We start from the raw sequence: 72,089 nt of genomic DNA, 5'->3' as shown, positions 1-72,089 counted from the left end.
ACGTGTCATGCGCAAAACCCGGACCTCTAGCACAAAGGTCAAGGTCACAGGTGGAGGTCAAAGGTCAACAGGGCTTTTTTCCTGTCTGGTCCAGAACTCTGTCATCCATCAAGGGATTTTAATATTACTTGGCACAAATGTTACCAATGATGAGACAACGTGTCATGCGCAACACCCAGAACTCTAGCTTAAAGGTCAAAGTCACACTTGTAGATCAAAGGTCAATGGAACATTTTTCCTGTCCAGCGTATAACCTTGTCATGCAAAAGAGGATTTGAATATTACTTGGCACAAATGTTCACCACTATGAGACGGTTGTCATGCGCAAAAAACCTGGTCTCTAGGTTGAAGGTCAAGGTCAGACATAGAGGCCAAAGGTCAAATAAAAGGATGTCTTTGTCTGGAACATTTCTTCTTAATTCATAGAGGGATTTTGATGTAACTTGGCATAAATGTTCACTACCATGAGACAGATTGTCATAAGCAAGAGCCAGGTCTAGGTCTAATGTCAAGGTCACACTTGGCGGTCAACTGCCAAATTCAAGAATGACTTTTTGTCCGGAGCATTTCTTCTTCATGCATGGAGGGGTTTTGATGTAACTTGGCACAATTGTACACCATCATGAGACAGAGTGTCATGCACATGTCCCTTCTTTAGAGTTACTTCCCTTTGTTGTAACTATAAATAGCTTATATTGTAACGTTTTCAATACTAGTTATAGGGAAAAATCGAGACCAGTTTTCTGTAGTACAACATGCATGTTATATCCAATTTTGAGGTGTTCTTTCTACCTTAGGTGAGGATTTTTGTGTGAACTTTTTTTTTGGATTTTTTTTTAAGATTAACTTCCCTTAGTTGTTACCTTAAATAACTTATATTGTAACTTTTTTATAATTGATTGTAGGGAAAAACCAAGACCACTTTTCTGTGGTACAACATAGATGTTACTTTCAAATTTTAAGTGTATTTTAAGGTATCTCTGCCTGGTAAAGAGTTTTTTTGTGGATTCAGAAAAACAAAAGAATTACAATAATTACTACACAACCACAGAATTAAAATTCCATTTGCAGATACAGGTGCTAGTGTAAAGAAATTTGCTATGACGGGCGTATATTGTGACATTCTGGCACTCTTGTTTTTTTTGTTGTTGTTGTTTTTACTATAAATAACTTATATGATACCTTTTGGATAATCGGCCAAAAATGCTATATGAAAACCACTATAGTTTTTTATACATACACATTTCAATCCAAGAGTTTTGTTATAACATATTGTATAGATAGTACAATATTGTTTATACATATATTGACAAATATCATTTTATTATGTTATACTGCAGTAGAGAAAATTAGTTGCCTTCCAGTAGGGGATATTGTATTGCATGGCAATACTTCATTCACTTGTTAACCTATAACTTAGGGAATGGCCATAGCGAACATAGCGGGTCATTGGGGTCAGGTAATCAACGATTGGGATAGCAACCAGATCATGATGAATCTTATAGAAGAGTGATAACCTAGAATCTATACGCCTTAAATACAGTCGACGAAGGCTTAGAGAGTGTAGCATATCTGTTACACTGGAAGTACGGCCGTAGTCGGTCTTGATCCAACGGGCGCCTCTCCTTTGGATGCTTTCAATTTGGTCAATTTGAGTTTGGGTGTGGGGCGACCATACCTCGGAGGCATATTCGAGCTGGGTTCGGACTAGAGTCTGGTAAGCAATGGTCTTAATGGGTTTGGATTTGACCTTAATGTTTCTTCGTAGAAACCCTAGGGTTTGGTTAGCTTTCTTTGTTGACCTGCTTATGTGATTGTCCCATGATAGATCATTTGAGATATCCACGCCAAGGTACATTTATTTAGCTGAGCTGACCAATTCAAGTTGGACTCCATGTAGTTAATACTGGGTAGGGATAGGATGTGTCCTAGTAGCGTTGGTAACTTGACACTTGGAGGGGTTGAACTCCATATCCCATTCCAACTCCCACTTTTCTAGAAGTTTGAGGTCATTTTGGAGAGTGACAGATTGGTCTGCAGATGTCAGAGTTAGATATATTGCCGTGTCATCTGTAAACAGACGGACTTTGGAGCTGACGTTTAGTGGGAGGTAATTTATGTAAGCTAGGAAGAGCAGGGGCCAAGTACAGACCCCTGAGGGACACCTGGTGATACTGGTATGGCATCAGCGGTAGTGCCATTTAGGACTACTGATTGGATCCTATTATCTAAAAAGCTTTTGACCCATCTTAGTGTGTTACCTCTGACTCCATATTCGTGAATTTTTAGAAGAACTTTCCCATGGCTAACCTTGTCGAAAGCCTTACTAACATCTAGCAGTATAAAATCTACTTGTTTCTTATTGTAGACTGAAGTGACCAGATCATTTACTAACATAACTAACTGAGTAACACATGATCTTTTCCCCCTAAAACCATGCTGCAGGTCATACAGAATACCATTGTTTGTGAAGTGATTGACAATAGATGGGGAAACAATGTGTTCAAGCACCTTGCACAGGACACATGTTAATGAAATTGGCCTATAATTTACTGGATTTGACATATCACCTTTTTAAAAACTGGGGGCAACATATGCGGATTTCCACAAGGATGGAAGTGATCCTTCCTCCAGGGATTTCTTGAATATGACCTCAAGGATGGGGGATAGTTCTACAGAGTGTTTTATGTATTATAGGCTTGATTTTGTCAGGACCACTGGCCTTATGGGGGTTCAGGTTGCTGAGAAGTTTCTCAATACCATTTGTGCCTATCCTCCTAATATCTGGCATAGTAGGGTATAGTTAAGACCATTGATATGAATTTCTTTTATTTTACATAGAACTGTAATGTTTACTCATATGCATGTAGTTATTTATTATAGTTATATCTGTTCATTAGCCAAAGACATTATTATGTCGATATTGCTAATTAAGTCTGTTGTTGTTGTTGTCTTAAAATTATTCACTGCACTCATCGAACTACAGTTAAATTCTTATATCCATGAAGATAATAATTTTGACTCACAATGCTAATAAAAATGGTATATTACCTTTCCTACGGATTAAATTATACAAATAGTTACTGCATATTCCAGAAAGGCCCTACATTTCATTTTTCAAAACATAAATCGCACATTCTGTCTCAGTTGTAATAATTATGGTGTTTTGACAACAAAAGTAAGTATTTATTAAATGTCTTCATGCTTCAAATTCAGTTCGAAATATGTTATTACGGAAATTATGTATGTTCAGATCAAATCTTTTTCTACAATGTAGAATTTGTTAAATCTGATTGTTCAATACTTCATAATATACCTTAGAAATCAGCAAAAAAAAAAAAAAAAAACAGGGTCGTGTGCTTGATTTTTTGCTAGACTGATTTTTAAGATTTTAAGTTTTTTAAAAAGGGCGTCTGTGGGAAAATTAACATTTTGATAACATTTTTCGAATGGAAACTTTTCTACAATGTAGATTTACATGAAACTTTTCAAAGTCGTAAATAAACATATATTCTATAATATGGTGAAATGAAATATATAGGTCCGTGTGCATGTTTTTGAGATGTTTTTGACCAAGTGTTACACGCTGATTTTAAAACATTATTTGCAATAATATAACTTGTCAAACGTTTTAAAATCATATTCAGTCCTTAGAAAGGAAAGGTAGTTTCGTTGCCACATAGATTGATTTACTCACGGATTGCCAATAATTCATAAAACGATTTTTATTTCCGTATATAACAATGCACGAGACCAAAGTGAAAAACTTCTGTCATACAAGTATAACATTGTTTTCGGCGATGCAAAGAATTTACATAGCATTTACTTTATTATTTAGATGTGGACTACCACTGTTGTACTAGTATTATGCATTACGTCCGCCGTGGCAACACCGACTCCAGAAGTTCCAACACCCGAAGACCATCAGGTATTTATAATTAAGAACGTTTTTTCGCACACATGTACGTGTAGCATTATTGCGTAGTCTGTTGCTTAACAAGGATCTATGTTTTCGAGAATCAGGCGTTATTGAAACACACGCACACACACGCACGCACGCACGCACGCACACACACACACACACACACGCACGAACACGTATAACCGCCCGAGTGTATAAATAGTGTTAAAACACGGTTTTGCTATATATTATTTCTATTCTAAAAACTTAAAGTACCTGTTGTAAAATCTAGGTCAATATAATAAAACAGTTTCTTCGCGTATGCATGGTGCCAAATGGTAGGTTGTCACGCTCATTTGTTTACACACCTGGACTGGAAATGATAATACGTCTTGCGGAAGAGTTCAGTCTGGACGAAAATGATGGCGAATTATTCTGCAAAGAGAATAACCAGCTTAGTATATGTGAAAATTAATCAAGACAATTGTGCAATGTGACTTTTCGTTTTAAACATGCTATTAATTGGATCAAATTTGAATGCGCTATTTCAAGATGCATACATGCGCTAAATATCGTGTCGACGCGACGTCAGCAGAATAATGTTTTGACAATTTTTGCATTGCTAGTCATATAAAAATGGCTAATCAATTATAGCATCATTTTGTTTACATCCATCTAGCTAATCATTATCTGTTCTTTAGACTAATCATTCGGTTATACAGTTGAACCCGTCACAGTGGCCATCAATGTAATCAACATTCCTAAGCAGCAAGTCAGCTGATTTCCCCAATTGTTTTGTTCTGATTTGGACTTGTCTTGATCAGCCACATGCCTTAATCAGGCAGGTTGTGTACCTCCCTTGACCGGCTGCTTAATACCGGTTTGAATGTATATGCCAGTGTTGTATTAAGACGTTGCAAACTACATTAAGACGTCTTGTGAAAATTACATTATTCATCTATTTTATTACAGAAAGAAATGTTAAAAATCTTAATAAAAACATCGTTTAAAAGCAATGCAGCTGAGCTAAATGCGTTTTGTTTAAGACGCAAAGCATATAAAGAGATTCTGTCCCCTTAACAATAAAATAAAGCCGCAGGGAAGGCACTGTGACTTTGTTTACCAGTTCCTCCTTACAATGGTACTATTTTCTTATATACCTAAACACTTTCCTAAGGTGACTAGTGTCTTCTATACAATACATTGAATTAGCTACCTTTATAATACATTGTCTAAAAAAGGCATACCATTTCCTATTTTTAACTTTTTCAAAACTGAGCAAAATGCATCTTCTTTTACGAAGCGTATTGACAAACAATTGTCATGAAATTGAAAACAATGCCTCATTGTATCTCAGGCTGTTGCAAACTAATGTTAAAAACGCTTGGCATGAATCGTATTACGAAGCTGTAACAAGTATATATGCTATAATTATTTAGAAACACTGTTTAGTTTATAACCATTTGAATAAACACTATTTTGAAGAAACCTTCAACTCTCGACAGTTCCCTGGAGAAAACCAGTACTGGTGTCATATACGAATGTGTTGTCGTGACCCCCAATCGGGCTCGAACCAACGACTGTCGGTGTGAACGGTCGACACCTTAACTCCTATACCATTGCTGGGTCACTAGCAACCCCAATAATTAATGATATTAATTTTGTTTAGATTATCATGGCAAACGACTACATCATATACAAATGGCATCTGTGGTTCGGGGCGATTGATATCAATCACAAGGGTCAGATTTCAGCAGCAGACGTGCAACAAGAGGGGTAAGTTTGAAAGCACTCCATAATTTACAGTGAATTTCTTTTTTCATACTGGCTTAAGTAAAGAACTACAGGTCTAAATCTTGGAATCGGGGTACCAACTTTTTCATTTACTCATATCGTATTCTATCATCGATGGGGGATTATTCACATACTTACACCATGAAGACCACTCCTTGTGTTTGTAACTCGCCTGATAATAGCAACTACTACCTTCATATTGGGATTCAGTTTGCTTAGGCCTTACCCTGCTAAATTGTTATAATGAGCGTGTCCATCTTTCAATTTGGACAGTATCATTAGCTGTTAAAAGGGATGCTTACCAAAAAAGATACTGACTGACTGGTGAACAGGGCAGATCTTGATAAGATTGCACGGATGTGCAGGCTGATCATGATCTACACTGGTCGCAAAGGCAGAATGAATCGTGTCCAGTATAATAAGGGTTGATTATAATTTATGCTTCCGAGGAACTTGTTTGAAGGCTTTATAATTATGTTGAACAAAGCTATGAAAGCTTATGTGTATTATAAAGAAGGACGAAGGGGCGAACTATTACATGTATTCTTTGTATTTGTCATAATTATATGAATGCATAAATGTTATATAAAATTATCCTTCAAACAATAATATAAAGATATATCTCGCCAAGAAGTGAGACAATATGTTTATCTTCGCACGAGCGCATTTCGAGGTGAGATTATATTCCACTTCGGGGAATCCGTGAAACAACACAGCATTTTATCATTCGGCGTATAATAAACTCTTGTAAATGAATACATGAATATTGCAGATGTTTGACAAAGAAGAATGTTATAATAAAATCTTTATTTTATCAAGCATAGTTAATTTAGTTTTTGTGACATGGGTTGTTATATATATACATATAATATACATATACATATGCAGTTAAAAGTAACCTTTTATCCCCATTTTTCTGTAGGGAATCATTTTCCAAATTAAGCCACGTTGATGCAGAACGAAGGAAAGAAATACTAGCGAAGCTGCACAAGTTATGGAATGAATATGTCTTCAGAGGTAAAACAGGCCCTATCAACGAAGAGGAATTCATTGAGATGAATCGTCACCAGTATGAAGCCGACAAAGCAAAGTTTCAAGCGGGAATGCGAAAGTGTTATTCTTCTTTCTTTAGTGATATAATCGATGTATACCATGAAGGATTCGTCACTGAAGAAGAGTTTGTTAACCTCATGAAGGCTTGTGGACATGAAAATGTGGCGCTTGTTAAAATGTTGTTCAGTTTTTATAACCCTGTTGGAGGGAAAGTTCCATCGCAAGTTCTTGTCGACTCGTGGGTCCAGTTTTTGACCTCTGATGATAGTTCGCAAAACGATGTGGTGAAGACAGCTTTAGAGGCGGGCATATAATCGCTCTTGTGCTTGCAATACGTACTGGCTTATTATTATCAGAGGATTAATAGCACATTGTTTAATGTTTAATACGTTTAGTCTATATGAAATTCCTTAGATGAAGCTTTATAAAAATGTCGCATTTAATTTCCCATGAACTTTATCGCAACAAAGTCACAACATTCTAGAGGTCACATTTTTCGTCCATCAACAATTTTCAACCACTGTTACAAACGTCAGGTAATAAAATGAAAGCGTGCATTTTATTTGAAGTTGACATGAAAGTTTGCAATATGATGTAACATTAGAACATTTGCAATTCAAACCATTATTTAAGGACCAGAATTATGAATCATAAGAATAATAATAAACACAAATTCTGAAATACACTTCCTTTTAATTTCTCAAACACTGACAAATATTTCATTTACAAACTGGTGATTCAATATCACTTCAAGTTATGCAAATTATTCAATTTAACAAGTTTGGATAATTTGTGGCCGCATCTTTCTGTCTAAATGTAAGCCTTAATTTTGTCACATAAAATGACCCAAGAAAGACAATGTAATGAAAATTCTAACAACTGAGGACCAATTATGCCTGCACACTTGAATAAACTTAACGCAAAATTTCTGCAGCTCTATATATATATCTATCCGGACAATAGCTATATTTCTGCCGTGTACACTGCAATCTTTGTCATGTACAATATACGTACCATAATTTCACACCCATTTCAGCCATACAATATGTACTAGCAATACAACAAAAGTACACCGATTTAGCAACATTCCTACCTTGCAAAATACGGACTAGCAATATTTCTGCAGTGTACAATACACGTATAATAAATTAGCAATACTTCTGCCGTGCACAATACGGACTAGCAATATTTCTGCCGTGTACAATACACGTATAATAAATTAGCAATATTTCTGCCGTGTACAATACACGTATAATAAATTAGCAATATTTCTGCCGTGCACAATACGGACTAGCAATATATCTGCCGTGTACAATGTACACGTAAATAATTTAGCAATATTTCAGCTGTGCACCATACGGACTAGCAATATTTTTGCCGTGTACAATACACGTAAATAATTTAGCAATATTTCAGCGATGCACAATACGGACTAGCAATATGTTTGCCGTGTACAATACACGTAAATAATTTAGCAATATTTCAGTCGTGTACAATACACGTACAATAATTTACCAATATTTCAGCTGTGCACCATACGGACTAGCAATATTTTAGCTATGCACAATACGGACTAGCAATATATCTGCCGTGTACAATACACGTAAATAATTTAGCAATATTTCAGCTGTGCACCATACGGACTAGCAATATTTTTGCCGTGTACAATACACGTAAATAATTTAGCAATATTTCAGCTATGCACAATACGGACTAGAAATATGTTTGCCGTGTACAATACACGTAAATAATTTAGCAATATTTCAGTCGTGTACAATACACGTACAATAATTTACCAATATTTCTGCCATACAATACGACACAGACACTAGCATTTTTCTGCGAACACTATATCAATATTCGGTCCTGTCGAAAAGAAATTTACAATGCCAAAGAGACACATAGGAGCTACCAAGCATAGCAACAGCTTGTGGGCAAAACCCAGTGCTCACAGAAAAAACTAAATTTTGAAATGTACTCCAGCAACTTCACCTCATCGAAGAATATTCCACCTAAGTAAGACCAACGACCCGGCAAAGTAATTGCTAGAATATTTATTTAACAAAATGATCCCCGGCTGTCAGAATTTTCCGTCACAATAAATTTACTTTATAAATTTATCCCCCAAAATTCAAAGCCGGGATAATAGTATATCTAAACTTACTGAATGTAAATTTATATTAAATGTATATCAAAATTACTCAGTCCAAATCATGAATATCTCATTTAACATCTGTATTAAAATTCTAGGGGAAGTAGTATACTAATTACAATGAACAAAATTGTTCCCCTAGACCAAATGGGCCCTTCGTGATGTAAATCTGATAGACATTCCGATTTATCTCTGTCAAGGTATCACACCCAACAGTAAAACAATCCGAGTGCTAACTTATTAGCCTATTCATAACCAGTAGTTTATCTAGATGCACCATATGTTAGAAATTTCAAACTTATAATGACCTGATGAAAGGTTCATATTGTAATAGTCGATATCCAGAACTAATTTTTTCAAATCCATGTCAGTTTAAAAACTGATAATTTGTTATATAAACTATCAAAGTTTAACCTTTATATACATAACATATTTCTGAATCATTGGATTGACAGCCAAACTGATACTTTACTCAAGAAAGATAATAACATGTTAACTCATTATCATATTATGTATTGGATTTATAAAATATCATGTTTACGAAAATATAATTATAAAACCACAAACTTCTATAAGCAACAGCATTGTTACCAATTAAGTCGTACTACCAATTAGAAAACAAATGTGATCCAATATTACCAAAAAAGCTTAAAGAACACGCATTATATCAAAATTGGCATTTGTATATTAATCATTTTATCACAATATATTGTATAATAACTAACCCTTTATTTTCAGTCAGAGAAAAGTGGTATGAATGATTACGCATCAACTAACCACAACTTCTCATTATTTTCACGCTGTAACCTTTTAAATGTTTGATGGCACTTGTAGATTTAAATAATGATTTCATTTCGACATTTTTTATATTGTCCTCAATTTAATATGTACCTGCAGTTAAATTGTAACATTTACATACTGAATGAGTCTATTAAGCTCAAGCTGCATTATAACCATCCATTTCCCCATGTTGAACAAATTTACAGACTAATACAATGGCTGCTATGAGCAGATTTCCAGTAAAAAGTAGCAGATTTCAATTATTTTATCAATTGAAATGACATTAATGATTACAGAAGCATTTTAAACAGATGACAAATGGGGTCCTAAAAAGTCCCAAACACAAACCTGAATATACACAGTGTTTGCTGTTAACAGGAATTCTATAACCGTTTTGTTAAAAACTGCTTACATTCAGTCTTAGAACACTAAAGAATTAGTGCAATCAACAAAGAAAATTTGCATGACAGTTTCTCACGGGAAAACTAATGATTCAGGTTGACTTCAGTTTCTAGCAGAACATGTATATTTAGTATTTATATATAAACAGACTACAACTAATAAACGATCCATGGGTAAGCATTTGTCAACAAATTATTTATGTAAACAAGAATTCAATATACTTTAAAGTTTTTCATAAGTCTTCAAATTTTTATGTTAACAGCGTATTAACACGCTCTCAGTATAGATAGCGCAAATTTACCTTGCAATAAATGACCTACATAGTCGTGATAAGCGACATGTGAAGTTTCCACTTTATCTACTCTAAGCACTTGGGTTTTTACAAGAAAATTATAAGAAGTAGTTAATCGATAACCTGGCGAAATAAAGTTTCCAATATGTTCCTCAACATTCAAACCCTTGGCAGATACTGAGGGAAAACAAAATCGTAGACTTACTAAAGATATAGTAATATACTTTATATGAGCCGTGCCATGAGAAAACCAACATAGTGGGTATGCGACCAGCATGGATCCAGACCAGCCTGCGAATCCGCGCAGTCTGGTCAGGATCCATGCTGTTCGCTAACAGTTTCACCAATTCCAATAGGCTTTAAAAGCGAACAGCATGGAGCCTGACCAGACTGCGCAGATGCGCAGGCTGGTCTGGATCCATGCTGGTCGCAAACCCACTATGTTGGTTTTCCCATGGCACGGCTCATATATACAACAAAAATTGAAGCCACCACCTTTCAAAAGGGGACTAACTGGAGTCTTCTACGTTTGTCAGTAACTTAAATAAATACTATTTTTGATGGTTATCAAACAATTAGCAGATAGGTCCATACTCCTGTACATAAATACCGCTTAACACAATTAATGTACATGTAACAAAAAGAATGCAAACCTGTGTCAAACAGAATTAAAATTACCATTCATAATTTTCTCATGTCCGAAACATTGTGAAAAATTATTCATTTGATTTAGATAACAATTGCATTTTACTCACTTTATATTGGACGCGTTTTGTAAACTCTCAAACTATAAATACAACCAAACCAATAAATACATTTAATATTTCAATGAAACTTGAAAGTTTTGTACTATATAGCATCACCTGAGACATGTGAATTCAAAATTTCTTTTCCAATTTATATTGAACAACAGAACCAAATTTATATTTAATTTTATATTCCTAAATTATCTTTATGGCTTATGCATGCCTTTGCAAAATGCAGATCTGTAAAATGTAATTCAAACCGAAAGTAGTGATTTAAACGTATCACTGCATCTTCCGATTGAAATTAAAATAGGTTCTCATGTAAAACAAACAATATCAATTGATGCTTTGTCTATATTACTTCTATAAATCCTGGTACAAATGTACCTAACAAAAAGACCCCAGACAGTCCGCAATGTAGCCTCCCCTAATTGGCTGTCCTAGTTCAAATGTCATTGTAACAATGACCTCTCTGATATATCTATATTAATGAGTATTTTAACGATAAAGCATAAAAAATTGCTTTGCTCGACATTTTTCTTTCTTTTTTTTTATATTTATGTTTGTTTACCGTTTTCTTTCCTGCAACTGTAATCCGCTGTAATGCAATTAACACTAAAGGCAGTATTAATGTTATTGGTGGCAGTAATGTTACATAAACCTTTATATACGCTCAGCATACTGCCTATAGTAAACTTCAATGCTACCGTTACATATTGAAACCGGTGTCAGGGTAAAATATCTAACCGGTGTCAGGGTAAATATCTCTACGCACTTCATATCGAAGATTTAAGTCTTTTGGTTAAATTACGTGTAAATTCAACCCATTTAAAATTCTACGTGTATCTTAATGTTTGCTTCATTATTTACCATGTAAGTTCAGACCAGTATTAAACCATATATTAACACGTTTTCCCTTACAAATATTTCTGTTTCAAAATCAAATTCATGACCGCGGTATCATCAGAGTTATAAAGCGTAATATATCCAGCTGAGAAATAATAATTTTTATTATAATAATAATAATATTTCTTCAAACCAGTGATAGAAAACAGTATGTTTACTTCACAGAGACGACATGATTTTTCGTCCATTGCGTGTTATATTACCTGTAATTTCCTCCGAATCTGGAACATTCGACACGTCAATACGTTGCTCCTCTAGATTAACAAGATGTCCAGCCTTCCTGCAAAAGGCTTTAACATGGCCCGATAATTTAATTTCACAAGATGAAATCAGATTTAAATTAAAGAATTTTGTGTCTGTTTCATCTGACATGTTTGAAATTGATAATGTGACGTCAGAGATAGTTTTGCTGTTGTAACCGAAGCATTCCAAATGGCATACATATGTAATGACAAGTTGTCTAAAAATAGCATTTATCTAAAAACACCAACGAGAAAAAAGCAGATAATTCCTGGCCTAAATAACTTTGGATTTATTTTCATTCGAAAATAATCACTATTATTTTAAAAGTATGCATAATATGGTCAACTAGAAGGATGTGAAAGTCAACGAAAACTGTAACAATAAAGAATAAAATATGACAGAGTTGTCTGTTTAAAGAATACATTCTGCCTTTTCACACATTACACAGCCAAGTATGTTTTAAATCAGATAATATATATATTATCACAGCTTATTCTAGATATTGTTACCATATATGATATCATACGAGATATGCTAGGATTTTATTTTTAATATAAAATTGTAACCCTTTGGCATTTCACATATAAGGATATGCAATTAATTTATAGACAACTTTAAACAGTCTGTGACAAGGTCCTCTCTGTCAGGTAATATACAGTATAGCTTTTGGATCAGTGGTGAAAACTAGCTGTAAACCGTGTTCAAACGTATGCGAATAAAATTTCATAAGTCATTATCTTTAACAACTTCTCATAAAATCTACTTACGTACACAACATATTGGATCTAAAAAATAAGTGTTTCCCCTTTTGTTGGATATTGTACCTAAATATCAATTGAACACATTAATATTGTATAGAACAATAGAAGAAACAGTTGCTTTCTGTACGTTTGCTTAATAAGAATAGATATTAATGGAAAAACAGCAGTTTCGTTTTTTAAAATCCTGAAAATCATTATACAAATCCATACTTTATTTGTATGAAGACCACACTAAATGACCTTAAACAACGTGTGTAATATGTTGATATTTTAATGGTTATTCAAGACCGAGAAATAATTTTAAGCCAACTTCATACAGACGTACACATGCATGTTTGCCTGAGAACAAATATCAAAGACAAGATTGGCGTCAAATCATAATGTGTATTTCTCGTCATTTGGGCAAGGTCTATTCTTCTAACGTTGTAAGTCTGAAAAGGTTAGACGTGGATCTGTAAAAGCTACGACGAATTTCTACTCTGGTTTTGAAAAGCTACACATAGCATGAATGAAGCTCCTTATGAAGACAAACCTTAGTAGAGTTTTAGATTTACAGACATTTGTCGGGCACTTGATGATATTTCCCATCTTCCTCTGCCTTCTGCATCGATATTGAGCTCATGCACGGCCTATTAACACTGGCTCGCTCTCTTTTGGATGTGATGTTTAAAAAGAGAGCCAATAATGGTGTCGGCCCAGTACAATTTCTCCTTCTTTGCTGTATAATAAAACAAGCATTTTTTGACATGGATTGTGAATTTCACAACAAAATTGCAGCATTGACTGCTCTGTATTTCTGAAGAGTAATACTATCCCAGTCAATATATCACAGAAAAACATCACCATCAACAATGAACTTTTTTGCTACACATCAAAGTATCTAGTCCATGTTTAAATTTCCCACTGACATCTGTCATGGCCGCCAGTCTGGTGTAGTTTTTAATCCTTCCGCACAGAAATGTTGTCCTGAAAAACACACATAAAACAACTGTTAAATACATCAGAAATGACCAAAAATGTACACAGTATCAATAAATACATTTGGAATTTAACATGTCAAAGTAGGGATAGCGTTAAATTGGGAATCTCAAAATTTCAAAGAACTACTTCCTAGGATACAACGACCCGGAAGTACTTCAATACCGGGGTGACACCTAAATCTTATCAAATTTTTGATTTAGCCATTTTTTTCCGACAAAGTCTTGTAATTTAGGGTTTTGCGAGAAAAGTTAAACAAGACATTGTCATCGCAAAGAAAATTCTGTACCGCAGAAACATTTCAAACATAAGACCTACTTTGCGGAGAAATTGGCTCGGAAACCGGAATTTTGAAGAAAAAAGGCATATAAGAAAATTTGCCTTCCTTCTGAAAATTGTAGTCAGATTTTCATGAAATCAACTGTGATATAACTAGTTAATGCTTATAGTATGTTTTATGTAACTTTAAGCTTATTTATTGTGTAAAATGATGTATCAAAATTGTTTACTTGAAAAACATACAATTTTTAGTAAAAAATGCATAATTTACCCACTACAATTGCAGAAAAATGAACATTTTAATGACTGACAGACCAGAACTCACAGCAAAAACCAATATTTGTTTATATCAATGACAATTACTGGAAGTAAAACAGATCCATACATCACAGCCGATCTTAAAATGAATTATTTCTTCGACTAAGCCGAACAATGCCTGACACGTCAAATGCAAAGCCGATCCGCACTATTTTGGACGCAGGCAAGTGCGGAAGGTCAAGAACTCCAACTGGAGCCAGACACAGCTCAGGGTACCTTTGAAACTGTCAAACAGTTACTGAAAAGACTACAGTCCTGGCTAACACATAAGAACCAGAGGGAAATGCCCCGATGGAACGTGAAAATCGCTTAACGAAAACTAGCCGTCATTCTGCGGTGTTACACTGGGAATCACAGCTTCTGCCCACTCGACTTAATAGGTTGGTCTGGTTTATGGGTAGCTGCTGACTGGTTGTACGATTCTAAATTCCGACTAACGTATGGAATTCATCGCCTGCAAATGACAAAAGAAAGATTGTGAACCGATGTCGGCCTTTCTTGAGAATCAACTGAGTGTGTGTGTATAGTTCTAAGTGTGAGCAGGAACACCTATGGTGCCATCTATCATTTCTTTATTATTCTGATATCAACTGGTTCAGGAACTTTAAAGGAAGTCTTTTATTAAAACACTGCAACTGAATAATTTTCTACATATATGTTAGCTGAAATAGTGAAAAGAAAATTAGAATAAGTATTACCAGACAACCTCTTTCAGCACAGACAACAAGGGATCTGAAATGCATATTTAAAAGAATAAAAACAAATAAATGCTATGAAAAAACAACATACAGAAAAACATGGATAAAAGTCCCAACAGGAAAAGCCCCATCTAAAGAATGAAGAAGAATGAATCGAGCAAAACTTAAATACAAATACGGTCAAGCTGTGTTTCCAGTCGCTATCATGACAAATATATATTAAGTAAACATGACGAGTCCGACCGAGGAAATCAGCCCAGTTTGATAGTTTCTTAGTAACACAAACCTGCGTTGTACACCTGAAAAGCAAATCAGTATAGAAGCATCCCACTCAAGACAGAATGTATCTGATGATGGCCTGATGCAGGCTGAAGCCGAAAGCTCGGGGTATGTTCTAAATTGAAAAATAAATGAATAAATAAATTAATACACAAACAACAACAACAACATCAACTATTTTATCCCACTGAAGCAAACCTCCATGTAATTCCCTGTAATACAACCAATGTCCTGTCAGTGTAAAGAAAACTTGTTACACATTAATAATGCCAACAAATGCACTCGGCACACCGGTACGCAATGTCCTTCAATGCCAAAATGCCGGTAGCACATTGAAATGAGAAAAATAATTATTTCGTGTAATATTAGTTATACGTCTCATACGCAAGGTAACGAACATTCACGCAATTTCTTTATATCATATATGAGACGCCTGCTGACTGGCTTTAACATCAGTGTAATAACACCGTGACCGGTTCAAGATCCAGGCCCGACAAGCAGTCAGTCTCTCCGATTCTGTTATGAAACTGACTATAGCCTCATTTATAAAACCATCCCGTCCAAAATGTACAGCTTCCATACATGCGACACTGTTCATCCACGGTCTATTGCGGCATATATAACATGTTCACATATATATACTTATAAATTCTTCGGAAAAGAGACGCTATGTGAAAAAGAATTTTTTTTTAAAAAATTTAAGAAATTTAAATTTATATTTTTTTCTTTAAATTAAAAGTGAAAAACTATGTTTTTTTCTTTTTATATAGCCATTTTAAAGCTTCTTACTTGTTCAGTGTCTTTTCACTATAGTACAAGACTGACAAATCAAGAGGAGACAACTATTACTCAAATTTAAAAGAAAATTCAACTATTGAATTTTTAAAATTTTAATAAAATTAAAATTCCACAAACCTTGGAAATATCCTTTTAGCCACTGATTTGTATTGTTATCAGCTACTAGTGTGTGAAGTTTCATTACTATAAACCCTCTGGTTGCTGAGATATTTCACTTTCTGAATTTTGCATATAGGTGTCGGCTCAGTACAATTTCTCCAAATCACACAACACGGTTTCAGTATGCATTAGACGGCGCCAAGCTTTAATGAATCGTTTCATTTTACACTGCACGAACTCATGTTGCGTTAAACGTCTTCACATTGGACTGCATGGCATCAAGTTTTTATACACCGCTCTTAATTACACAAAGCGATTTCAATATGCATTAGATGGCGTCAAGTTGTAATAAATCATTTCATTTTACACTGCACATACTCATGTTGTGTTAAACGGCTTCACATTGAGCTGCATGGTATCATGTTTTGTTGGACGATTTCATAGTACGGTGCATCACAACAAGTTTTTCAATGCATCGTTCCATGTTTTGATGGATGGAGTGAAGTTTTGCATTAAATGGTTTCAAAATACAATGCGTTGAATGCAAATTTATTGGACGGGTTGGAGTTTTAGACTAGACGGCGTTGAACTGCACTGCACTGACTGACTTGTTTATGAATGGATTGTACATTTACTAATTTTGGCGGTAACCACCGCCCATACTATACCTTTTGAATATTGAGGATTGTTTCTTTTCGCCATCATCCGACTATCCCTGAAGTACTAGCCCGGAAGTGCTGCTTGATTATCTGTTTTAATTAATACTATTGTATCTATCATACTCACAACACAAACAGTCTCATGATTAGTATTTAGCTATTGCAACATTGTTTGGAGTAGTTTTGTGACTTCAAATCAATAGTAGCGTTCGGCATTGGGGTTTCTTTCCGTATCATTTTGTACAGTGCCGTAAAATACTTTAGCTATCTCCTATGTATGTGAGCATATATTTTTCTGTCAAACCGACACAATTCGGTCATACGTAGATTTCTACAGCTTTTGATTGCGAATGAAAACCCGATGTTCCCCTCTTGACACTGTCATCGCCATTGGCGGTCACCTTAGTAAAACCTCCGATCTCCCGTAAGCCAGCTGGATTGCCTCCTCACATGAAATTGTTAACATCTTTCGCGAGCTCTCAAATCAACACCAGTCACCGGCGACTGATTCGAATTCAACAGCTTTAACCCTCTGAATATTATGTCTAACAAATAAAGTATCAGTCTGTTGTCACCTTTGAGGAATTTTACTTTCGGGTAGGAAGATAGTCCGCTTTGTGAGCGGGAGGCCTGACCACGTCTAATAGAGAAGTACCAGTTTCTTGAATTGCTTGGTTCCGAGTAATAAAAAGGGAAACTGGCTTCTCATCTGATATCCTGGTGGCGTTGGATACCATCAGAAATGTTTCGGGAATGATAAAGATAGATGAAAAAATTGTTTGATTATGGAAATCATCTTAGTTATACATGATAACAAGAAAAAAAACTTGTACAAAATATTTTTCAAACCAGGTCCTGCAACACAGTATAAATTTCAAACTTGAAATATTCTAATACAAAAAAGATGTATCCTTGTATTTCTATGTGATTCGGTCTTGTCTGCACTATCATAATTTCCAGATTATAAATATTACAATTGATTTAATGAAATGTTCAATTGTGAATTGTTGAAGTGTCTCATATTCCTGCTTGTGAATTATTTAATAGAATTTGTTTGTCATGACAATGGACGATTTGATGTCATCTGATGGTGCAATAGTTTCCATTTAATATTAAATGAACAAATTACAAGTATGGATTTGGTCTGAACAAAAATGTGTTGGGAAAATACATTGCATGATCAGTTGTGTATAAGTTTTCATCATGCAAAGGAGGTTTTTATCTGTGTCACATTTTGTACATAACGCTTGTATGTTACTATCTTTTTTGCTCCATTTCTGTTGACTACTTCATGTTTTTAATCAGTATTATGAGTCTTGAATTTCTTGTTGCGATGTATCTCGTTAAGGTAGTTTGAAACAAGTAGTGTTTTATAATGTAGACTTTTATTGAACCATATGTTTTTAAAACATCAGAATCAAACCAATAAAAGAGATTGGGTTGTTAGCTTGTTTTTTTTGTAAGACCCATTTCAAAATATAAATCTTCCTGTTAAATTTCACAATGGGTTTCTGTGGAAAAATCACACTTATAATGACATTTTGGTGCAATAGAAAAGTTCCACAATGTTGATTTAATGAAACTTTCCATAGATAAAGATTTACCTATTTACAATCATACAGCCGAATATAATGTATGGTGTGCTTGACTTTTTTTCTGATCGCAATAGATCAATTGATGTTAATTTGGTTTATTTTACAGCAAAACCTCTCTATTTTCAAAACTGAATTTTACAGTAGCACTGACCGTTTAACACCATGGGTACAGAATATATAGCTATCAGATATTAATATTCTAGGTTTGTTTTCCGGATAAATGACATGACGTCGTCACTTCTAGTTAATTAAACGTGCAGAACAATCTTTAGGCCCGTAAATGTCTCTATCCCCATTACAACATCTTATTAGTAAAATAAGTCATTGAGGGAGCGTCAACGATGAAAAAGCACATGCTATCAAGACTTTCAAAAGACTTTGATCATATCATAATATAATATAACGTCAAGACAGCCATGCATCGGACATGTGCCAGTCCCGTAATAGAATGTGATATTCTATTACAGAAGCCTCTCTGGGTGTTTCTAATATGCTAACAACATATGAAGAGCTTACTGAAACTTTGAAACTGGTTCAAAAAAAATGTTTGTCACCACATATAATTCCGTCGGGTTTCTCGAAGTCTCAATCGCCATTCGCTTATATTCGGTGTTTAATTACTACCACATCAACAGCGCACAATGCATCAATGTCTGTTGGGATCCATTAGCTGTTTGTTTGTTTGTTTTGGGTTTAACGCCGTTTTTCAACAGTATTGCGGGCAGTTAACCTAACCAGTGTTCCTGGATTCTGTACCAGTACAAACCTGTTCTCCGCAAGTAACTGCCGACTTCCCCACATGAATCAGAGGTGGAGGACTAATGATTTCAGACACAATGTTGTTTATCAAATAGCATCATAATATTCTAGATCTTATAAAATACCGAAAGCGAATAATATGGAATGTTTTGTTTATGTCGAAACTTTCTTCAATTTAAATTTTTTTTTCAATGTAGAAATGATCTAAAAATGTTAAATTGTTTACAAACCACAAAAAACAACAAAAGAAAAACCCGGATTTTCTCATGTAGTTAGCGCGAACTTGCGTTTGTTTTAAAAAAGGCAGTTAATGCATGTAATTCTGTACGTATTTGTAGATAGTCTTAAGTTGGTATAAAGAAATACATAGTATTAGTCTGTACATTAAACAAATCACATGTTTTTATTATAGATCTGACGAGAGTCCAACATACGGTGATTCATTACTAATTTAATAGACAAAAACAAAATAAGTTGCATAAATTGTAAGTGTTCTCGTTATCATAATGACAAATTACATTCACACCTTAAAATAAATTTAATTTGTGACGCTAACTTCATAAGATAATGTGAATTAATTTTTAAAGCATAATCTAAAACGGAATACGAATTGAAAGACATATTTCTGAGTATATTTTGCAAAGTTTTGTTCCGTACTCTACTGTACAAATGCATTTATGATCGCCAGAATAAAGTTTTGTTTTGTACTCTACCGTACAAATCAAGCTGTATGACGTTTAGGACGGTTGACGTGCGGACCGGTAAAAGAGCATTTTGTCAATTATGACGTCAAATTATCGCCAAGTTCATTACTAAATACTAACAGAGGTAAGGAGAAATACAATAATTTTCAAGCAGCTTAACATGCGACAATACAGTGTAAGTCTACAAGCAAAGTAGAAGATTTTACTACACCATGTTATTAGCTTTTTTTTCTCAGATATTGATAAAAATAAATTTGTGTAAACATAATTAGGGCCTGAATGGACAATGACACCAAACGATCCCCTCTTAAAATGTTATTTTTGGTTCAAACAATGTTTTAAGATACATTCAAGCATAAGCGCTATCAGCGGTGAAAAAATGAAATCTTACGACAAACTTGTTCATATTTTTGTTATTTGTTTATAAGAATAATAATATATGATTGACTGAAGTTACATATCAGTTATGAGTCATAGAGATGAAACGTTACATTCAGTATACTACACAGACCCCATATAACATAATGATAAATGGGCTGCTAGAAACAATTCGTAGCAAACTATCAAAATTGGCGCCAAGGGAATCCAATATTACGCACAACAGAAAGGAACTCGATATAAAAAAATAACCATGTTTTGCATTACGCCAGTCATTTGCATCAGAATGCATTGCAGATTATTATAGTCTGGTTGGTTTTATGCAAACTATCTGATACGATAATTAATATTTCTTACTCGCTCATTCTCAAAAATACTATCTGGTTTGATATCAATCATTTAATCTTGTATGTCTTCGTGGATCACGTTTTCCAAGGAGGATCAAACTTTCATATATTATTAAGGTAGTGGACCATTCATTTTATACGAACGAAATACCATGCAGTCCCGTATCAAGTGCTTATAATAATACAACAAACGTGGCTAAACAAAACAAATCTCTAATCTCTTGGGATAAGCACGTATAATAATCAAAGACGACAGAGTCTGATCAATGCAAGATGTGCGATGTCATCTCAAGCCGAAATTCCATAAGAAAAAAAATACTAAGGAAAATCATACAACTCATTGAGTGTTTATAGTTATTAATTCTAATCTGATATATGAAATTGAATGCACGTGCTGCGTGGAGGAAACGCTCACAAACAGCGCCAAATGATGCAAATATTTGGTCCGTAAATTTGTTTTTCGCGTGCTGTTGAGTGTTGTACTCTATCCTTTCATTAAATGGTGTGATATTGCATTTCCCATGATATTGTATCAATGTGTGTTTAACTGTTAAAAGCACGATGCTAAATATATCAGAATATTGCTTTGAAGACAAAAGGATTAAACTGAAAGGCGATTATCAAATTTAAAGGTAACTATCTAGTTATCTAGTTGTGAGGGGTGTTTCACATTTTATCATTTCTCATGAACGGGTACAATTAAGGATAGCCTGCCTATCGACTAGATAATCTTTTTTATAGAAAAAAAATTCTGTAAAAAATTCTGATTTCATCAGTCTTGGCTCTGATTATCTTCCATGATCTGAGAAGAAAAGGGACATAATTATACAAAATTTGAATAGCCTCAGGAGTTATCTCCTGTGAACAAAACAGAGGGTCTGAACACAGACTAGATGAAGCCGTGCTACTTTATTGTTTGGTAGCATGCTATGCTTTTAGAAGAAACTTTTTTAGATTTTATTCAGACATACGTGGACAACATCTAATTGCTCATATTTTCAAGTAGAGTAAAATACATTATTTAACATTTTTTCTCAAAATACTGCACAACTGCAATGATATCGAAAATTAAAGAAAAGAAATAGCGCCATCACAAATGCATATATTAATAATTAATCAGACATTTTATGGAATATTGAGGTTAAAACTCTAATTGCAACCGGAATAATATTCTAACATTTATATAATCATTTGGTAGTGTAACAATTCTAGATATTTTAAACGTTAAAATAGTTTAGCAATATTTTTATTCATTGTTTTTCTTCTGAAAATGGTAAATAGAAAAAAAGGTAGATTTGAACACATTTTCTTTCCGTATACTTGACTAGAAGATTGCGAGAGGAATATCGGGCTTTTATCAACTGTGCTTCGAAAAACATATTTTGATGTCTGTCATTATCACATATTTGGCACATTGACACTTTTTTATCATCTGGTATCAATGGTTACTTGTTGAAGTTAAGAAAACAAAAATAACGTAGAGGATTCGTAATGTAAGTCGACGATTTTCGTGTGATTTCTTTTTTTGGTATGACATTTCGGCATTCTTTGGAAGTTTACGAAGACAAAAGAAGTAAAACCTCTCAAAGCTGTATGTTGTTTGAAAACTGCATAAAAAAGTGTATGTTTGGAAATAGCTTCTTTGATGACATTGATGTACAATTTGTGTGAAAACATGTGAATTAGTAATGAATGTAGATATTATTATATAATCTTCCGAATTGTTGTAAACAGAGGTTAAACTGAAACAGACTTGAAATTTATTGTTATTGTTTTAACCAGTTGGTATATATCGCTTGTCGAATAATATATATTATTTATTTTTGGATTCTTTCATGCTTATAGCGCTTAGACAAACGAAAATCTCTTAAATATGTTGCCACTTTCTGACATTTGTAACACTTAGACAAATATGTTCTTTTGTAAAATGCATGTCATTATAACTATTTCGATGGCGACATAATTTGTGCAGTTTTTGCCATTGTCAAACTAGTGAATCAGATGCAATGAAGCCAGATAATTTTAGATAATACCATAATAGTTCCAAGAGAATATTGCAAGAAATATGACACTTTATACTTAGAAATTCTCTGCATACAAGTTGTAATAGTTATATACCAATCGGCCGTTATTCTGTATATCTTTCTTCAAATAAGTTTATTTTCAATTTATTTGATGTCTTCTTAATATCACTAATTTCACTTATTTTGAAATTTTGGCCCGTCTTAGTACACCTGTACTGATGACACCAGATAAGCAGATAACTTTGTCAGATTAGATAAAAAGATAATGTTTAAGATATATATTTGAATAAGAATATTTCATTTTAAAATCACTTCCTAATTTTTACTACTTAATTTTTTTTGTTGCATTAAAACATAACATAATATAAAGTTGATTAACATAATTATATAACTACATGTGTTACATGGTTAAACTTAAATTGTGTACATGTAAATATAACACAACGACAATAAAAGTAATATTCACATTAAAACATACATTTGCAGTTGACTCCTTTTTCACATCCTTCTGAAATCTTTCTCATCTCCTGACATCGATACAATACGTACAAGTCTTGTATCATCAATAGCTCCAACAACAAAGTTTCTCTCATCTTCCAAACATATAGAATCATAGTGTGTCTTAAGTTTACATGTCCTGACCAAAGTTATATCATTAGATTTACTGACACGTAGAAAGTCCATCTTGTAGACCTGTTCACTTGTTATCGCCACTTCCTCCACAGATACGGCAACTACACTCTGTGGATAGATACGATAACTGAAACGATCGTACTTTCATAAGCCTTTCATTGTAAATCAAACACTTCTTGTTAAAATAATCCACAGCAACCAGTCTACCATCGGGCAGGAAATCCAGTCCCGTGTATAACGGTTCCCTGACATCATCTCCAGTCTGCTTCAAATCAATGCAAGTAATCTTCGTTTTAACAATTGAATCTGTAAGTGCGACGTATTTATTTGCTCCAGGCAGGGTGTGGTGTAATGTTCCCTGGAAAGTGAAAAGAGAATGGAAGTGGTGGTAAGTTTAATGTTTCATCAAATTTAAATGAAACGGTAGCAACATCTACATTTTGACATTCATTGCCCACGTCCCTGTAGAGTTCACTGGCCTGATTTTTCAACTTCTCTTCTATTATAAATTGCTGTGATGGGGTCCCATTCTGCAATGCTGTATCAACAATTTCCAGTGACTTTGTAACATCAGCGATATGTTTTTCACCACTGGATCGTTTCTTTGCCAGTTTATTAGTTACTTCAGTCTGAAATACGTCAGTTTCTCTGGTAATGTAAACTTCCAAGTCGTCGAACATTTCATTCTTGTTACCTCTCATTTTTTGAATCTCCATAAATATTGCTTTGATGTCTTTACTGAGTTGTTCTTTCTATGATTCAGTGTGTTTAACAATCATTTCCACCTTTGATTTTACTTCTTCCAATTTTCGTTTTAACTTGGAGCAAACAGAACGCGACTTCCCGGCAATCTTCTGTACTTCTATGGCATTTCGGTGATCCATTTTAGCACATGTGCTGCAGCAGAGTTGGTTCTCGTCTTCACAGAAAAAAATCAATAATTTCCCATGTTGTTCACAATTGTCCATTCCTTTCATATCAAAGAAGATGATTTTCGATTTTACTTTTGTCGCATTCACTAACTTGTGATTTTTCATAAACGCATAGACTGTATGTGCCTTTGAACATTCATTGCACTGATATTCGTCACACTCTGAACAAAAGACATCAGTCGTTGTTTGTAAATCCTTCCTTGAACACGGCTGATATAATATTTGTTCTTTGCGCCCAGGAACAGCATCATATGAGCTGTTTTTAACTGAATTCTTTTTCCATATATCCGCCATTTCAACGGTTTAAACTCGAAAGTGTACACGCCGACATTTGCCTTACATGTCCTAATACACATTTTATCTCGTTACTTCGACAAATGATAACATTATCATTTATTATATGACTATGATAACATGGGGAAGTTAAATGTTTTCGATTACAACGGACTTTTAACTCCCGCAGCCTAAAGTCTAAATAAAATTTGCTGTACTTATTAAAGCGACTCGTTCACATATTTAAGGAGGAAATGTGTTTCTCGCAAAAATCCATTATAGATAGTCATTGTGAAAATTACCAGTCGTAGAAACTAATGGACAAAGTATTTCTGCAAGGTATTATAGTAAATTACCAAACATATATTAAAGAAAGAAGCAAACCATTGAAAATGAGCATTCTTCTTGCTTTTTGCCAATAACTCTATTTTTCACTCCCGTTGTCATTTTCCAGTGTCATATATACATACATTATACGCCGCATTTGAAATTATCACTCAACTTCTAGCTGTAAAAATGATGTCCGGTAAACATAACAAAATTTTTAACCAAATGTCACAATAGTTGGATAATAATTTTGATTGCAATGCTATCATTTTATGTTCCAAATGTATATAATAAATATTGCCTCCATAGTTAACAACTGTATTCAAAGGAAATACTTCCAAACAGACTAAAGGAGGAATCTATGTTCTGCCAATAAGATTAATAAAAATGGTTCGTTTTTCGAGTGACATATTTCAGCAATAAATTTATGTAGAGGATACTAATTACATTTAAGAACGTCCATCAGATGCATGACAGATGCGGTTTTTCATAGCATGGAACAAAGACCTTGAACGTTTTATTTCTTTGGTTGATTACAAAACATTACTTTGTAAGTTTCCTCCTCGTGTCCCCTGCCAATGCATTTCATGGCTATTTAGCATGTTCTCATGGCTATTTAGCATGTTTTCGCCATGCGACGCTGCCGTTATACGTCTTAACTATCAAATTCCATCCCCAGCTTTTTCTAATAGTCCAAAGAGATATTCAGTAGTATCTATATACAGAGGCTTTTTTGTATCAGCAGTGTACTAATGTAGTTCGACCGGAAAATAGTAATAACAAACATACTCTAAAAAAGGATAAAAATGAGGTAATCAAACTTTAAGTAAAACTGCTATCTATTTAGTTATCTAATTTCACAAGTACTAACTATCAAGGTCGTATTGATTAAGTAAATGTGTACACCTTTTTAAAACAGGGCAGCAGTAAAACGGATACAGTCATACCTCACCAGATAAACCCCCGAAATCGAAAAGAGCGTAAAAAATAAAATACAGCCTCATCTCGATACAAACATGTAAAAGGTTTTTGTTTGTTTTCTGGAGGCATTTAAGTTTTTGTTATCACCCTCACTAAATCTACGGCTGTCTAGCGTACTCTACAATTAATAATTAAAGCGTAACCTCTCCGACAGATTTGTGTTTAAGATTTGAAATATCTGCGTTTGTTTGGAAAGTTGAATTGTAAGAAAAACTATCTCACTTAGTACTGTGTATCACATATAGAGTGGAAAATCTTTAAATTTACACATTGGATCTAGAGTCATTCGAAGTTGGCAATTAAAATAAAAGAAAATGACATTTTTAATTTGCTTTACATAATAATTACTTTTTGTATATCAGATTTCATAATATTATGAAAATGTGTTGTTAACTGTATATTCTTGGGAACTTTTTTACGGTCAATTCCTTTATATATTCATCCGTAATGGTAATTTATCTTTTAAAATAATGTTTCTACTAATTCCATAAGAATGTTTTGTAATTGGTAATTATAAAAGAGCATACAATATAAATGTTCAAATGTCCCTCACCAGTTCCGTGGCCAAGACATTATCCTAAAAGATAATTGATCAATTCTATCAATTTGAGAACATTGATCTTTTATTTCTAGTTTTTTCCCTATCTAAGTTCGTCTCTAGCACATAAAATATAATGAGAGAAAGCTATTGCTTGTTTCATTAAACTTAAAGAAATTAGATGACCGGATAAATGGTACACTTTTGACTGAGCTCTGTGGTAATTCTGATATAATCTTATTATGTGTAGTCTAGTCGATCACAAATAATTATTGCACAGCAAGCTTTTTTTTTAATGGGTTTGATATTACATAAAGAGCTTTTGTCTACCAAAGTCAGTTATTAAAGACAACAAACAGTGAAAAACAAATGAATAACAAAACACATTTGTTTCGAAGTATTTTTATCGACACTACATGTACTAGAGAAAATAACTGCAAAATGAATAGTTTTACAAATTCGTTTACTAAAACATAATTAGATAAAAAAGAACATTAACTGCCGTAATAAATACAATTAGACTTAACGACGCCTGGTATTCCAAAAAACTTCAGTTCCATCGGCTAACGTTTCAAGAAATTTTGGAAACTTTAAGATATCTCAAGGATTTACTTGCAAAGAAAGTAATTCGATTTGTATTGAAAATGTGTTTGCTTAAGGTAGTAGACCAGTAATGATAACTATATTTATTGTGTGTAAATTAATGAAACATCTGTTTTGTTGTATTGTATAAGACCCGCCTCGGTAGCCTAGAGGTAGAGAGTTCGCATCGAGGGTTTGCTCCCAGGCCACGTTTATCAAAGTAGTACCAGTGTCTTGTCTTGCTTGGTTCCAAGAATTAAAAAGGAAAAGGCTTCTTATCTCATATTCTGGTGGCGTTGGATATCATGAATTTTCTAAAATGATAAACAGAAGTTGTAAATCTAGTTTCATAATCGAAATAAACTACATTACATGAAAACAACTTTTACTATACATTTTCCATACCCGATCTTTCAACACAGAAAAATTATAAACTTGGAAAAATCTTATGCAACAAATGGATTATTGTATTTCTATGTGCTTCTGACTGCACAATAATAATGTCCAGATTATAATAATCACAATGGAATATTTGAAATTGTTCAATTGTGAATTGTTTGAACTATCTCATATTTCTGCTTGTGAATTATTAAATAGAATTTCCCTTGACAATAGACGATTTCATGTCATCTGATGGTGCAAAGTTTCCATGTAATATCTAAAATGCAATAACTACAATTATGCTTTTTTTTTGGAAAATACAATGCGTGATCACCTATGTAGTCGCTTAACAGAATGCGATATTCAATTACAAAAGTCTCTCTGGGTGTTTTTCATATGCTAACAAAATATGAACAGCTTTCGGAAAGTTTGACACCGGTTTAAAAAGATGTTTATCACCAAACATCATTCCGTCGTGTTTCTTTGAAGTTTAAATTGACATTCGCTTGTATTTTGTGTTAAATTACTCCCACATCAACAGCGCAAAATGCGTCGAAGTCTGTTGGGATCCATTGGCTGTAGGAAGATCATCATAATATCATTTTAGATCTGATAAGATATCGAAAGCAAATTACATGGAATGATTTTTAAAATTTCTTCAGTTTAATACCTAAACTGTAGAAACGATCTGCAATTTGCTTGTTCCTTGTTTTCAATATTAGAATTAATTTGTTTTGAAGATTAAATTTTTTAAACTGGTTTACAACATCACATGATACAAATAGAATTGGTTTTCTTATGTCTAGCTTTAGCACGAAATTGCAAATTTCAAAAATGCAGTTAATACGTGTCTACTCGTCGCTCAGTCTTATTTGACGTATTTGTAGACGGTCCTTAGTTGGATTAATTGTTAGTGCTCCCGTTAATAAAAAATTCATTTACACTTCAAGATACGTGTGATGTATTTTCTTGTAGCATAACCTTTAACGGAATACGATTTTAAAAAAATGAAAGAAATCTGAGATCATTATATAAAGTTTTGTTTCGTATACCTCCCATGCGCTTCCAGAGTAATAATTGCATGGCTCAATTTCATTGCCAGTTTAACAAAGAAAAATGTCAAGCTGTATATTCTGCAACAAAAACGGTGGACGTGCGGACCGGTAAAGGTCATTATGACGTCAATTATGACGTCAAATGGCATGGCCTCCAGTTCATTACTGCTCGGATAAATAAAACACAGCATAATTTTTTATCAAATTATTTACATGTAAGACTGAAAGCAGTCAAGGTCTTTTTGTGGTTTATCGTCTAGTTTACCACGGATCATCGTTCAGATGCTTAGATATTTAACCAGTTCCTGCACATCTGAACTCTGTGGTATGGTGAAACAAAATAATTTCCAAGCAACTTAACATGCAACAATAGAATGTAAGTATGGACAATTTAACTGCATCTATACTTTAAGTCTTGTTAGTAGTTTTTCTCTCAGACTATTGATGAAAATAGTGTTTTGTAAATTACTGATTATTAGAGCTGAATGGACAATGACACAAAACGATTCGCTCTTAAAATGTTATGTTTGGTTCAAAACATGTTTTAAGATACATTCAAGCATATGCGCTATCAGCGGTGAAAAAATGAAATCTTACGACAAACTTGTGCATATATTTGTTATTTGTTTATAAGAATAGTAATATATGATAGATTGAAGTTAGATATCAGTTATGAGTCATAAAGATGAAACGTTACATTCGGTGTACTACACAGACTCCGTATAACATTATGATAAATGGGCTGCTAGAAACAATTCGTAGCAAACTATCAAAATTGGCGCCAAGGGAATCCACTATTACGCTCAACAGAAAGGAACTCGATATAAAGAATAATCATGTTTTTGCATTACGCCAATCAGTTTGCATCAGAATGCATTGCAGATTATTATGGCCTGGTTGGTTTTATGCAAACTGTCTAACACGGTGATAAATATGTCTTACACCCTCATTTTCACATTTGGGGCGTTGAATTCTTCATGTGAGGAAGCCATACAGCTGGCTTACGGAAGGTCGTAATGAAATAATGTATGTAGGGACACCTTGGGTCTTCCTCCACCATCAAGGCTGGAAAGTCGCCATATGACCTATAATTAAATTGTGTCGATGCGGCGTTAAAACCAACAAAACACACGCTCATTCTCAAATGTACTATCTGGATTGAAATTCATATCAATCTTAACATCTGGTTGTCTTAATGGACACTACACGATTCCGGTCATGTTTTCTAAATGGGATCAATCTTTCATGTTTTAAGGTAGTGGGTCAATTACTTTAGGCGAACAAAATATCTTACAGTCCTGTATCAAGTACTTTGGATAATAAATAACGTGAAGGAACATAAACAACAACAATCTCTCGGCTTAAGCACGTATAATAATCAAAGACGACAGTGTCTGATCAATGCAAGATGTGCGATGTCGTCTCACACCGAAATTCTGTAAGACAGATACCGAGAGCTTATAATTATTAATTCTAATCTGATATATGAAATTAAATGCACGTGCAGCGTGGAGGGAACGCTCATGAACAGCTTCAAATGATGCATAGTGTTTGTAAATTTGTTTTTCGCGTGCTGTGAGTGTTTTACTCTATTTCTTCATATATTGGTGTGATATTGCATTTCCCATGATATTGTATACACAAAGTGTGCTGAACATGAGGAACAGTTAAATGTAGGGTGCTAGATTTACCAGAACATTGCTTGGAATATTTCTTGTCATTGACAAGAGGATTAAATTGCGAGGGTATTATCTAATTTAAAGGTAACTTTCAATTTTTGTGAGGGGTGTTTCACATTTTATTACTTCCCTTGAGCGGACGTAGTTAATCCGAGCTATTATTTTGTTTGGAGCATGCTATGCTTTAAGAAGGTACTTTTTCAGATTTTATCAAGACATACGTGGATAACATCTAATCGCTCATATATTCAAGTAAAGTAAATGCATTATTTGTCTTTTTTTCTGTAAATACTGCACACTGCAATCGCAACTGCCATCGAAAACTTATGTAACGAAGTAGCATCATCAGAACTGTATAGCTTAACAATTCATCAGACATTTTACGGAATATTGATGTTGCAACCGGGGTAATTTTCTGACATTTTTATAATCAAGTGTTAGTTTAACAAATCTAGGTACTTTAAACGTTGAATGTATTTCATACATCATTTTTTCTTCTGAAATGAATACCTTAAAATATTTTTTATTTCCGAATAGTTGACTAGACTTATTATGTAAATGTCTGGCTGTTGTCAGTTATGCTTCGAAAACATATTTTAATGTCTGTCATTGGCACACAGTTGGCACATTGACCCTTTAACGTTAAGAGGCAATTTAAGGTAGATAACTAGTAATGACAATCGGTAATTTCCTTATTTCCTTGTGTATGGTGTTTTGACATTCTTCGGACGTTACCGTAGACAATGTTTAAGAAGCTAAAGCCTCTTTGAAACAATTTTGTAAAAGAACTGTGTTGTTTAAAAACTCCATCGAAAATTGTGTGTTGTTTGGAAATTGATTCTTTGATGACATTAATGTACAGTTTAAGTACAAACATTTGAAATAGTAATGTATGTAGATAGTATTATGTAATCTTCCGCTGTGTTGTAAACAGAGGTTAAACTGAATCAGACTTGAAATTTTCTGCAGCTTATTAGAGGGCATGGACGGTAGCATGCATTTCCACTACCGTCCATGAACGGGCTCAGTCAAACCGAGCCTGCAACATTTTCGGTTTTGTCGTGTTGGGTGACCTGTGAAGTTTCCACTTTTTCTATTTTAAATAACCAGTTGATAAATATCGCTTGTATTGTCCAAGAGTTGCTTTATTTTATGGTCCTTTCGGATCAAGGATTCTACTGGATGAATCATCACCAAAATCTCGCAAATACCCTATGTTAGCATTTGTAATGCAAATAGCGCTTAGAGAAACGAAAATATCTTTAATGTGTTGACACTTGTGATACATATAGCGCGTAGACAAACGAAAATCCTTTAAATATGTTGATACGTGTGAGCTCATTTATAAGTCGTAGACAAATATGTTTTTTTTCTGGTTAAAATGCATGCCATTACAACTATTACGATGGCAACATAATTTGTGCAGCTTGTGCCATTATCACACTAGTGAAACCATGACGCCAGATAATTTTATATAATATTATAACAATTCCAAGACAATATTTGAGAAAAAGTGACAAGACTTACAAGCTGCAAATTTTCTATATCAATTGGCCGTTATACATATATAACTTCCGGTTTGCACTAAAAGAAATACAGACATTACTTAGACAAAATTACTGACTAAACTCCCAAGTCAATCGTTATCTGAGAAATATTCCGTCATAAATGACAGAAATAATTACATTATTAGTCATCAATTATATCTGTAATTCAGACAAAGTAAAAAGTACAGTGTGATCATAGAGCAATACTACATTCTTGCACAGTATCGTCAACATTTAAATGCCCACTGGAATGTATAAAAGTAAAAGTAAGAATGTTATATAAATGTCGTATGTTAGAAGGAATGTTTCTGTTTTTTAGGTGTGAAGCTTGCCAGCAGCCCGTTTATAACGCTACTATTCAACATAACCGAGACTGAAAGTCGTGTGGCCTAATCTTAAATGATATCTGGACAAGGAAATTTGCATAGACAGACAAAATTAATTAAAAAAAAAAAAAAAAAAAAAAAAAAAAAAATTATACTCATTTGTGACAGCAATCCATGTCGAAACACATTATATAGAAAAAACAATATTAAACAAGTTTCATTCATGGGTTTACTTCCATAGAATAAGATAAGTTTTATATTGAGTTTGCAAAACAATACAACATAAACTCTTTTACTCAGTCTGGCTATTGAAATGGTTCTCGGCTTGCCAATGTCTTGTGCACTGTAAACAAGGTAAGAAGATCCCCTGCATTTAAAAACTGTGGCCTATGTCCTTTTTTTAATTCTAAAAAAACTAACGTCCTATCGTAATGCCGTCTCGTCAAGACAGGTCGGAATTATTGCAACATATAGATTACAATAGATACTTATAGTTCAACTTTAGCCTGCTGGCGCCAAATGATTCTACCTTTGCGACCAGCGCAGACCAAGGTAAGCATGCACATCTATGCAGTCTCATCTTGGTTCTCACTATTTCCTACTCAGTCAGTAAATTTTCAGAGAATATTCCTTCGAATAATAAATGGTACTACCAAAATTGAATGATGGACTACTCCATTTATAAAATTTTGCAAGGTAACGGTTATCACTTCTTGCGTATCTAAGTATATATGTCACATTAATAAAACGAAAAGAATTAATTTATCCGCTGTCAAATAATCTGGATAAAGGTTAGAACCTTAAAATTTATACTTCTTGTATAAAAGCAAATCCAGTTTCTGGTGCCAATATTACCCCTGCCAGTAATAAAGTTATCATAGAAATCACAGGATTTACAGTAAGTCAGTGCTATTTTGATAGAAACATTATTTGACTATGAGACAGTCAAGTATAGCTGCCGGGATACAATCATATATTTATCATCACAAGAAGGAATTGTTACGTATTCTGGATGTATCCCGAGGGAGAAGCGTATATAGTAAGGTTGAGACGGTAGGGTCTGATCAATGGAATATATGTAAAATCGTCTAAACCAGAAAGCCAATATTCAGTTAGAAAGATCCTGCGAAAACAAACCATCACAGAGACGTTGTTCCAATTAATACACATATGAAAATATGCCCTTTTAACTCAAAAGCTCGTGTCCACAATTTTTGATTATTCTTTTTATTCAAGGGAATCATGCCACATAATATCTGTGAAGGGAAGTGAAATTATCAATGGAAACAACTTGCAAAAGGAATTATAACCACGCATTTCAACGTTACATACTTTCGTTACATTTTATTTTAACCATCTGACATATGGGATCAACAGCTCCTGCCTTACTTTTCTATTTAGGGGAAGCATGCAATACAATATATGTGAATGGAGGTGAAATTTTCAATGGAAGCATGTTGCAAAACGAAATAAAACACGTATTTTAACGTTACAGTGTTTCGTTACAAGTTATTGAGAGTATATTACTATTTTAACATTTCGCATGCTATGTTTGCTTTTCTGATTAATAATACAATTATTGAAATCATGTCAAGAAAGTGAAATCGCTATGACACTTCCCGTAGTGATTATGTATTCCCGTTAGATAATTTGGGATTCTTCACACGTTGCTACATATCAACGCGCAAGCCAGATATAAACGGTAAAATCCGGAGAATGCCGAAAAACGTAATTTCCCGACTGTAGTTATATATCTGCTACCTTAAAAGTGATTTATTCAGCTGATCCACTGGGAATTTATTCTATCTCATATTTCCTTTTTTCTGGAAGAATAAGCGGAGTATTGCGTGATAATAGATCACTGGATGCTATTTCTTTCTGCGAGATTTCCTAATATAATCAAAATGAAATTATTATAACTAATGACGTAATGGACTATTTGCTTTTAACAAAAGAGCTTTTGTAAATCGTATTGCATGAACGATTAGTTACAAATGTTATGCTTTCAACGGAATATTGGATCACTAAGTTAAACCATCTTTGCTTATTTCTTTTATATTCAGAAACAGCTGAAAGAAGTTATTTTAAAAATTCCATGATATTTAGTTCACCATTTCATTTACTTAGATGAAGTTATTTAAGATGCGTTCTGTGACAAATGTACGTGTTATGGTTCCTGCTACTGAGGAAAAGGGCCTCGTTTTAAACTTCACCATGTAGAAGGGAAAATAAAATCTCTAAATCTATACATTGGAGTCATTCGAATTTGGCCATTAAATTAACTTGTGTTACAAATTTATTTCTTTTTGTAGATTAGGTAATAAAATATGTTGTTAATTATATACTCTTGGAAACTTTTTCACAGTCTGTTCCTTTATATATCCGCCCTTAATTTTACTTTCAAAATAATTAATATTCTATTGATTCCATTAACATGTTACATGATAGAGCTTCCACTATAAATCACCAGTTTCGTGGCCAAGACATTATCCTAAAAAATATTTAATCAATTTTATCAATTTGAGAACATTGCTCTGGATCTTTTATTTCTACTCTTTTTTCCTATCTAAGTTCGTCTGTAGCACATAAAAATCAATATTATAGTGAGAGGAAGCTATTGCTTGTTTTATTAAACTATAGAAATTAGATGACCGGAAGATCATTCACAAACGTAGGTTACGCAATGACAAATGGTACACTTTTGACTGAGCTCTGTGGAAATTCTAATATAATCATATTAAGTGTAGTCTAGTCGATCACAAATAATTCTTGCACAGCAAGCTTGGTTCGTTTTTTGAATGGATTTTTATATTACATAAGGAGCTTTTGTCTACAAAAGTCAGTTATTAAAGTGATTGACTTTGATTATTAACGTTCTGTCGTAGATTTTCTTGCATGTGAAGTAGGAGCTTACAGTGCAGACAGTATTACACAATGCCATGTATCATTACCATTCACACACGAAGAGAAAAATAATATTTCACGTTTCCGTTAACTTTTCATTTTATGATTTTATATGTTTACTTTATCTCAAGTTATATCCAGTAAGTTAGGAAAAATATGATACGGAAAGACATATTTCAAACGCTTAGATCTACTTGATATCTTATTTCCATTGCAACTCCTCCCGTTGGAAAAACGAGCAAAGGTCTTAGGTAAACGGTTAGGCAATTTTAAAGCTAAAAGAAATGATATGAGCCGCGCCATGAGAAAACCAACATAGTGGGTATGCGATCAGCAAGGATCCAGACCAGCCTGCGCATCCGCGCAGTCTGGTCAGGATCCATGCTGTTCGCTTTCAAAGCCTATTACAATTAGAAAAACCATTAGCGAAAAGCATGGATCCTGACCAGACTGCGCGGATGCGCAGGCTGGTCTGTATCCTTGCTGGTGGCATACCCACTATGTTGGTTTTCTCATGGCGCGGCTCATATAAACTTTCAGAACCTTACTTTGATATGTTAGGCGCACAGATATTGCTTGTAAAATCAGTACTTGTTTAAACTGTTTATTGCACTTTTAAATTTTGCTTAGTGTTATATTGCTTGTACTATTCTCCTACGAAGTTTTTCAGAATATTTAAAGCAAACGTATTTTGAATTCTAATTCATTTGCAATTTTTTCGAAGCAAACTTTCCTTACCTGGTCAAAAGTCACCAAGTGGAATTGAACGTTCTTGAATATAAATAAGATTCCTGAGGCGTTGAAAAGCGTAATTGTATTTATAACGACAGCTAATGTTCTTGTTATCTGATTATGTTTCTGTAAACGAATTTACAAACCTGTATTCAGTTTCCAATTTTCGTCTGGTAGATTCGGTCAGTGACTATTCCTTGTTGTATCTTTATTATTGTTTTTCTTAGAGTAAAGAAATGATAATGTCTCTTAAATAAAAGTTCAACTACTTTTTATCACATGTGTCATGCATGAGCTGGACGATATTCAATACTGAAAGAAATCCATAACAAAAAACGATGTGACGATACGACGATGCGACATCAAGACATTAATATCGCGTTATTGCATTGTAGTGTTGTGCTGTCGTGTCTTAAAATAAAGTTTATAAGAATGATGTACAATATCATTTGTATTGATTAATGACAACTCGTGGGTGGGAGTAGTAGGGTGTGGGGGGGGGGGGGGGGGGGGGGGGGGGGGACTTGTTATGGAAAAAGTGTACCAAACAGTATGGTGCTGTCATTGAAAAATCCAGTGTTCTTTTTCGTTTTCGTCTTAAAGATAAATTTGAAGGTATTCTTTTCTGGATGGAATTCCCGAGGGAAATGCACAGGAAAAGTCAGAGACGCTAGTATTTGATCAATGCTAAATATGTGAAGTCGTCTAAACCATGACTTCTATTACACGTTCCCATGGAAATACATCGCATCGGTACCTGTCCCTAATATATATAGCCTGATTTATGAGACTTATGAGAATAATAACACGTGTTTCTTGTGTTTAAGTGCTGAAATTATTATTTGAATATCACCATTGTAGTTTCACAGCTTGACAGATTGAATAGCCTGGTAATAGCTAAATTCTGATTCTGATAGGATACTAGCCACAGAAAACCCCGAATCGTCATTTGTTTAAGTATATACCTCAGATATTTAGAAATATTTCAAAACGTACCTTGGACATTGTGACCGATAATTGTGTTGAGAACCGCAAACATTCACTTCGTTTATTAGATATATCCAATAGGAAGATATTAAAAATAGATTCTTCGCTAAATGAAACTTCCTAACGCTATACAATGTTTCTACCAATACGTCTGACCAATTATTGTGTTGCCAGAATTTCCTGCAACGATCTACATCCCTCAGCTAATTCAATTAGCAAATATACAATATATTTTAAATTATATAGGCTTACGGATATAATTCAACTATATCTTATACGCTGCTAAATTTTGACAAATTACCTTGTGGAATTGAAATGTTTTGATATTATTCAAATTATCTAAGGCGTCAATAAGTCTTATTGTATTTATTACGACAGCTAATGTTCTATTTATCTGAATATGCTTCAGTAAATGAATTGTAAAACTGTAATCAATTTTCAGCATTTATCGGGAAGAATCTAGAAAAGATGCTGCGACATAAATGTGCTCCTACTTGTGATATTTGTTTGACTATGTCTTAGCATTCAGTTCTTTATGCATTTGTCTTAAAGTTCCTTTCTGAGTTTTTCGCTTAAATTCTGTTTAAAACGTATCACCTATTTGCTTTTTGATCCATTTCCTTCTCTTTCATGTATAATAGCTATTTTCTTTTTTTTACATTTTCTTCAGTATTAGATGTATAAACTATTTTCCGTTCTGGTGGTTTTCCTTGCGGTTTACGTGTAACTACTTTCCTGTTTGATGGTGTTCCTAATGTTTAAATTTTAACTATTTCTCTGGCATTTTACGTATATGTTTTTGATCTTTTTCATTGTATTTCCGTATAACTATTTTCATTTTTGAACTTTTTTCTTTCATTTTACGTATTACTATTTTCCTTTTTGATATTTTCCCTTGTACTTTCCGTATAACTCTTTCCTTTTAGTTTTTTCCTTGTATTTTCCGTATAACTATTTTCTTTTAGTTTTTTTCCCTTGTATTTTCCGTATAACTATTTTCCTGTTTGGTCATTGTCCTTGTGTTATACGGGTAATATTTTACATTTCCAATCCTTTCCTTGTTGTTCTTCTCGCACGAACTAATTTAAAAGATTTGTCACAGTAGTTTTGCCTTTGTTGTTTTACGCGTAACTAGGCAGATGATGTTGAAATAAAATGTTTTATTACTATAACTGTGATAATAGCACAAGTCTAGATAGACTTAACTGTTTGTACCTTTTATATGATAGCTTCAACAAAATTGAAGATTAAGGAGGAACACACAATTTTGGAAAACACAACTTAAAACAGGTATCCCGTAAATGTAGAAGTGTCAGATGTATAATTTACGTTTGATATAAGTGAGTGACTGAGTTGGGTTTTACTGCGAATCGACACAAAATGGTCAAATGATAACAACAGACAGCTTATTTCGTTATGGACTTGAAACCCCACACATGTATATAAATTATACATTAAGGTTAAATCGTCGGGACAGATTTTTGTTGCATTGTCCTGTAACTGATATTTAATACGGATATTGAAAGGACAGATAACGCATAGTGTCATCACAAGGGAAGAAGATAATAATGTAGCTAATAATTAACAAGTGTAACTATCTGGCATTTCTAATACTAGCATATAATTATAGAATTGAACCATAACGTTAAAATGTCATATGACATTGTATGAATGTTTCTTGCACCGTTCAAGCTGTGGACAGTAAAAGGTCATTACGTCGGCATTTAAAAGTAAAACTCATTATTGACCCGTTTAGCAGTTTAACTTGATAGCAACGATTTTAAACGACAATATTAGGCATTCAGTTGACTCATTGTGTTGATATATTTTTAATATATTTATACATAAAGAGCTTAAGGTTGTTCTGCACGTTCTCATCATTTTCCGAACGTACTAAAATATCAAAGATAAGGTCGTGTGCTTGGAGGCTTTTTTGACTGATTTTTGATGAAATTGAACCTTACACAAGATTTCTAAATTGAAATGGGAAAATAACAATTTTGATATCATTTTCGCGAATTAAATTTTGTCTACAATGCAGAGTATAATAGTTTTCTCAGTTGTTTTTAAACAGATGTGTCATGTCGAACATATCCAGTGTCAAATGTAAGAACAACTTACAATTATGCAGGTAAACAAATGTACCTAGTCAGTATTTCCAGTACCAGTTTCAATGATGTAATAAAGTCATAATGCCAAGTTGCAAATGCAGGAATGCTTGTGGTACTGTTCAATATGTTAACAGTGAAAGGTCGTTGCTATGGCATTTAAAAATTACCTTAATATGATTCTTCTTAGCCGTAAGGAATAGCAGTAAAAGTGACAAGATCTCATACAAGCATTTAGTGGCTCTGAAAAAGAAATGAAAGCATCCAGCATTCATCACAAGATTAAAATTGAATAAATATTACCCCGCTGGCGATCCTGAAATGTGTATTGTGTATAACAACATCTGTTTCTTCTATTGGATGTAAATTTGATATTGAAAATTTATTAAACATGATCTTGTCCAATAATGGTATCTAATTGTCCTCTGTGTTCTATTTGAAAGATGATACTGACGGTTCTTTTCTCTAAATTTGAATTTTGAATCAGTTATTAAAAAGCAGTAATTTAAAAATGGAACGAAGCCAGGAGGTACTTTTTTCGTTTGTTCATTCTTGTTATTACACATCAGTGCCAAAACAGAGATGTTGACAGTAAAGTAAAATGATGGCGATGTTTTATGTTTCAGGTAATGAAAGTTATGAAATAAATTTACTTTTGAAATCGGCAATTGGTAATTTACAGCTGTTAATTTACAATGTAAAAATGCGATGGTAGAAATAAAATGTATCAAGCGTACACCAATCCGGTCCGTTTTGAAAATAAACCCTCACTGAAGCGAAAATTGAAACTTTTTGAAAATGTACATTAGGAAATATGTTCTTGCTACAAAATATTTGGAAATGTCAATAATGAAGTTATAAATCAGAAACAAAATGGCTTCCCACTAATTAGTTATTAGAACAAAGGAAAATAGGAAGTTTATCCAGTCAGGGCAGATTCATGTTCACTTGTAACAGTAAATTTCTTTGAAATTATTCAATGTTATCAGTGTATTGTCTTTTTTATCGAGGACATCAAAGCAATCAAAAACTGGCACATTATTTTGACATCGCTCAATATACGCTGTTAGTTATCACGATCTGGTAAAGTGTAACACATTTTCTAGCGATTTCTTTGATTGTGCGTTAGTTTCAAAATAGGTGCCCGGATAAATAAGAATGTTTTAAAAGACTAGATATGGCACCATTTGTATACATTTATTCAGTTTGGATGTATCTAAGTTAGCTTTTTCTTCTATGTCTTAATTAATTATGAAATCACAATATTTGTTACTTAACATATTCATAAGATACACATATAAATCGATATTACATAGCTAACAATATTTGTTACTTAACGTATTCATAAGATACCCATATAAATTGACATTTCATAGGTAATATGAAAGATTACTTAAATGTATAAGTAGGTTTTAACAACAAGGTTCGGTTGTGCAGATGCAAACACGTGAGATAAACAAATTAGTGTTCTGTTATTTGTGTTCTCATAACAACATTTACTCTATTCTTCCTTTGTCGAATTAACTTTTTCAATCACGTAAATGGTATATAAATGAAAACTATAATTTCCACAAATGTTTATTTATTTATCATTGTTTTTGTAAAGCACGGAAACGATGTCGCTAGTTATAATTGTATTTTCTTGTATAGTGTCTTTGGTTTTTTTCTCTCATACTGCATCCATACATGGCCTATATTACATAGAGCATACTATATTCAAATAACGCGAACGTCCATAACCGTTATTTGACACGGAAATTATTGCGCTAATAGATATAAGAGAAAATAATTTTTCTGTATGTGCCATTTAAAGAGCCTCAGAATGGAAATAATGTCTAGCATAGATTTCGGTGGTAATATTAATAATAACGGCTATATGAAAGATTACTGACAACGAATGAGTTTCCACATATCTTGAGATCAATAGCGCATCAGAACTCGCTGTTCCGTTGGTAGAACCTCATAGGAAACTGATGAAAGATATTACAAAATAAAACATTGCACAGCGTCTACCAAAGTCGCGTGCGCGTTTTTGTATGACTATCAGGATTTATGGAAATCGGATAAAAACGGATAGGTGTTTAACGGTAAGGCAATTTTATATAAGTAAAAGGAACTATGTACGTCTAAAATACTCTTTAATGATTTCAGCATTTAAGACATATATATTTATACAAGATATAGATATAAATACGTATGCACATAAGTTCTATTTGTAATTAAATAACAACTCCCAGTATAATTTTCACCCATTTAATCAAGAATTTATTACGATTGTGAATAAGTAAGACATTCTTGATAAAGATAAGATGGCCGGAAAGCAAAGAAAGATTTTTTTTTAAAGATTTACCAGAACCTTTTGGAGGACGTTCAAAAGTTTATACTTGAGAACTCTGTTTAGACTCATTGAGCAGTATTATATTTGGAACATTTTTATACGTGCTTAAAATTTCATTGCAAAGTTTCTTCGCATTTGATGGATTATTAAATATTTTTTGTACAGATCATATAAAGTTATATACATTTATAACATATAAAATTGTATTATTTTAATTAACATTCTATTTATCAAAGAGTTTTAAAGCAGCATACTACGAGATGTAAATTATAGTTTTAAATTTTTAAAAGCGATCGACTACAGTCTAACCTGTACTAACGGTCACCTCCGATCAGCGGTCATCTCCGTTCAGCGGCCATTTTATGACGCCCCCGACGGATTTTCCTCTATTTTATCACTTTATTCAGCGGCCACCTGCCGTCCGCGGCCAGCGGCCACCGAAATTGCCTCCCGACCGCCGTATTTGACCCCTTTCAGCGGCCATTTTTCTTCCAAAACCAATTATTTTTAGGCAATAATCGCCGAAGATACCCGATTTTGAGAAGCACGTGGTTGCTAAGTTTCGCGTGACTTCACCACAAGAACGACAAAATAACATGAGCTTCTCAATTAAAACTGATAACCAAAGGTGTAATCCCCTTTTGTTTTGATCAAATGGCCAGTAATTATCGGCAATTAACGTCTCACCTCGTGTCAAATTTGTTGTTCACAGTTTGACCTCGGTTCAAGATAATACTCGATAACTAATAAGTAGCATAATATTTGTGATTTTTTATACTTTTGTCATCAAAATACTATTAAATTTATACGAAATTGTGTTTGAAAAAAATATAAACCACTCTATCTTTTACGGAACGTAACGGCAATCTTAGATTTAGCATAGACAATAAGCGCCGAGAGTAGCTTCCCTTACCAAAATGGCGAAAATTGTAAACAAACTTGTTTTGAAGTTGGAAAATTGTCTGTAACAATTTTTTTAGTAAAAAAACCACGCCGGAGTTTTAGAATGCTAAGAATACCATTCGTATTGCGAAGGCAAATGCACGTCATTGTATCCTGGTAAAATAATAATAGAAAACCCAAAAAGAAATGGGCCTAAAGGATATAGACTGGTCAGAAGTCTGGAAAATACATATACTGGCTGCACCTCCGATCAGCGGTCACCTGGCTTAAGCGGCCAAATTGTCTGCTTCCCTTGGCTGGCTGCTTAAGACAGGTTAGACTGTATAAATAACTTATGAATTGTTAGAAATAATATTATTTCCTTTGAAACTTAAGGTCTAATCCATCAAATCAGTTACTTGGTGTTTTATGAACTACAGTTTAATCTAACAAGATCTAGACATAAAATATGCGTTATTTTAAGTGTCCATAAGTGGAAATAGGACCTTTTTAACCTTTTCAGATACCTTTATAAATGTTGATTTTATAGCAAAAATATGGTTTTCACAGTGTAAAATTATGGCTTGTGACAGAACTTTAAAATCAATTTGAAACTACATTTACAATTGACTACAGTACAAATAATGTCATGTAAAGAAGTTAAACGTAAGACTAGTACTTTTGAGAGCATTGTGCTATATCATATATACTAGTAGTAAGCATTTACTGTATATTGCACCTTCATCCGATCATTTTTCTTTTAAAATATCTCCTACTTCCATAATTAATGTGTCAAAATTTCCTCTATAACTACCACATTAGGGAAAACATTTTGAAACAGATTTGTCTATCGCATTTTGTCTTCAATGACAGAACGGATATTTTATATCTGAGATTCGGGATAACCACGACATTACACTTTTATAAAACGTACTCTGACTACTGAGAATATTTAGAGAGTTCTAAACTTGGTAATTCTGGAATAATTCTCTTCATATGATTACTTTGTACACTCTAATAACATAATTGTTTTGCAGAATATTACCGAATATTAAAAACTCAAATATAGAATCTACTTTATTAATTTAGAGAAACAAAATTTTAAGAAAAATTAATTTGCGCAATTCTAATGGTTTAAAAACTTCTAAAGTGGCGAGATTATTGGCTCTTTAAGCATGACGTCAATCTGGTCTTCAATTATAAAAAACAGTGCAGTTCGTTATCAATTAATTATAAAGAATATTTTTTAAAAAAGGAGCATATGTATACCGTGTTTTTGCGGTAAGGAATACAAATATGTATCAGTAACAATATTTTATACTTTCCCGTAAAAATATTCCAGCGAAAATAAATACAGTTATTATTTGAACAAGTATTTATATTTCATAGTAGTTATTTCTTGAAACAGAATTGGAATTACTAGTATCCAGTCTGTTGTTCGTTTGTTTCGTCTCGTTAAGGATTAATTCAAGACCGAAATATATCTTAATCCATAACACTGTTCGTATCTGGTAGATACTATGTATAAATATATATGTTACGTTTATCTATTATTAGTGTGTAACATTCTCCAAATGTAAAAATGTAGCCATGTATACGCAAATATTTATGTATGCATGCTTGTTTCACTGTTCGTCATAAACTGTGCCTGTTTGTGTTCTCGTGGAATTTTTAGCCTTTTGGAATTGAATAAATAGAGAATAATAGGTTAGTGCCGTAGAGAGAAAGTTTATCTGGCGAGGCGGAGGAGGTTATCGGGTGAGCCGAAGACGAACCTGATAACGTCCGGAGCCGAGCCAGATAAACTTTCTACATCTTAGGCACTAACCTATTATTCTATTTATCTTGCCATTACTTCATTTTCCGATATTTGGCGATTTATTTTATCAAAATAAGTGTGCGACAACCGCTTAAATGACGTCATATTCGTAATGACGTCACTTATATAATGACGTGATTACCGGCAAAATCGCAATAACTTCTTCGTTTTTGAATAAAAACTAAATTTTTTTGACCACTCATTTTCTTAGTTCGGACATTTCCAACACAATGATGTGGTTTCGTAGCAAAATTTCTTATGACAACAATATCGGTCATAAGGTCACATGATCAACTGACCGTATATCACTGGTCACATGATCAACTGACGGTATATCAAGAAAGATATACGGCACCCTGATATCGGGGCGAAAATACTGCAAGTGACAGGATAAATAAACATTTTTAGTTCTCAAATTTTAAAAGGACCACTAATGAACTTAGAAATGGCAAGGTCATCTGCAATGCATGCAGTGTAATCTGTTTGTTCAGACACTGTAACAATTTATAATATTCCCTGTATCTGCTACATGTAGCTGCTCAATTAATTATTATTCATTTTGATATAAATATCAATGGTATCTAGCTGATATTTAATGAAAGAGTTTTATTACATTTTTAATGAATTATCGGAATATTCGAGTGAAAGATTTCTAGTATTTTTATTTTCACAGTGAAAAATATCAAATATATTTGGCACTGGTTAAGAAACTATAAAATGGCTATGTTCAGTCAAAACATAAAATGAAAAGGAAAATTGTTTGTTTTACATGTAACATTAAAATATTTTTCACTCATGAACGAACACATATCTTACATTTTCACTCGTGGCTATGCCATATAGCATCTGGCGGCCAATGGCGAAAGATATTCCAATATTACACTGAAACAAACAAATATCCTTAGTGTGTTATGAACTGACATTTCTTTGAGAAAAGACATGAAAATTCTGTAAAAAAAGTTACACATACACGAATGTTACGATAACCGTTTGTTTTCTAGAAGTCTTCAAATACGAAGTACGAGTACAAAGGTGTTTACAATATTTACTGCGATCCTATATCATCAGTAATTCCAAAATACGTTCGTCATTTTGGACATGATATTAATATTTACCATAATGAAATAAATCCTTGTTACCTTCGTTTAAAATGAAAAAAAAAATGTCAACTAGTTTAATTGTCTCAGTAATAAACAGAGCTTGAAATTATAGAATTAATTTTCATGTAACTATGCTCATACGCACTTGATAATGTCAAACCGGCACAATTGATCTTTAAATAGTAATGAAATTATTACAATAATAACTAGTTTTATGCATTTTGAGCAATTTAAATCGAAGTAGTCTTGTCATCAAACATGACGTCAGAAATGACGTAATAATAGCGTATCGACGTTCCATGCGTCAAAAAGTATATTGCTTCAATCAAGCATTTTTTCCCTAAAAATTAAGTAAATTTTGGTCGACCAAATATTAGAAATATAAATATTGTTAACAGTAAAAAGGTCATAAAACAGGGCCTTGATATGCAGTTATGCATTCGGCTCTTGTAAATTTTCCAAGGTCGGACACCCTCGAAGCAAGCATCTAGTAGGATCCAGCCTGGCACAATTCATTAGAGCAGAATACAACATTCAGATCAAGATACTGGTATAATTATCCTGTTATCAAATAATCAAACACATAACAATTGCATTCGTCTGTTTGTTAAATCAGTTAACTTTATTCTTTGAAAATGAGTCTCTGTCAGAGGTTTTCCAAAGTGATATATTATTGTTTAACCAGATAACGCATTGGCAGAAGATCAGTGAAAATGAGGTAGGTTTTGCATGCCTCATTAACAGGCATAACTTATAACAATACCTTCTCATCGGGCGAAAGGGTTTGTTTCTTTATCACCGTTACATTTTTCTACCGAAAAATGGTAACAATCATTACAATGCGATATTTCTTGAAATACTTTTTCAATGCACCTTGATAAAGTTTATTGGTCAGCCTTTACAATATTACAGACAATGAATTTATAAAAAACAGTTGATTTGTACTGCCCTTAAAAAAATTGCGTATTTTTTAACAAATGACTGTACATGACATTTAATTCTGAAAGCAGATCTACATTCAAAATGTGTTTTCAGAATTAGCCAAGTAAAATACATTTGATGGGGATATTCGACATTCCATGCGGAAAAAATCATGGACAAACCATGGTATAACCATGGTAAATGACCAGGTTTCGGCTATGATATAGATACATTATGACCATGGTTGAAACATTGTTTGACCAGGTATCGCAAATGGATCATTACCACATCGAAGTTTGAACATGGTCACAAGAAATTGTGAACTGACAATGATATGAACGTGTCGTCTAAGAGCGATCTGGCAATGACATGGACATGTTCAAATCAGTTTTAGATCATTTCAGCAACACCATGCACAATTCATAGTCATATCACGGGTATGACATGTCTGTTGTAGCCCTGATGTGACAATGTTCCAGTTGCGATACCTGGCCAATCCATGTTTTAGACATGGCTAGATTATGGTAAAATTGAAGCCATTTCAGGCCTTTTACTGTTTGCCTGAAATGGCTTTAAATATAACACTTTAATCGGTATAAGACAATTTATGAGGAATTGAGAGCACTTTTTTGAACACCTCTCAAATATCCAAAAATAAATTTGCTTTTGTGTTCAATGACATTTTTGTCAGGCTATGTGTAACACGCTTTGGTTTCAATGGAAACCTTCCTGTACCTATGTTAATTACAAATAATTATATCAAATATATGTAGAGGAGCTAAGAATTTATTAGTACATTACGTTTTTAAATGTTTGCGTAGACCTGGAGTTAACTTACGCAGTATTTTCATGTTCAACCTTACAAAGTACTAGATTGTCAGGTTTGTCAATCATATGGAACATTCTGTACAAACCGAGATTGAACTTTGTTTTATTACTGTTTTATTGTTATTAGGATGTCAATCTCTTCACAACAAGAATGTGAAATACAGGATTATTTGCAATGTCAATCAAAATAGGTTTGAATGTCGAGTTCTTGCAGTTAATACAAAGATAAATAATTGAACGCTAGCTTTTCTCCGGCTAAAATAACAGATAAAGATATAAATAAAAGACATTGTAAACAGTTCAGTATTACATATTTAATATAAGAAATTACTTACCAGTGTTTTCTTCTTCTATTTTCATCTCGATGAGATAATTGTATTTCGTCAACATACTTTTGTAAAGTATGAATTTCAAACATTTAAAAACAGCAATAGCTGTATATTTCTTTACCTGAAATATAATTTTCTTAAAGATATTTATAACCTTTGTTCTGTATGAACATTGTTTTACCAATGTTTTAAGAATATTAGAAGTCAGATTCAAACCTACAATGAAGTTTTGAACATTTGTATATAGAGAAACCCCAAGGAAAATATCAATGCCAAAGCCCAAAATATCTGCATATGCTAGGTAATTTGTCTCCATTTTTATGCCCCAACTTTGAGGGGCATATAGATTTGCCCTTGTCCGCCCGTCCGTCCTTCCAAGAAGGTTGTGTCGCGCCTAGCTCCAAAAATATTTGACGTAGAGTCACAAAACTTTACAGGAATGTTGGTCAGCATGTGAAGTGGTTTACCTGGGGTTTCGCGTCCGGATTCTTTCAGTCTTGTAGGAGTAATGGCCCCTGACTTTGTAAAAATTGGTCAATTTGACCTAGAGTCACCAAAGTTTACAGGAATGTTGGTCAGCATGTGCAGGTGTCCTTTGTCATGTAGTGGGGGCATATGTGTCCTATGGACACATTTCTAGTTTCATAAAATTATGATAAAACATCGTGCATTTATACATATCGCATTTTCAGATCAAAGTACGAATTTCAAAGCTTATTCTTCTAAATGGTACAGATTAAAAAAACAGTGTCACTTAAATAATAGAATAGAACAAAGGTACATTTTAATTTACAGATACTGTAACAGTCGACCATTTTGTTTATTGATACGAAATGCGACCTTGGTCCGTTCTTTTGTAAAAAAAAACAACAACAACAACAAAAAAAAAAACAACAAAAAAAAACGTGCAATTGCAGCATGAGAATTCCTGTTTGCATGTTTGTTTCCCTTTAAACACGTTTCTATGCAAGAATACATGACTAGTTTTCTTTACGTCAAGATCATTTCTTTGGTCCCAGTGTGTATCTAGTCAGTATAAGCAACATATGAATAGATTCTCCAGGAAACTGAATTGTGAGACTGCGATCAATATCAATAATCAAGTGTCAATTATTGTGTTAATTATTTATCATTCATTTGTACTTTTAATTCCCATCACGAACATGCAGTATGCACCTTATTTCGACATTCGTTGGCGCTGTAACAACAGACAACAGAGTAGACGATTGCAAAATACATACTAAACGCTGATATTCAGTTGATAAATCATACCTAAATATAATAAAACAACACTCTATGATGGTAAGGAAAGTTAAAATGTTCAAAAGCAAAGGGGCATAATTTGGTATAGTTTATTTGAAATTCAAATAAACATGGCTGAGACCAATCAAAACATATGTTTAAATGTTTAGATATTCAGGTATCCGCTCATACATTTTTAAGCTACCGCTTTAATAAAACACACATCTTAACACATTTTATTGTCAGAAAACTTGGTTATGGCTGTTACACAGTCTGAAACATGCATTAATATATCATTCTGGTTAACAAAGACTAGACAACGTATTATTGAATTGCTGTTGACCTTTTTTTTCATTGTTCGCATCTCTTTGACAATTTTCTTATTTCAGAACGGAACATGAAACGTTTGCAACTTTATGTAATTTGCTATTCAATGCCTAAGATTCAGTTACTGGTGAAAAGTTGTTTTCGAAATTTTAAGTTCAAACAGAAATACCATTTAAAAGTTAAAAAGTAGCAGAGAAAAAAGACCTGTGCTATATTTTGACTTATGCCGATTAAATTATCTTTCTTGTGTTCTTGTTTTATTTTTATATTTTGTTTAGCCTTGTGTATTCACATATATTCTATATTCAAAAACAACTACGATCTGTGTATTGTTCTCAACACATGGGATGTTGTAGGTGTCTTTAAATTCCTCTTTGAAGTATTCTATTCATAATGCTCAGTTTACTCACATATAACCCTTGCTACGTCGGGCTGTATTTTCACTGATTTTCAGCAAGTCTTATAATGAATAATAATAACTGAAAATAAAAAAAAACACAAACACGCACAAAATCAAAACAGGTTTCTCATAGATCATGGCGCTGATGTTTACTGGAAAAAAGTAACATCCATTTAAAAGATATGAACTAATTGCTTTAGCAAATGTTCTGTCGGCGTGCTTTCCTTGGCAATGATTTGTTTGCTCATTTTTCCAATATGTAGTATGACCACGTTAACCTTGGCAACGTTTTGTTCCTCTTGTTTTGCAATATGCTTAGCATTGGAGCTGCTAAAATAAATGTTGCTCTGGCTATTTGCAAAGCTTGTTTAATCATCAAGAACTTTTTATATAAAATTTAGTTCATTTAATTTAAATAAAAATGAAACCTAAATGTTATAGATTTTTCTAAAAGCTTTTGAGGAATTAACAATATTTAGGCTTCATTTTTATTTAAGCCAATTAACTCATATGACATTTTTCTATTCGATAACGTATTCATTTTATACCGTGTCATTTCGGCCTTCTTCGATTTTTATGAACAAATAATTTTCTGTAATGTCAAAAGAATGCTGAAATAGCATACGAGAAAATACGTAATCGCACGAAAATTGTCATAACAACTCCACTGCCTAAAAATTGACATATTTACATCTTCGTTTGCAAATTCTTATTTTGAAGTGTGCTCATACCATTAAACTAAATAATCTGTTTTTCTTTTGAAGATGCCATAATAGGTAAATGAAATATAACACGTCATTATAATATGAATCTTTTTTTCCAAAACCTCGAGTGTAAATGATTTAACTTAAAAGCGATAGGGCTTATGTCTGTTATGTCTGAAGTTTATGCCCCTGAACTAAAAGCTAAAAATATGGCACTTTATCAGCTACATTCTGTAAATGTTGCAAACTATAAGTTACAATTATATAACAATTTCTTTTATTTGTCTAATTATGTGGTATTGTAGAAATTATGATGCTATAATATTGCTTTATGTTCTTTTACGAGACTCGATAATTGCCAGGAAAATACTCGAACATTGGATTAATGTTTTATAATATAACTCGCTGAGGTGATCAGAGTAAATTGTTCTTCTGACATTTTTATGCTTGCGAAATAGAGAAGTTGTTTCTATTACAGCTTTTGTTTCTAGTTTCATGTTTCTTTACATAGATTTATTCACTGCAACTATTTAAGAGGAATGTCAGATTCGAAATACATCAACGTATCGGTTGCAAAAGGAAACAAGGTTAAGCATATAAATATTTTTGAAGCTGAAATTAGTATGAAAGAGGCTTATTTAGAATTCGACTGTAAAATGGAAAAGTAAAACTGGAATTTGAAGAAATGAGTATGCGGCTTTTTAAGGATTTGTTTTCTTTTAATGGATGGTGATTAACACAGTTTGATAAATTACAATATAATAGCTAGTCATTCAAGGTGTTTAAAATTCTCAAAAATATATGAAAACAACAAATTCTAAAGCAAGTTGCTGTTATGTGGAAAACCGTCTTGAATGTTTCATGAACAATTAATGTAAGGATGCATACGAATAGTTAATCCATATAATAAGAATATTTTTAACAAATGCGTGTAATTCAAATGCTTTATGTTAGCATTTTGATTGGTTAATGAAATACGTTCATACTTATGCGCGTATTTCAGCGTTGCATAATAACCAAGTCAGACATCAGTTGAAAACCGAAGTATCTAAGAACATATAAATCTAAGTATTATAGTCCTTTGTCTTCATGGTGATAAAGGTGCCGATTCAACATTGGATAAATACTTGTTTTCAAATTAGTTGGTCCCGAGGGTAAAAAAACATTAAAATTGTAATATCGTAGTGAGCTATGTTTGTTTGGAATTGAAATGTTAATGCATGTCAAAACCCTGCCTTATTGCACTTTTCTTTAACTGACAGGCGTGCATTGTTTGGTCTGCACTAATGCACGAACAACAGTTGCATGATACATTAAACGCTGTTTTAATTAGATGTAATACATGTATTTTGATTTTTCTTTACAGAAAAATCGATGAGATGAAGTCGGTGATGCAATACATAGTTGCATGGTTGCTTATTTCATCATGTGTATCCATAATTGAAGTGTCCGGATTTGAGTGCCAGAATCTACAGTCATGTGACTGCAGGAGGGAACGTGATTGGCTGGATGGTGATACACACAGCTACGGTGTTGTGGAATGCGAGGGAGAGTTGGAAATGACGTCATTCAATTTCAGCACATTCAACAAAAAAGAAGAAATTCGGAAAATGATTTTTACAAATACAAGCATACGCACTTTAGGACAGAAATGCTTTTAGCGGTTTTCAGATAAATACTATTAAAATTCAAAATCAAACGATCAGCATACAAACAGATGCCTTCGTTTCTTTGAAGCATTCGTTAAAACACGTTTCGTTAATAAGTATTAACATAAGTCGCTTGTGGAAACTGGATTATCTGAAGCAGTTGGAAAATCTTGAATCTCTTACACTGGATGGAAATGGAATTTATCCAGAGCATTTTCCCAATTTCGTTTTCAGAAACGTTAGTTTGACATCTCTTAAATCCTTATCTCTTAGGTATTGCCAAATAGCAATTATGTCTGGGAAAGCTTTAGAAGGACTACCTAATTTAGAAATATTAGATTTGTCTCATAACTATCTGCCAATGGTCCCAGACGCAATATTACTATTGAGAAAGTTGCGAAAGCTTAATTTGTCTTTCAACAAAAGGTTGATCTATGTTCACGATTACGCCTTTAAACCTCTGAGATATCTAGAAGAAATCGACATTAGTAACACTGACCTCAGTACCGTATCTGAATTTGCTTTCTTTGGCTTAGAAAATAGTTTGAAAACCTTACAGTTGCATCATGCTCTTTTACAAGACGGACATTTTTCATCAATGAAAGAACTGAAGCGGTTGAAAACAATTGATATCTCCTATAATAAAATTGTTGAAATGCATAACACCTCGTTTGAAGGTTTTGTGGCTTTGGAAGAGTTAGATATCAGTGGACAATCTGATATAAGAAGTGGTGTGCCATACAGGCTGGGATTCATTGATTCTGTATTCAAAGGCGTTGAGAGAAAACTGAAAACTCTCCGTATAAGAGACCTAGGTATGGACTATTCTCTTCCACTTGGTGCTCTGAAGTCACTCCAACGATTAGAGACACTAGACGCATCAAGGAACGAATTTACAGAAATATACGAAAGTTTCTTTTATGGTATCAAAGCACGAAATATATATCTTACAGATATGGAGATAAATAGTGTGTCAAATTTTGCATTTGAAACCCTACGACCAGGTGTTAATATTTATTTCGATAGAAATAATATAACAAATATTTCGTTTGTGCTAGATACACCGATTTGTCTTTTCGAAAAACTGTCACTCATAGGAAACCCATTAACATGTGGATGTGACGTCATAGAAATTGCAGCTACCAATCGGATTTCAGAACTTATAGGCACATGCGCAGATGATTTTTATAGAGGAGAAAATATCAAAGCGCTACCTGAATTAGACATAGCAATGATAAACTGTGATACAAAAGGATATAAGAAAATTACCCATTGCTCATATATCAACAGATCTGTTAATATCTCACTGAACATTTTCACCATGTTTACATTTGCCATATTTTGTCTTTTTCGTTTTATTTAGATCATTGTTAATAGTTTGTTTTTGTTTTCTTACATTTTCATACTAAATTAAATTAAAAAAAAAACAACAACAACAAAGTTTTCACGTGTTCACTGCCCTTTACCTTCGGAGCTCGGACGAATGTATCAGAAAGCCATCAGGCTATCTTTCGGAGGTCCCGTGGTTCTACCCAGATGCCCTAAATATATTTCGGAGGGAGAGCAGGGTCGTACTCCACAGCTAAATCTATATGCTATATATCCTGAATTGTGTCGGTGTAACTAGGACTGAGAAAAATAAAAAGGTAAGGGTAGTTTTACGCGGTCACAGAGCACCTCTAATAGAGCAAGAGCGGGTCTTGTGTACAAGGCGATTTATGTCACCTTCACAGTGGAATAGTTTTAGATAAAGTAGGTCTTTTCATCGCTTTGCTTTCAACGGTACAAAAAATCTCGATATTACATTGTGTATGTAATAATTTTATTGTCTTATGCAAACTTCAATACTTTGATATTTCCTATCTTAAAACGTTATTTTACGAAACAGTACATACCCATTCGCTGCAGATGATACAATAAATTCAAAACTTACGAAAACACGTTGTTATCTAAATCTGAAACGTCATGGCATTCTTCCTATTTATGAACGCTAATATAACAGTCGTTCGATTTCAGTTTACTGTTAATGCTCAATATGGCAAGCATGAAAAGTCATCCTTTCACTGATTATATGTGTCAATAGGAATGTCCGGCAAACTCAAATAATACTGCATACATCGTTATATTATTATTAGGTATATCATTCTTATCTGACTTTCCTCAATGTTAATACTGATCGATTAATTTGAACTATATCTTAACAATATTTTTATCGAATGATTAGTCTTGCAGAGATTATTCATCTAAGCAGTTTAAAATTCAGAACGTCAATCATGCGCATGCGACGTTTTACGGTGTGCTACGGGTACGTACACCAAACATATCATGACACTTATCAAAGAGACAGAATCCACTCTCGAACGATTTTAACAGTTTAAATAAGCATTTCAAAACATTTTGAGACAAGAACACACTTTGGATTTGAATGTAAACAGTATTAAAATAATACTAGTCAATAAATACTTTTCCTGAATATGAATGTTTCAACATTTTGTTTTTAGTACCAACAACTTTTTCGATGCCTTTTTCTTGTTGTTTTGCTGTTTACGAACTATATTCTTGTCTCGCAATTCATATAAAGTACTACAATGGACCAGGTTTTAACTGCTGACTTCAAAGCCAATCTCTACGCCCTCGTGCAATATAGCTGTAATAGTGCCAATTAGGTCTTTAGGCCCACCACTGCCGTTTAATCCTGATAACAAGTGTATAGAACACGTCAATTATATTGACAAAGAAAAGTGGAAAACCACAGGTCGTCCAACACGACATAAACGAAAACGTTGCAGGCTCGGATTGATCGGGCTTATTCACGGACGGTAGTGGAAATGCAAGCTACCGTCCACGCCCGCTAGCCCAGGGTTGAGCAGAACTTAACATTAACACAGACATCCGCAGATGTAATCATACGGCGGTGCACATGGACCCTTCAATGCTACACAGAGTGAAATTCCATACAAAGCGGCGTACTGTTCCCAGTTAAAATAATGCTTTTGCCCTAAACGAGAAAACAATGAGCAGACTGAACAGAGGGGATCTGAGTTTATGGAGCCATTTATAATCATTTTTTTTCTATTATTTCACTTGTATCAAATACGTAATGTAGAGCATTGTATAGCTACAGTACAATAGTTTGAAAATTACTTCATAAAGTCCGGTTGTAAGATTGAATGTTTAGACATGAATTAATCATAGATTGAATGGAATCGCGAGGCAATTTGTTATGTCAATCAAACTATATTTGAATGTTCAGTTGGTATAAGATGTTTGATTAAAACATGATTTATTGCAAATCCTACGGAATAAACTGACATTGCGGATCGAAAAAGTAATTTTCGTACAGCCAAATTCAGTTCTGTCGATAGAATGTAAATATTTAAAGAGAAAGATAGACCTATGGTTAGAAGCGGTGATTATATAAATTTGTCTGTTGAATTAGTTTCTATTAATATAAACAAGCTATTGTTACGTCTAAAATTATTCATATCTAAGAAATAAAGTCTCATGTTTATTAATAAATCATCAAACCTTAATCAGCTTCTCAAATACACATTTAGATAATTTATTATTTTGTAATGGCAGATGTTAATAAATATCATGCTGGACTTCATTTACCCGAGGAGTAATGTATCGGACGTCATGCGGAAATTTGCCGTCATAATTGACGTCCTAATGCTCTCTTACCGGTCCGCGCGTCAACCGTTCTTTATCGCAGATTCTGATATGCTTGTCTCTGTTAAAACACTCTTACGCTAGAATGACGTCACGTTAACGTGCGGTGACGTCAAAGTTTTGTTGCGATCAAGAAAGAGCGCTTCTATATTTTATCTACTGTTTTAGATTAAGGGCATATTAGAATCGAAATAGTATATAGCAAAAGAGTGCTTTAACACTATTTATACACTCGGGCGGTAATACGTCGTACAAATAATTTTACTCGGACTGCGCCCTCGTGCAGTTATTACGCCCGACGTATAACCGCCCATCGTGCATAAACAGTGTTAAAGCACTCTTTTGCTATATACTATTTCTTAAATATACAGAGCTTTATTTCCTTCTTTGTTCAACTGGGCATCAAATCGAGCCATGTTAGAGTTATATACAAACAATTTTAATAGCTATTGTTAATTCTACTTACATCTACCTAAAATTGGCTGAAACACTTCTTCTACTAGTTTTATATGTCGTTCAAAAGAAAATAAGTTTCAAATATAATGAAAATTCACTTTCTACATCTCTGCCTATCACATTTGGAAGGTAAAGTATCTGGTACAATTGTACTTAAATCGCTAGAACGATGCCATGTCATAAAAAATAAATTTAATGTAGTTTTTAGGTAGATAAACTGAGGCTAGCTGTTAAAGCTCGTCAAAGGCAAATTATTACTAGCTTTCGTAGGTGCACCACTACACCCACAATAAAGTTGATTTATATGCAAGACAATTATTATTGCCATTATCAAATACTTTGTCCAAGTGTCAATATTTAAGGTAGAATTTAGATAAAATGGTGACTGTAGACACAAGAAACATGAAGTATAATTCGGTAAATATTTTAGGATTATTTCAAGAACAGTCAAGCTTCAGATTAACTAGACCAGCTGTATGTGCATAATATATATGATTATATATTTCAACTTTGCACAAAACTTGTCCACATCTGTTATATTTTTTCGCGCAATCAAAGTAATCTACCTTAAATGTCAAATAAAATGAATATTGCGTACTGTCTTTCAAGCTTTTTCATATCACACAGGTTATACGCTAACAGAATGTTAATTAATTGTCATATACTACACACACCAAATTGCATATTTTTCAAACGTAGCGATTGAGAGGGGTTCTGTATCTGTACTAACTAATATGATAAAATCTGTGAAAAGTTTAGAAAAAAAAACTGAGGTTGACGTAGATCCTTTAACGTGGTGGGAGCGTTTCAGATATTATTACAAAAAATATGACAATTTATATTTCGTATATCTTGTTTATTTGTGAAATCATTTGACATTGAATCATTCTATATAATTATTCTGCCGCCAACTTTCTATAGACTCTTAAATTGCATGTCGCCTATCACAATGGTTTCGAAACAAATGGATCCCAAAAGACTTTGATGTATTTCTCACAAATAAGATGATAGTAATTTAAATTCAAGATACAAAAATATTACATTTCAGATTTCTATGACAGTTTAATATTATGTATAGGAATATATTTGTTCAAGACACAAGCTTGCAATCTTTCCTTTAGGCTTGGAAAATACTTTCACCTAACAGAAAAAGACCCTGTATAATGGCTTTTTAACAAATGACCTTTTAACGTGTTAACAGCAGATGGTAATAGCTGTTTTGAAGCAAAATCGGTCTCTTTAATATCTCGACAAAACTGCCTCGCTACCTGACGAAAACCATAGTGAGACCAAAGCAGGTATCAACTCCCCATGAACTTCGAGTGATCAATTTACGAGTCTGGCAATTGTCCATTGCATGTATGTCCAGCTTTCATTTTCTCATTTACGTTTATAATCTATGTCTTTAGAAGGTCGTTCCATTGCTATAATACGCTTTATATAAACTGTTAAAATAGCTTTAGGTTGCGACTTCAAGCGGCAACCTAAGAAGTAATTAAATGTTATACGTAACAATTGAATGTCTGAAAGCAGTGCATTTGAAGGCGCAGCCCGAGTGATATAATAAATTTAAATACGCAACTGAACAACAAACAATGATTTTATTCGAATTCAAATCACTAAATATAAATGGGATATTATATTATTTCCACTCTAAAACGTTAACAAGGATTTTTAAGTACATCCTTGAAGACACCCATCAAATATGAGCCTATTTTCTGTTGGTTTCTTTTCCAGCGTTTAACACTATGACGTAATAATTGTGACCTTAAATTGAAATGATTTTTTTTTGTAAAATAACACACAATTTTCAGTAGGAAAATGAATCGGGTCGCGTTTGAATCACAAAAACGGTGCTCGGGTAAAATATTTGAAAAGAACCATAATCTGAAATTTTCGAAATTTTCGTGATACTTCAGCGGAATATGCGGGAAATAAAAGGAATTACAATTCAAAGACAAACGCCTTTTGATGATTAAATAGCTTGCCATGTAATGCATTTCTAAATATCTTTCCCTGAAAGCACATAGTCCATTAAATCATTTATTTTAGTGGTAATAATTTCCATTTCATTATATCCGGAAATTTTACAGAAATAAACAAAATCAAATGAATTCTCATCACGCAATATTCGATTTATGTTTGCAGAGGAAGAAATATGAAATGGAGAATGTTCTAAGTGAATCATTTGATTACGGTTGTAACATTACAACTCAGTTTTATCATTTATGAAAAAGCCCTAAGACTTTGTTTACGACCAATCCCAGAGGACGTTTTTTTTTTTTACTAAATTCGAGAAATTCATATAGTTATTTACGTTAGAGATAAAGTCGCAATGCATGCGTGAAATCAAATGTATATTTTTATGTTTTGACTTTCCCTTACACCTTTCTCCTTGAAAGGAATAAACTTCAGGAGACGGCATGCAAACTTGTAGACGTCATTTGATCGGATGGCGTCATATAGGTTTAATATCCGTGATATTCACGAGACTATGTCGTCATAAATCCATGCATTCGTAATGTTATTCTATTCAAACAGTAACCACTTGAATATTTGAATGAGACAAATCGACATTTTAATAAACAAAAACTTGTCCTCTTGACAATGATAAGGTTCCCTTTCAAACCATGTTTGGCTTTTGAATACATCCCCGCAAACGCTGTATTTATGCAATAATACATGTTAAGTTTTATTTTCGTTAATAGCAACTTTTTGTTGGTCCCAGTGGGTATCTAGCCAGTATAAACAACATATGGCTGGATGTGTGTAACAGTCTCCAGAAAATGGAATTGTGAGGCCAAGATCAATATGAAGTTTCATTTATTTTATCAATTATTTACCATGCATCTGTAGTTTTTATTCTCGAGGGCGTTTAAATATCACAAACATTCAATGAGCGTTGTATCTTAACATTTCATAGGCCATGTAAGAAGCTGCAAAAAGCAAACCGGCAGTAAACAGTTGAAATTGAAGATGTGTCTGAGTTTATAACAGATCTGCAGACATATAGACACTCGCGTCATTACTTCTCTTCAAACACATGTTCCAAAAACACATATAGCCTGGGTTCCAGGCTGCATGGTTATTTTTTATATAAATAATGGTAACATTTTAAAATAACATTTTAAGCCTCTAAAATAGCACATTTTATCTAATGACTATGTTCGAAGCCAGGGGCAATAAAAATATCGATGTAAAACAGCCTGCTGGAGTAACTTCTCTCTTAATGTATAAAACTTATAATATATGTAAAGAACAAACATAGGGACGGGAGCCAGTCTAAAACACATATTGCGCGTTTATTTTATGTTGATTAGTTTTCTTAATTATTATAAATACTTTTAGCATAATTTGAAAGTTCATCATGATAAAAATTATTTCAATTAATTTATTTAGATATAAAATATTATGGCTACTGTAAGTTTCAAGAACGTATACAGTTTTCCATATGTCACATCTATCGGGAAAAGTCTCATTAATTATAAGACATTTTCATTGATATTATATCAGTCCAAAGAACGTAGAATGTGTAAAGAGGAACGCTTAAAGGTTTCAAGATATCGTGAAGTTTAGTATCTGATTGGTCGTCAAAATTGACTTTGCTAGGGCTATTTTTCATTGTAAAATTAATGTAATTGTTAAAAGGAAAAAATCAATATTTCTAGAATGTTAACAGAATCAAGACCCAGTTCACGTGAAACAATGTTTGTCTGTTTTATTTTGTACTACAACAAGCAGTATTTTCATCGATGTTTTGCAATTCTTTTCTATTCTATTTTTCTATGAATTTCTATGCCTCTACAAGCTTCCAATAAATAAAGGTGCAGATGTTAACGGGAAATAAAAGTATCATTCATTTAAAAGATATGTGCTAATTACTTTTGCAGATGTCCTATCAGCGCGCTAACTTCGGTAGTATATTACCTGCTGTTGTTGTTTGCAAAACGTACTATGATGATGCGAATGGGATTTTGGTATCCCTTTAAAGATAATATTCAGAGCATATTTAAGGTAGTTCTGCACGTTTGATAAACCGGAAGTGATGGCGTGACGCCATTTTTCCGGAAAACGTAGAATAAAGACTGCATTCGGCGTACGGAACAGAAAATCATTTTATGAATTAATTGCAACCTGTGAGTAAATTTATTACAATGGTACTGTTGCTATATTGTAAAGTCAAAATATGATATTAAAACATATCACATGTTAAATAATTCAAAATAACGTCCTAAATTAGCGTGAGATGTCGGTTTACTTTAATTTATGGTTTAAATATCCAAAAATAAGCACACGGACCTATATATTTTATTTCACAAATATAGGCCATGTCTTTATTTACAACTGTGAGAAGGGTTTTATCAAAATCTACATTGTGAAGAATTTTGTTCGCGAAAATGTTAAGAAAGTTATGATTTTCCCATAGACTCGCATTATGAAATATTGCGTGAGGTCCCTATTTTTCAAATCAGTCTAGCAAAAAATCAAGCACATGACCCTATCTTTTTTATTTGCTTAATTTTATAGGTATATTCTGAAGTTTTGAAACATCAGTGTTTAATCAAATTCTACATTGTAGAAATAATTTCGATCCAAACGTGCAGAACTACCTTAATGATATATCTTTGATTTAAATGCCTATAATCCCATTTTGTATTATTCCAAAACGAAATGCAATTTCGAAAATATTGAATATTAATTATATGATAATTACACATTACCGAGCCGATTTTAAAGTCCCATAAGGCTTAAAACTTTTATATTAAGAGCAATTGAAACAGTAATTAAAACAGATGTTATGTATAAGTACATGGACAGAAAATGGACATGAATTTCTGATAGACTGAATGGAATCGCGAGGCAATTTGTTATGTCAATCAAACGATATTTGAAAATTCAGTTAAAATAAGATGTTTGATTAAAAAATGACTTATTGCAAATTATACGGAATAAACTGACATTGCGGATCAAAAAAAGTAATTTTCGTACAGCCAATTTCAGTTCTGCCGATAGAATGTACATATTTAAAGAGGAAGAAATATCAAAATAGACCTATAGTTAGAAGCGGTGATTATATAAATCTGTCTATTGAATAAGTTTCTATTATATGAACAAGCTATTGTTACGTCTAACATTATTCATATCTAACAAATAAAGTCTCATGTTTATTCATTAATAAATCATCAAACCTTGATCAGCTTCTCAAATACATATTTAGACAATTTATCATTGTGTAATGGCAGGTGTTAATAAATATCATGCTGAACTTCATTTGCCCGAGGAGTAAGTATCGGACGTCATTTGGCAATTTGAGTCATAATTGACGTCATAATGCTCTCTTACCGGTCCGCGCGTTGTTTATCGCAGAATATACAGAGCTTTATTTCCTTCCTTGTTTAACTTGAAATCAAATCGAGCCATGTTAGAATTATATACAAACGATTTTAGTAGCTATTGTTAATTCTACTTACATCTACCTACAAATTTACTGCAACACTTCTACTAGTTTGATATACCGTTCAAAAGAAAAAATGGTTTCAAATATAATGTACGTCTGACGTTAGAATTCACTTATTACATCTCTGCCTATCACATTTGGAAGGTCAAGTATCTGGTACAATTGTACTTAAATCGCACGAATGATGCCATATCATGAAAAGTTAAATGTAGTTTTCAGGTAGATAAACTGAGACTGGCTGTTAAAGCTACAATATTTTGCAGAATTTATGTAAAACTCGTACAAGGCAAATTATTACGAGCTTTCGTATGTGCATCACTACAACCCTTATATATGCAAGACAATAACTATCGCTATTATCAGATATTTTGTTCAAGTGTCAATATTTAAGGTACAATTTAGAGAAAATGATAAAATCTGTGAAAAGTTTGTTTATTTTATTGGCGATCGTAGAACCTATTATGAACAGCAGGCAGCATGTCCAGTAACAGAGAGATAGCGATATCATGCACATGCGCATACAAAATGTGAATTAGATTTTACAAGTATACGTAATATTACGCATATGCCAAAGACTTTGAGATAATCTTTACCTGATCAGAACTTAAACGCTTACACATGACTTATATGTGAATAATTTTACTTGTCTGATTTTTGTCGCTTGAGATGTTCTTTGAACCTACCGTATGCGTATCCCCCAAAGTGCAACCCTCGCGACTTTTTCCTTACAAAGTATACAGCCAGACCTGTGTTAAACAACCCACTAAAGAATGAACCCCTGAAGTTGCCAAAGGCAGGTGGCTGTCTAGTTCCTTGATGCAAGGTCCAAATTAAGATCGGTTACGATCAAGGTAGAACATACAGATATTTTATGAGGCTCGCTATATCTATGTTGTTTTACGACGTCAGTACAAATGTTCTTAACTTTTCTCATTAGCATTCACAAACCACAAATACACAGGTAGATGGGAAAAGGCCGCGACTTTATTTCATTGATATTATGGCATATAGCATGTTTAAATTTTTAAAAAAATGGAACTTGAACACAAGAAAATTTTACTAGCTAAATGGCATAGCAACTAACAGGCAACGCAAAGAAACGAAGCCCATTTTATAGGCTGACAATAAGAAACTAGCCAATTACAGAGATTTCTCCATTCACAGCCAATGAGAAAGTGAGGCGAATGGCTCATCACATTCCCGAAAGGTAACAGGAACTACAAGTAAGACTGGTCGCGAATATATCATGCAACAATTGCTTTGACATATTAGTTTCAAATAGAATCACCACAGTAATATTTTGCATTTTTCAACGGAAAAGGGGTTGGATCGCAACAGTTATGTCGACGCAAAAATAATAATAGAATGTCCAGGAAAGACTGCACTATTGATATGTTAATAAGAAGCAAGAAGCGCTACCAGATGTGCAGATGGTCTTATATTTATAATCAGACCAAAGTGTTAGAGGTATGTAGCAAAGGATGTTGTGTTTCCGGTCTTGCCATTATATCAATAATAAAACTGCTAAACTAAGAAACAGCCATTACAAAGATATTAGTAACTGACCGACCATTTCTGATCAAGGTCCCTTCTAACAAAGGTTCGAAAAGAATAAATGCGGACCCGAATGCCGTGGAGGACAGCGTCATAACGAGAAAGATTAAATACCATCTAAGCAAAAGGCTGTTCTGATAAACGGACTAATGGTAGCATATAAGTAGGAAGCCACAGACAAAAATAAGGAGCTGGTTCACAGGCGCTTCCAGTTAGCAGTTAAATATACAAGACACACATATGTTGTTAGAGGTATGTAGCAAAGTTGATCCACACAAAATTATGAAGATATAAACGGCCCTACTCGTACATATTAAAAAAAAAACTCCCCCCGAACGGCATAACACCAACCTGGACGGGAGGAGTCACCCTGCTAAACTAAATCACAGTCAATGCAAGGATATATATTAATGACCGACCATACTTTTGGTTTTGCTTGTTTGTTTGTTTTGGGTTTAACTCCGTTTTTCAACAGTATTTCAGTCATACATACTTTTGGTACAAGGTCCCCTCTAACAGGTTGCAGCCAGTTAAACCCTGCAACACCAATATAAGACATGATCATTCGAGCGCAAGTATTTTCGGCAGATACTCCTGACCAAGCTAGACTTGTGAGCGTTTTTGATTTTTGATACAGCCGTTATATCGTAATGCCAAGGAAGGCTTTATCAAAATAGGTGTGGATCAATTATAAAAGTATTTATGCTCACTTTAGAACGGACAATTAAAACTTTTACTGCAACAAGCAAAGTTAAAAAATATCTTCGCATCCAGTCCTAAACTAGAAATGTTCGTTGCTTTATGAAAGTCGCGACAGATAGGTTTGTAATCCGCGTACCAAAACCCTAAAATCTCATACTGAGGAAAGTGCGAGAAAGCGTTGGATTACATTTAGAAGTAGCAAAATTGTTATTATATCTGCACAAAATTCAATACAAGCTATAAAAGAAATAGAATAAAGAAAACATAAAATATCATAAAGTTGTTACGGTAACTGAATACCAGTTTCACTTTAAATCTCGAAACTTAAAATGTTCACCTCTTTCAGAAGTTACCACGAAACATTAAAACGTTCGTTTCACTATTTTCATTTAACTAAATAGATAAGCACTGCAACAGTTTATAGTAAAATGTATAGGTCAGTGCAGGAGGAAGTCTTCTGGACACGCCCAGACCCTTGTGAATATCACGTTGGCATGGCTGAAACTCCGTAAATATATCAATCTGGATCTGAAAAACAAAACTTGACAGCAGAAATACGTCAAATTGATACTATACATATATAATTCTTAAAGGGAAGGGTGGGAGGGAATTTTTCTGTCGATGTTGTTCGGACGATTTCAGCTAGCAAACTGGTTCAAGGGCGTGGCGGATACATGCACGGACTTCTCGTATTTTTTACCGCCAACGTGTAGGTTATAAATTAACGAAACAAACCGTATAACGGAATGCAACTAATGATGAATAATAGCCGACAAGTAATCTCTTTCAACATGACAATAAGTGCACATGTATCACCAAAAATAACAACATTTATTTCTACAAGAGAACATAAATGCATTTATTTTATTGGCGATCGTAGAACCTATTGTGAATAGTAGGCAGCATTCCAGTAACAGAGAGATAGCGATATCATGCACATGCGCATACAAAATGTGAATTAGATTTTACAAGTATACGTAATATTCAGCGTATGCAAACGACTTTCAGATAATCTTTCCCTGAACAGAACTTAAACGCTTACACATGACTTATATGTGAATAATTTTACTTGTCTGATTTTAGTCGCTTGAGATGTTCTTTGAACCTACACGCCAAAGTGCAACATTGCGACCTCTCCATTACAAAGTATACAGCCAGACCTGTGTTAAGCAACCCACTAAAGAATGAACCCATGAAGTTGCCAAAGGCAGGTGGCTGTCTAGTTTTTGATGCAAGGTCCAACTTAAGAACGGTTACGATCAAGGTAGAACATACAGACATTTTATGAGGTTCGCTATATCTATGTTGTTTTACGACGTCAGTACAAATTTTCTTAACTATTCGTATTAGCATTCACAAACAACAAACACACAGGTAGATGGGAAATGGCCGCGACTTTATTTCATTGATATTATGGCATATAGCATGTTTAAAGTTTAAGAAATGAACATGAACACAAGACAATCACTAGCTAAATGGCATAGCAACTAACAGGCAACGCAAAGAGGCAGAAGCCCATTTTATAGGCTGACAATGAAGAAACTGGCAAATTGCAGATTTCTCCATTCACAGCCGATGAGAAAGTGAGGCGAATTGCTCATTGTTAACTTCAATTCATAAATTGCTATATGCCATATGTTATAATAATAAATCATATGTTAATTTCATTAGCTTTAGAGTATATGAAAGGAATAACTCACCTTCACTAATTCAAGACGTAAACAAGATACTTTTACCATATATAATGAAGTTCAATCTGTATTCTGTTTTACCATAACAGTCACCTTTATATTTGTAGCTGAAACTAGACGTCATGTTTTCTTATACTGGAATTTAAAACAAAGGCCTTGACGAATTAAGAACATTAAATTTTATAAAATGTTACATCTTAATATCTATATAACTGGTTACAAATAATATACGAATCTTTAAAATTTTCCAGCGGTTATACCTGTGACCTAATATGTATCAAAACATAAGCCAATACTGTTACTGACAGAAATAGTATGAAACTAGACATCATAATCTTCTCAAGCTCATATCCGAATGCCTGCGATTTCATAACTGCATACTGGTCACAGCCGATATCGTTTAACGAACGTTAGAAGCGACTTATGATAAAGACAAGAGCGTGTGCTGCAGTAGAACAATCAATTTGATTTTCCTTTTTGTAAGCCAGTTGGATTGCTTCATAAATGCTGCATTTAACCCTGAACGTGGTTCGAACACCCAACAGAGAGCGACAAGTGATCCGTACCTTATGACTAATATTTTGTCGACCGTAATGGCCTATTTAAAATGCATTATATCTAATATTTTCATAAATACATTTGTATATTAATATCATTCCGTTAAAAACAAGTTTCTGAAACATTTACCAATGAAAACAGTTTCAAACAGCGTCAAAACTAAGTCAAACGTAATTTTACCTTTTACCTGTCGTTTACTTTTTACCTTTGATTCATTTTACCTGATGTATCCCCCTAATGTTGGAGCATCGCTAGCAAACTGAAATACTTAATGGTTACAATATATTAAGACAAATTAGTAATATGGAGCATTTTCATAATTATTCAGATCAGTAATTGTCATCATCATCATCATCATCGCCATTGTTGTCATACCAACATATCATAATGAGAATATTATCATCATTGTCATCTTTATCATTATCGACGTCACCATCGTCTTAACGTACCATACTGTACCAACATGATATCATATCATATCATAATCATTCCGTAATACCACAATCATTATTGTCATCATCAGCATGCCGTCACCATCATCATAACTGATTCATTATACCATATCACCATCGTAATCAAAAACATTTTATCGTGTTATATCATATCATGATATTCTCATAACGTACCATCATGGTAATCATTATCATCTCGGCATTGTTGTATCATCATATCATCATCATGTTATATCATTATCATCATCATCAATTATAATCATTATCATATTTATGGTCGTAATTAAATCATACTAGCAACGCCATATTGTCATCAAATCATCAGTACCTTTGATTATCTCAAATTACAGTAAATTAAGCTTTTGTTACATGATAATTGACCAACTGTAACAAACATACATGTGCGCAGAGCTGGAGATTTTGAATGAATGTATATGGTAAGCTGAATACTGTTCTAAAACAAGCTTTGTTATGCACGACAACAATAACATTAAATAAAACTTATCTTCCTTTCGTGTCCCAGCAACCATTCTTTCTCCAGAGTTCCATCCAACCAACGTAACAGCTTGAATTCATACTACGAGGTAACTATAATTTTTCTATCGATGTTGTTCGGACGATTTCAGCTAGCAAACTGGTTCAAGGGCGTGGCAAATACATGAACGGACTTCTCGTATTTTTTGCCGCCAAGCGTGTAGATTACAGATAAACGAAACAAATCGTATATCGGAATGCAACTAATGATGAATAAAAGCCGACAAGTAATCTCTTTCAACATGACAATAAGTGCACATGTATCACCAAAAAATAACATCATTTATTTCTAAAACAGAACATAAATGCATATATTTTATGCTAGAAAAAAAACTGTTTAAGGTTGACATAGATCCTTTAAAATGGTGGGAGCGTTTCAAATAGTATTACAACAATATATTTCGTATATCTTGTTTAAATGTGAAATCATTTTGACATAAAATCATTCTATATAATTATTCTGCCTCCAACTTTCTATAGACTCTTAAATTGCATGTCGCCTATCACAATGTTTTGGAAACAAATGGATCCCAAAAGACTTTGATGTATGGATCACAAATAAGATGATAGTAATTTAAATTCAGAATACAAAAATAGTGCATTTCAGATTGCTATGACTGTTTAATATTATGTATGGGACTATATTTGTTCAAGACTTAAGCTTGGAATCTTTCTTATTAGCGTGTAAAATACTTTCATCTAATAGAAAAACTCTGTTAAATGGCCTTTTAACAAGTGCCCTTTAACGTGTTAACTGCAGATGGTAACAGCTATTTTGAAGCAAAATCAGTCTCTTTAATATCTCGCAAAGACTGCCCCGCTACCTGACGAAAAACATATTAAGACCAAAGTAGGTATCAGACCCCATGTAACTCTAGTGATCAATTGAAGTGTCTGGCAAATGTCCATTGCATACATGTCTACCTTACGTTTATAATCTATGCCTTAAAAAGCTCATTCAATTGTTTTAAAACGCTACATAAACACTATTGAGAAAAAAGCTTTTAGTTGCGACTTAAAACGACAACCTAACAAGTAATCAAGTGTTATATTTAACAATTGAATATCAGTGCATTTGAGGGCGCAGCCCGAGTGATATAATAATACGCATCTGAACAACAAATAATGACTTTTTTTCGGGAGAAAATCACTAAATTATACTAAACTATATTATTCCCATTCTAACACGTTACCAAGGGCTTTTACATCCTTGATGACATCCATCAAATATTTGTCTGTTTTCTGTTGGTTTCTTTTCCAGCGTGCCGCTATGCCGTTTATCGCTATGACGTAATAATTGCGACGTCAGTAAATGAATTGTTGTAAAATAACACACAATTTTGAACTTTCTTTGTTTAATAGGAAACTGAATCGGGTCGTGTTAGAATCACAAACAAAGGTGCACGGATAAAATAATTGAAAAGAACCAAAATCTGAAATTTTCGAAAATGCTAAAAGCATTTAACGTTAAATGACCGTAGTGATACTTCAGCGGAATATGCGGGAAATGAAATTAATTACAATACAAAGACAAACGCCTTTTGTTGAATAAATAGCTTGCCATGTAATGCAAGTCCAATTATCTTTCCCTGAAAGCACATTGTCCATTAAATCATTAGTGGTAATAATTTCCATTTGGTTATGTAAGGAAATTTCGCAGAAAGAAATAGCATCAAATGAATTATCATCACGCAATATTCGATTTATGTTTGCAGAAGAAGAAAAATGAAATGGAGAATTTTTTAAGTGAATCATTTGATTACGGTTGTAACATTACAACTCAGTTTTGCCATTTATGAAAAAGCCCTAAGACTTTGTTTAAGGCCAGTCCCAGAGGACGGGGATTTTAACTATATTCCAGAAATTCATATAGTTATTTACGTTAGAGATAAAGTCGCGATGCTTGCGTGAAATTAAATATATATTTTGATGTCTTGACATTCCCTTACACCTTTCCCCTTGAAAGGAAAAAACCTCAGGAGAAGGCATGCAAAGTTGTTGACGTCATTTGATCGGATGGCGTCATATAGGTTTAATATCCGTGATATTCACGAGACTATGCCGTCATAAATCCATGCATTCTAAATGGTATTCTATTTAAAAAGTATTCACTTGAATATTTAAATATGACAAATCGACATTTTAATAAACAAAATCTTGTTCTTTTGACAATGATAAGGTTCCCTTTCATTCCATGTTTGACTTTAAATACATCCCCGCAAACGCTGTTTTTATGCAATGATACATGTTTAGTTTTATTTTCGTAAATAGCAAACTTTTGTTGGTCCCAGTGGGTATCTAGCCAGCATAAACAACATCTGCCTGGATGTGTGTAACATTCTCCAGAAAATGGAATAGTGAGGCCAAGATCAATATTAAGTTTCATTTATTTTATCAATTATTTACCATGTATCTGTAGTTTTTATTCTCGAGGGCGATTCACAATCATTCAATGAACGTTGCATCTCAAAATACCGACGATCATGTAAGAAGCTGTAAGAAGCAAACTGGGAGTAGACAGTTGAAGTTGAACGTTTGTGTGAGTTCATAACAGATCTGCTCACGTCATTGCTTTAAGCTTTCTTCAGATACATGTTCCAAAAACACATATTACGCGTTTATGTTATGTTGATTAGTGTTCTTAATTATTATAAATACTTTCATGATGATCAAATATTGTTTCAATAAATGTTTTTAGATATAAAATATTACGGCTACTGTAAGTTTCAAGAACGTACACAGTTTTGTATTGTCACATCTATTGTGTCAGTCACACTACACCGTAAACCGTTAATGGACACCAAACGTATAGAAAAATTGCGGCAGAAAATTATCCGGTGGCGAAATGTATCCCCGATGCTGCTCGATGCTCGGGCGACCGGTGTATGGGGCGCATAAAACGCACAATGACCGCAAGATTAACGCACATATACAGGACGAACAACATTCAATTGACGGATATCACCGTACTAGTAACGGATTTGTACCGCGTAAAACGTAAGCGCAACGCATGAGAAACTGACAAAACGTTCTTGTCAGTTATCGTCCGTTGAACATACGTTACATCCGTTGCATGTCCAGTTGCAGTCCGGCCGTGAATCAGGTCCACCGGACAAGAACGGATGCGAACCGTACAAGAACGGATGCGAACCGTAGAAGTACAGAATAGGGAACGCACGAGCAACGAACAAAACGCATATCAGCGCATTGCTACCGTACATCTAACGGACAACTTTGTCCGGTGGTGTACGTTCTAATTTTTCAACATGCTCAATACCTTCCACCAGATGAAACGAACGTCGCTGGACAAGGAGCGCAGGCGCCGCACGAGAAACGGAAAAGAAACGCATGCGAACGGACACGAACGGATTGAAAGTTTTGTTATACGTTAGTCGTCCGTTAACCCTGTACGGTGTAGTGTGACTGAGACTTATCTTAAAAAGTCTCATTATCATTGATATTATAATATTATATCAATCCAAAGAACGCAGAATATGTTAAGAGGAACTCGTAAAGGTTTCAAGATATCGAAAAGTTTAGTATTTAATTCGTCGTCAAAATTGACTTTGATAGGGCTACTTTTCATTTTTTTTGTAAATGTCAGCCTACTTGTACACATTTCTTAAGAGAGTCAGTTTGTACCTCATTTGTGAATAGACTTTAAAAAGCTTAAAGAAATCCTAGTAAGATCGATTTTTCAAAGCAAACTTTTCGCAAACTTTCTAACTATTTTTGATCTTATGATTTTACAAGTGACAAATGAATGAGAACAATATTGGTAACAAAATTATTATGAACATTTCTAGAATGTTATCAGCATCAAGACGCAATTTACGAAAAATAGTGTTATTATTCTGTGCCACAACGAGCAATATTTTCAACGATGTTCTGCAATTCTTTTCTATTTTTCTATGAATTTCTAACCATCAACAGGCTTCCAATAAATAAAGGCGCAGATGTTAACTGGAAAATAAAAGTATCATTCATTTAAAAGATATGTGCTAATTACTTTGGCAGATGTCCTATCAGCGCGCTAACTTCAGTAATGTATTGCCTGCTGTTGTTGTTTGCAATACGTTTTACGATGACGTGAATGGCATTTTGGTATCCCATTTAAGATAATATTCAGAGAATATCTAATGATCTATCTTTGATTTAAATGCCTATTGTCCCATCTTGTACCAATCCCAAACGAAATACAAATTAGAAAATATTGAATATTAACTATATTAAAATTACACATTATCCGGGCCGATTTTAAAGTCCCAAAAAGCTTAAAACTTTAATGTTAAGAACAATTGAAACAACGATCAAAATAGATGTTATGCATAATCACATAGTTAGAAAAGCAATACTTCCAAACTGTACATGAATTTATCAAGCTAAAACCGTAAAGGGAGGTAATAAAAACAGTGTATTTGATAGAACTTTCTTCTATGTTAATTAGTATTCAAATCTTTGACAAATATTAGATAAGACAATTACTGTCAAAAGAATTCCTATATTTTATTCTGATAGCCACATTATAATCAAAGGTATTATGAGCATTTAAATAAAAAGCTAAATATAAACAGCATCAAAAGAGTGAAAGTGGAAAGAAAAAGAACGACATTCGAAAAGACAGCTGAAAGTCTTATTGGTAGTTTTTTTGTGCTATGGGTAAACTTGGTAGAATAAGATCGTACATGCTATAACCCCTTTAGGATCTTAGTAAATAAATTTACTATAAGCTGTAAATATTATGTCATCTCGAGTTAGGGATAGATGCTTCCAAATCTCGTTACTTTTCTTGAATCTGACATTATAAATTACATTTGTTTAATCAGATTGCCCATTTTGCTGGTTAAGATAGCAGTCGATATCTGACTAAAAGTACCCTTTAAGGCCAAAACATTCACAAAAAATCGCAGTCGTTATTAAAATCGAATGTACTCCTGTTTCGGTTCATTACATATATCAAAACGAAAATGTTTTTGTTAAAGCGAATTCATTTGAATTTATTTGAACATAATTGCCTTTATTTTTTATGTCAGTCCAAGGACTTTTTAGTACTAAACTAACCTGGGCGGGTCTAATATGTCGTGGTTTATTATCGAATGTAGTAGTACACTTATATCTATGTATGTTGCAATATGCGTTATAATAAAAAAAATTCTTTGATTTTGTAATTATGTCGCATTATAGAAATCATGGTGCTTTTACATTGCTTTATCTGCTTTTACGAGACTCAGTAATTGTCAGGAAAATACGTGAATATAGGATTAATGCATTATATTATACTCGCTGATGTGATCAGAGTAATTATTATTTGACAATTTATTGTTGTGAAAAGGCAATAGTTCCCGTTATTATAGTTTGTGTTTCTTGCTTTATGTTATTACATGTAGTCGTATACAGTTTACTTCAGCAACAGGAAATGCATCATGCCGGAAATAAAACACCTCCCAGCCAAAAGTCGCCCCGCCAAAACGTCATAAGTTCTATGATAGTATTGCTGATAAAATAACATTTATTGAATATTGTTAGTCCTAAACAAAGTTTAA

At 33.5% G+C, this 72,089-nt stretch overlaps 3 protein-coding genes across 7 annotated transcripts in view; 2 read left to right on the top strand and 1 right to left on the bottom strand.

Annotated features, from left to right (window-relative positions):
* LOC123555670 (sarcoplasmic calcium-binding protein-like) overlaps window positions 1-7,423 on the top strand; it is a 16,241-nt gene extending 8,818 nt beyond the window's left edge. The window contains exons 2-4 of the mRNA XM_045346261.2: window positions 3,839-3,928; window positions 5,571-5,677; window positions 6,618-7,423. Of these exons, the coding sequence (XP_045202196.2) occupies window positions 3,839-3,928; window positions 5,571-5,677; window positions 6,618-7,062 (642 nt within the window). The 3' untranslated portion in view covers window positions 7,063-7,423. The remainder of the gene's footprint in view (window positions 1-3,838; window positions 3,929-5,570; window positions 5,678-6,617) is intronic.
* A 13,940-nt stretch (window positions 7,424-21,363) lies between these two features.
* Window positions 21,364-53,255, top strand: LOC123555096 (leucine-rich repeat-containing G-protein coupled receptor 4-like). 5 transcript variants are annotated; one of them, XM_045345664.2, is made up of 2 exons: window positions 21,364-21,553; window positions 51,187-53,255. In XM_045345664.2, the coding sequence occupies exon 2, from the start codon at window positions 51,762-51,764 to the stop codon at window positions 52,830-52,832; it is 1,071 nt and encodes a 356-aa protein (XP_045201599.2). In that variant the 5' UTR covers window positions 21,364-21,553; window positions 51,187-51,761; the 3' UTR covers window positions 52,833-53,255. The 5 variants fall into 5 exon arrangements, with proteins under 5 accessions (XP_045201599.2, XP_053403388.1, XP_045201598.2 ...); XM_053547413.1 differs by lacking the exon at window positions 21,364-21,553 and adding an exon at window positions 30,149-30,222; XM_045345663.2 differs by lacking the exon at window positions 21,364-21,553 and adding an exon at window positions 30,254-30,410.
* Window positions 24,331-24,804, bottom strand: LOC128558743 (E3 ubiquitin-protein ligase TRIM38-like). Its single transcript, XM_053548926.1, has one exon. It carries the CDS (start codon window positions 24,802-24,804, stop codon window positions 24,331-24,333), a length of 474 nt encoding a protein of 157 aa, XP_053404901.1.
* Window positions 53,256-72,089: the final 18,834 nt, after the last annotated feature.

The sequence above is a fragment of the Mercenaria mercenaria genome, chromosome 7, assembly GCF_021730395.1.
Source record: "Mercenaria mercenaria strain notata chromosome 7, MADL_Memer_1, whole genome shotgun sequence".
NCBI lineage: Eukaryota > Metazoa > Mollusca > Bivalvia > Venerida > Veneridae > Mercenaria > Mercenaria mercenaria.
This window is presented reverse-complemented; position numbering and strand designations above follow the sequence as displayed.

Bases quoted from the DNA above. Each gene is read 5' to 3' on its own strand.
- LOC128558743 (XM_053548926.1), bottom strand. From the start codon at position 24,804: ATGGCGGATATATGGAAAAAGAATTCAGTTAAAAACAGCTCATATGAT.
- LOC123555096 (XM_045345664.2), top strand. From the start codon at position 51,762: ATGTCTGGGAAAGCTTTAGAAGGACTACCTAATTTAGAAATATTAGAT.